This window comes from Patiria miniata, unplaced genomic scaffold, assembly GCF_015706575.1.
Source record: "Patiria miniata isolate m_02_andy unplaced genomic scaffold, ASM1570657v1 HiC_scaffold_13, whole genome shotgun sequence".
NCBI lineage: Eukaryota > Metazoa > Echinodermata > Asteroidea > Valvatida > Asterinidae > Patiria > Patiria miniata.
The window spans coordinates 13,769,471-13,841,559 of NW_024037051.1; the positions used below are offsets into that span (position 1 = coordinate 13,769,471).

General features: G+C 43.7%; 1 protein-coding gene across 3 annotated transcripts; it reads right to left on the reverse strand.

The window, feature by feature from the left end:
* Positions 1 to 15,896: 15,896 nt before the first annotated feature.
* LOC119721356 (rho GDP-dissociation inhibitor 1-like) lies at positions 15,897 to 42,555 on the reverse strand. Of its 3 annotated transcripts, none has more exons than XM_038191401.1 (8): positions 42,307 to 42,548; positions 34,999 to 35,082; positions 33,717 to 33,773; positions 31,352 to 31,528; positions 30,685 to 30,765; positions 27,032 to 27,108; positions 23,577 to 23,640; positions 15,897 to 17,903 (listed from the first exon to the last, which is right to left on the reverse strand). In XM_038191401.1, the coding sequence occupies exons 2-8, from the start codon at positions 35,063 to 35,065 to the stop codon at positions 17,707 to 17,709; spliced, it is 720 nt and encodes a 239-aa protein (XP_038047329.1). In that variant the 5' UTR covers positions 35,066 to 35,082; positions 42,307 to 42,548; the 3' UTR covers positions 15,897 to 17,706. The 3 variants fall into 3 exon arrangements, with proteins under 3 accessions (XP_038047329.1, XP_038047330.1, XP_038047331.1); XM_038191402.1 differs by having other exon boundaries at positions 34,999 to 35,077; positions 42,307 to 42,547; XM_038191403.1 differs by lacking the exon at positions 33,717 to 33,773 and having other exon boundaries at positions 42,307 to 42,555.
* Between the last annotated feature and the right edge of the window lie 29,534 nt (positions 42,556 to 72,089).

Sequence of the window (72,089 nt, forward strand, 5' to 3'; positions counted from 1 at the left end):
ACGTTGGCAAACCAACTTTATACTAGTATGTAAACCGATCGTCAACGATGGCATATAATAATAGCAGGCCGACGTCGAATATTAGGCCTACAGACTTTTTACTAACTATATTGAACAACGTTGGCAGGCAAACCTCAAAATACAAACTGATCGTCAGTGTCGGCACAATTAACGTACGTTGGCAGGCTGTCCTCGAAACTGTTTACCGTAGTCACCGGCAGCTGCCAGCCGGCCAGCGTCATTACCGATCACCAAGTGTTAGCCAGAACGGGCAGGCCAGGCCGACGTCGGCAAAACGTTTGCATGCGACGTCTTCAGTTAACGTAAGTACAACGTTGTCAGGCCGACATCAAAACATATACACACCCGACCGATCGTCGACATCAAAATATATACACACCCGACAGATCGTCAAAGTCGGCAATAATATTACGCGGAACTAAAAACAGACCAGGGGTGTCAATCGCTTCTCAAAAGTTGGGGATATACCTTGATCAGAACTAATGCGAGCGCGAAGCGCGAAGCCCCTACAGCGTGGGGGGGGGGGCAAGTGCCGCGAAAAATTTGGTTCTTGACACTCTGCGTTGTGCGATCTGAGGCAATTTCTGACAACTTTATTTTTTTTGTCTGCAAAAGATAATCGTTTAAACCACATTTTCGAGTTTGGAGTCATTGAATCAGCTATATTCTGTGCTATAGACGTGGGGTTCGGGGCAAGCGCTTAAAAGGGTCCTGTAGGTCCTGAAATCCCCGGAAAACTGTTTTGGGTCGTTTACTCATCCTAATTCGAACATCTTGTTCAAAAGAAAACAACCTCATGTCTTACCGTTCCCGAGAAAAGACGATAAAACCCCGGGTGTTTACAGCGGACCCTACGGAGTACACTCTAAAAAAGCATTAGTCAGTTTCGACTAGAAACCAGTGAAATTTGACTAGATATTCAGGGTCAGCTGGGTGCAACTGAAAATCAGGCAGTATAACTAGATACTTCCAGTCAGTATTATTGACTTTGGAAAAATAGTTATGCAAATAATTGAAATTGGAATCGAACCTACTTTTTCTAGTCATAGTATGAAACTTTGCATGTTTAATTACATTCCTAGTCAATTTTCAATAACTAGGAAAACCAGTCACTATTTTGACTAGGTAGTTTTTAGAGTGTAAGAATACGCTTTTCCTGTCGTTTGATCAATGTACTTAGTACGTTACACGTTGTGTGTGTCAATACAGCACCGTGCTCGCGAGCAGTGACCAATCACCAATGCACAAAATGAGGTTTCTATGGTCCGCAAAAGGCGAACACTTTTTTTTAACATTTAATATTGTGTCCCCCATCCTTCAAAAAGTAGGAGGACATGTCCCCCTGTCCCCCAAGGATTGACGCCCATGATGCAGACTGTTGGCGTACCATTCCGACTTGTAAGTTTACACAACGTTGTCAGGCCGGGAAAAATCAAACAAACCATACCGTCACTAACGCCGCGTCGGCACAACATTGGCAGGCTGTCGTCGAATATACACTGTTTACCAACGACGGACCAACGATGTCGGGTCGACTTCAATGGACCGATATGTCGAATATGCCTTCTTTAATATGTTTACCAACGTCAGGTGTACACCGATCGCCAGCGTCGGCATATGCGCATATTACGTTTGCAAGCCGACTGCGACCGTTCCAACATTAACCGATTGGGCGAACGTATAAAAGTCGAAATAGCTGAAGAGGGAGGTGAGAATCTATATGTGCCCAGATACAAAGAGTAGAAATCTACGCGTCTGCCTTTTGAAAATACACAATTGCGGTGTTCATTGTTGCGTAATGATCCGCCTAGCACACGACTGTTTTGCACATTAGGCTGTGTTATGCAGCTTCCGAACAAACCAAACACACTGGGCTCATTATATCGACTTGTTTTTACCCATTAAGGTAAAGCAAATGGACCCAGTAATCTTCCTGGCGCGTTTGCTCACCTATAAAGATAACTTTTCTCAGTTTAAGGAAAATTCTAAGGTAACGAAATGGCCGAGTGGTTACGATTCGTCGTCCAGGGTTAGCGGGGTCCCTGGTTCGAATCCCGCTGGTGTCTTTTTGGTTTTTAACGAATGAGTTCAATTATTCACTATAAGAGATTTAATTTCCCGTCGAAAAGTACCAACAGTACCTTAGCTTAATCGGTAAGCACTGCTGCTGGTACTGTCCGCGAGTTCCAGGTTGGCGCCTTCGTACAGGTTCAGGGCATGTGGTCCACTCGGAGGATCAGGGCTTAGGGGCCGCCCTGTTCCTCCCTTAGCTCTTTGCTTTTACATGGTGCCTGGCCCTCCGGGGTTATATGGATGGATAGGGAAGGAAGTGTGTATTGGTCGGGGACGCCGAGACCCCGGAAGAGAACTAAGGGATCGGCTGGGGCATTGTTATGGCTCAGACCGATCCCTGAAAGCTTGACTAGCACATAACTTTTTGATTTTTTTACCCTCTATCTTTTATACTTTGGTTTAGTTTGATATCTACAGCTGCTCGGCAGGTCTACGGGTAGTATCAAAATTGAAACAAAGGTGTATGTCATTAATCAATGATTATTTCATAATTGACTATAATCAAAACGGAGTTTCGTTTGATCAATTTGACTATCATTATATAATGACGCGATTGCCAATTGACGTAAGAAACGCCATAAATTATACCGGGAAAGAATAAAGATGTACATTGTAATATAAATATTATTTATACATCTTTCAAATAACGTGTCTTTAATTGTGAGCATTCCAAACAATACAGTAATTCGCAATGGTATTAAAACAGTTTATGAAAGCACGATCAATGCGTCTCTATTAAATTTAAAAATATATAATTTAGGCCCCTATGTGTGAAATATTCTTTGATTGACTATGAGCATTCCATACGAATGAGTTAATTCGCAAAATATTGCAACAACAAAAGAGAACGGAAAAAGAGAAAATTCCTTTACCCTAAAAACTGGAAAAATAATTTGTTTAAAAAAGTCACTGGGACACTTCATGTGTTGATTTAACAGTTTGCAAGGAGTTAGCCTTACATTTTAGCAAAATTGGGAAAAATCAGATGTTTCTGGATAATTGCAGCTTGTAAGGGGTTAACCTTGCATTTTTAGTAAAATTTAGATGTTTATGAAACATTTCAAATAGTAAGGGGTGAACCTTGCATTTTTTAGCGAAATTGGGCAAAATCAGATCTTTCTGGAAAATTTCAGGGGTTAACCTTGCTTTTGTAGTAAAATTTGGCAAAATAAGATGTGTACGAAAAATTTCAAATTGTAAGGGGTTAGCCTTGAATTTTTTAGCAAAATAGGGCAAAATCAGGTGTTTATGGAAAATTTAGGATTGTGAGGGGTTAATTTTGCGTTTTAAGCAAAATTGGGCAAAATCGGATATGTATGAAAAATCAAAAATTGTAAGAGGTTAACCTTGCCAAATTAGGGCAAAATCAGATGTTTCTGGAAAATTGCAGATTGAAAGGGGTTAACCTTGTTTTTTTAGCAAAACTGGGCAATATCAGATTTATATGAAAACTCTCAAATTGTAAGGGGTGAACTTTGTATTTTTAGCGAAATTGGGCAGATTCAGGTCTTTCTGGAAAATTGCAGATTGTAAGGGGTTAACCTTGCTTTTTTTAGTGATATTTGGCAAAATAAGATGTGAATGAAACATTTCAAATTGTAAGGGGTTAACCTTGCTTTTTTAGTAAAATTGGGCAAAATCAGGTGTTCATGAAAAATGTCAGATTGTAAAGGGTTCACTTTGCATTTTTAGCAAAATTGGGAAAAATCAGATTTGTATGAAAAATCAAATATTGTAAGGGGTTAACCTTTGCCCAATTAGGGCAAAATCAGATGTATCTTGAAAATTGCAGATTGAAAGGGGTTAACCTTGCATTTTTAGCAAAACTGGGCAAAATCAGATTTTTATGAAAAATCTCAAATTGTAAGGGAACCTTGCATTTTTAGCAAAGTTGGGCAAAATCAGATGTTTCTGAAAAATTTCAGATGTAAGGAAGTTAACCTTGCTCTTTTAGCAAAATTGGGAAAATCAGATTTGTATGAAAAATCAAAAATTGTAAGGGGTTAACCTTTGCCAAATTAGGGCACTAAAAAAGCAAGGTGAACCCCCTTACATCTGAAATTTCAGTTGTAAGGGGGTTAACCTTGCTTTTTTAGTAAAATTGGGCAAACTTTAATGTGCATGAAAAATTTGAAATTGTTAGGGGTTAACCTTGCATTTTTAGCAAAATACGGCAAAACCAGGTGTTCATGAAAAATTTCAGATTGTAAAGGGTTCACCCTGCATTTTTAGCAAAATTGGGAAAAATCTGATTTGTATGAAAAATCTAAAATTGTAAGGGGTTAACCTTTGCCAAATTAGGGCAAAATCAGATGTTTCTTGAAAATTGCAGATTGAAAGGGGTTAACCTTGCATTTTAAGCAAAATTGGTCAAAATGAGATTTTTATGAAAAATCTCATATTGTAAGGGGTGAACCTTGCATATATTAGCAAAATTGGGCAAAATCAGATGTTTTTGAAAAAAATTTCAGATGTAAGGAATAAATCTTACCCTTTTCTTAAGTGAAATTTGGTAAAATTTGGTGTTTATGAAAAATTTCAAATTGTAAGGGGTTAAGATTGCATTTTTTTTTAGCAAAACAGGGCAAAATCAGATGTTTATGGAAAATTTCAAATTGTTAGGGGTTAACCTTGCATTTTAGCAAAATTGGGCAAAATCAGATGTTTATGGAAAATTTCAGATGTAAGGGATTATCCTTGCTTTTTTAGTGAAATTTGGTAAAGTTAGATGTTTATGGAAAATTTCAAATTATAAAGGGTTAACCTAGCATTTTGTAAGCGAAATTGGGGAAAAAATCTGATGTTTCTGGAAAATTGCAGATTCTAAGGGGTAAACCTTGCTTTTTGAATAAGATTGGGGAAAATTAGATGTTCATGAAAAAAATTCAAATTGTAAGGGGTTAACCTTGCATTTTTTTTAGCAAAATAGGACACAATCGGATGAAATTTGGGAAAAAATCTGATGTTTCTGGAAAATTGCAGATTGTAAGGGGTTAACCTTGCTTTTTGAATAAGATTGGGAAAAATTAGATGTTCATGAAAAAAATTCAAATTGTAAGGGGTTAACCTTGCATTTTTTTAGCAAAATAGGACACAATCAGATGATTCTGGAAAATTGCAGATTGTTAGGGCTTAACCTTGTATTTCTAGCAAAATTGGGCAAAAAGAAATGTTTATTAAAAATTTTAAACTGTAAGAAGTGTACCTTGTATATTTAGTAAAATTTGGCAAAATCAGATTTGTATGGAAAATCTTAAATGGTAAGGGGTTAACCCCTGCTTTTTAGCAAAATTTGGAGCATATTTTACTAAAATTGGGCAGAATCAGATGCTTCTATAAATTCAGATGTAAAGTTTCCGCTAAAAATACAAGGTTCACCCCCTAGAATTTGAGATTTTTTTTCATATAAATCTGATATTGCCCAGTTATGCTAAAAATGCCAAGTTAACCCCTTACAATCTTCAATTTTTAAGAAACATCTGATTTTTCCCCAATTTCGCTTAAAAAAGCAAGGTTAACCCCTTTCAATCTGCAATTTTCCAGAAACATCTGATTTTGCCCTAATTTGGCAACGTTAACCCCTTACAATTTTTGATTCTTCATACAAATCTGATTTTGCCCAATTTTGCTAAAACTGCAAAGTTAACCCCTTACAATCTGAAATTTTCCATAAACACCTGATTTTGCCCTATTTTGCTAAAAATGCAAGGTTAACCAATGACAATTTGAAATTTTTCATAAACATTTAAATTTTCCCAATTTTACTAAAAAAGCAAGGTTAACACCTTACAATTTGAAATTTTCCATAAACATCAAATTTTTACAAAATTTCACTAAAAAAAGTAAGGTTAATTCCTTACATTGGAATTTTTTTCAGAAACATCTGATTTTGTCTCTAAAAGATAAAATGCGTTATACTTGGTGCACTTTAAGTTTTTATGTCGTTTTTGAGTTGCGCAACAAACAACGTTCAGCCTTTGTCTCGAGTTGGTTGCGAAATCTGAAGAAGTTGCGTTGACCAATTGCGCAAGAAACCGAAGGAAACAAATTCCTTACCAAATATGGTCTTGTTTTGCTGATATGCAGATTGTGAGGTTTAGATTGACCAATGAAGATTCATGATATCTTACCCTGACCAATCAGATGAAAGGTCTGTCCAATGGCCTGGGTATTTAGCCAAGACCACGAGGCTTGGCGGCCATCATTGCGTTGCAGCTTTTCAGCAAGAAACCTGACCAAAACTTCTATTTTTCGTCATCCCGCCTCCTCCCCTTCATTCCGCCTTAATGAATGCATCGGCCTTATTTGCGGGATTCAGACAGCCATGGTATTTTGTTTTGAAAAACTGTTTTTGTAGAATGTAGTGTTTAATAACGTTTTATGTTAATTAGAGATTTATGAATTACACAGACTTGCAATCTCTCCTGCTGTTCCACGAGAGATTATATTGTTCGATCCAGCCGTACGACGATTGAACAGCACATCTGTGTTAATATCACAATTAAAAACACAATAAAATTAGGACCAAAAGTAACGTCCATGGTTTTGGGTCAGGTGTGCCCGCTAAAAAAGATGACCAAGGTTAAGGTCCAATTGGTTTGGGTCAGGTGTGCCCGCAAAAGATGACCAAGGTAAAGGTCCAACTGGTTCGGGTCAGGTGTGCCCACAAAAAGATGACCAAGGTAAAGGTCCAATTGGTTTGGGTCAGGTGTGCCCACTAACAAGTTTAAGGGACCATAGTGATGGTCCATCGTTTGGTTATCTCAAGACGTTTTAGTCTAATAAATGGCTGCTTTTGGCTGCAGCAAAGAGCCAAGATTATTTGTTTCCCCTTTATCTCATTTGCGTCCAAGTATAATGCAAGGTTAACCCCTTTCAATCTGCAATTTTCAAGAAACATTTGATTTTGCCCTAATTTGGCAAAGGTTAACCCCTTACAATTTTTGATTTTTCATACAAATCTGATTTTTCCCAATTTTGCTAAAAATGCAAGGTGAACCCTTTACAATCTGATTTTTTTCATGAACACCTGGTTTTGCCCTATTTTGCTAAAAAATGCAAGGTTAACCCCTAACAATTTGAAATTTTCAGATGTAAGGGGGTTAACCTTGCTTTTTTAGTGCCCTAATTTGGCAAAGGTTAACATCTGATTTTGCCCAATTTTGCTAAAAATGCAAGGTTTACCCCTTACAATTTGAGATTTTTCATAAAAATCTGATATTGCCAAATTTTGCTTAAAATGCAAGGTTAACCCCTTTCAATCTGCAATTTTCCAGAAACATTTGATTTTGCCCTAATTGGGCAAAGGTTAACCTCTTACAATTTTTAATTTTTCATACAAATCTGATTTTTCACAATTTTGCTAAAAATGCAAGGTGAACCCCTTACAATCTGACATTTTTCATAAACACCTGATTTTGCCCTATTTTGCTAAAAAATGCAAGGTTCACCCCTTACAATTTGAGATTTTTCATAAACATTTAAATTTGCCCAATATTACTAAAAAAGCAAGGTTAATCCCTTACAATTTGAAATGTTTCATTCACATCTTATTTGCCAAATATCACTAAAAAAAAAGCAAGGTTAACCCCTTACAATCTGAAATTTTCCAGAAACATCTGATTTTGCCCAATTTTGCTAAAAATGCAAGGTTCACCCCTTACAATTTGAGATTTTTCATAAAAATCTGATATTGCCCATTTTTACTAAAAATGCAAGGTTAACCCCTTACAAGCTGCAATTTTCCAGAAACATCTGATTTTTCCCAATTTTGCTAAAATGTAAGGTTAACCCCTTGCAAACTGTTAAATCAATACATGAAGTGTCCCATTTGACTTTTTCAAAACAAATTATTTTTCCAGTTTTTAGGGTAAAGGAATTTTCTCTTTTTCCTTTCTCTTTTGTTGTTGCTATATTTTGCGAATTAACTCATTCGTATGGAATGCTCATAGTCAATCAAAGAAGTTCACACACAGGGGCCTAAATTATATATTTTTTTAAATTTAATAGAGACGCATTGATCGTGCTATCATATACCATTCTATTACTATTGCGAATTACTGTATTGTTTGGAATGCTCACAATTAAAGACACGTTATTTGAAAGATGTATAAATAATATTTATACTACAATGTACATCTTTATTCTTTCCCGGTATAATTTATGGCGTTTCTTACGTCAATTGGCAATCGCGTCATTATATAATGATAGTCAAATTGATTAAACGAAACTGCGTTTTGATTATAGTCAATTATGAAATATTCATTGATTTATGACATACACCTTTGTTTCAATTTTGATACTACCCGTAGACCTGCCGAGCAGCTGTAGATATCAAACTAAACCAAAGTATAAAAGATAGAGGGTAAAAAAAAATAAAAAGTTATGTGCTAGTCAAGCTTTCAGGGATCGGTCTGAGCCATAACAATGCCCCAGCCGATCCCTTAGTTCTCTTCCGGGGTCTCGGCGTCCCCGACCAATACACACTTCCTTCCCTATCCATCCATATAACCCCGGAGGGCCAGGCACCATGTAAAAGCAAAGAGCTAAGGGAGGAACAGGGCGGCCCCTAAGCCCTGATCCTCCGAGTGGACCACATGCCCTAAACCTGTACGAAGGCGCCAACCTGGAACTCGCGGACAGTACCAGCAGCAGTGCTTACCGATTAAGCTAAGGTACTGTTGGTACTTTACGACGGGAAATTAAATCTCTTATAGTGAATAATTGAACTCATTCGTTAAAAACCAAAAAGACACCAGCGGGATTCGAACCAGGGACCCCGCTAACCGTGGACGACGAATCGTAACCACTCGGCCATTTCGTTACCTTAGAATTTTCCTTAAACTGAGAAAAGTTGTCTTTATAGGTGAGCAAACGCGCCAGGAAGATTACTGGGTCCATTTGCTTTACCTTAATGGGTAAAAACAAGTCGATATAATGAGCCCAGTGTGTTTGGTTTGTTAGGAAGCTGCATAACACAGCCTAATTTGCAAAACAGTCGTGTGCTAGGCGGATCATTACGCAACAATGAACACCGCAATTGTGTATTTTCAAAAGGCAGACGCGTAGATTTCTACTCTTTGTATCTGGGCACATATGGATTCTCACCTCCCTCTTCAGCTATTTCGACTTTCTTAAAAAGAAAAATAGAGACTTTCAGCGAATCCAAATTTTGCTAAAAAAGCAAGGTTAACCCCTTACCATTTTAGATTTTTCATACAAATCTGATTTTGCCAAATTTTACTAAATATACAAGGTACACCTCTTAAAATTTAAAATTTTTCATAAACATTTCTTTTTGCCCAATTTTGCTAGAAATACAGGGTTTTGCCCTAACAATCTGCAATTTTCCAGAATCATCTGATTGTGTCCTATTTTGCTTTAAAAAATGCATCCATGTTAAGGTACCTTTAGACCGCGATACATTAATTAGAGCTATGTCGGCTGCCGCTGAAAGGCCTTGCTTTGGGATTCACTGCACAAAAACGAAATTAGTGGCATCATGTACCTACATCTGACGCTCACTCCAAAAGTTTCAAGTCTGAAGCCTTGCCGATTTGACAGCTTGTTGGCGTATTCATCTACTTTCCAACAAGCCATATTTGTCCAAATCCATCCATGTTAAGGTACCTTTAGACTGCGATACGTGAGAGCCATGTCGGCTTGCGCTGACAGGCCTTGCTATGAGATTTACTGCACAAAAACGAAACTAGTGGCAACATGTACATAATTCTGACGCCTCCTCCGAGACTTTCAAGTCCGAAGCCTTGCCGATTTGAAAGCTTGTTGGCCTATATATCCACTTTCCAACAAGCTATATTGTCCAAATCGATCTATTTTAAGGTACCTTTAGACCGCGATACATGAGAGCCATGTCGGCTGGCGCTGACAGGCCTTGCTATGAGATTTACTGCACAAAAACGAAAATAGTGGCATCATGTACCTACATCTGACGCTCACTCCAAAGGTCTCAAATCTGAAGCCTTGCCGATTTGTCAGCTTGTTTGCCTATTCATCTGCTTTCCAGCAAGCTATAGTTTGTCCAAATCCATCCATGTTAAGGTACTTTTAGACCGCGATACATGAGAGCCATGTCGCAGTGGCGCTGACAGGCCTTGCTATGGGATTTACTGCACAAAAATTCTGCTGCCAGCAGCAACGCTATTGCCCTCACATTCTGATTCAGTATGCCAGTTTGGAGATTTTTTTTTCGTTGAAAAGCGTAATAATGTAGGAAATTCTGTAAAACTTATCTGTGTTTTAAATTTACAATTCCTGTCACTTGTTAAGGCTCCTTTTCGAATCACGAACGGTCGGATTGCATTATGCGACGTTCGTTCGTATCCCCCGCCCTGCAAAAAGGACGCTGGGAAGGGCTGACGAATTAACGCTCTGATTGGATAGATTTTGTGTGACCTGTGACCTGCAAGTCATCACGACCACGACCCTGCAAGATTTGAAATTGCCGTTAAAGCCCTTTCATAAATGAAGCGCCCTTTTTTGGTTAATAAAGTATAGTGTTGTAGTATTGGGACCCCCCCCCCCATTTTGTTTAATGTACCGCCTCCCCCACTTTTCGTGGAACCACATTTGCATTCAATGTTTATCAGTACATGAGTGTACCAACTTCTGTTTCATGTGAGATACCCTACCGTCACAGGAAACAGCTGTGGGTACATGTTGCAGGATATGATGTCACTTCCTGTGGGGTACTGGAGGGCTGTGTGATGGTCTTTGTTCTTGGGTCATTCTGATCTGAGACCTCGATGAGTACGGAACATTGACCACCATAACCAAACTAAACCAGTGTCCATTTGTCTTTATTCTTGCAGGTATGTTGTATTCTTTGTCATTTTTATCTTGATGACAGATAATGGAAGTGAAGAGAGGAAACATGTACATTTTGTGTCAGAATGTAAAGTTTAGTTAAAAGTAATGCCAGAGTCTGCTAAACTCTTAGCTTCTTTGTCTTTAAGAAAACACACGGTCAGAGTGTGCCAGAGTACATAGACAAATACTTTAGCCTTTACTCAATTTTGCCTTCATAAATGTTTCCTGTTTTGCCTGCTAATTATGTGTAGTCATTGTTAATTTCTGGATTGTCTTTTAATGGAAAAGATAAGTTGGAAAGGTACGGCGTTCCCTTCAACTATTTTGTAACTTGGTACTTACAAGAAAGTACTTTCCGCCCAGGTTTAATCGAGATTGCTCCTAGAGATATTAAGTAGCTTTTGACTTGCTTATACTAGACTGAAGTTGCCAGGTTCTTCAGAGCTAGTTTTGACGGTGCCATTTATAACTTTTATATTGTCCCACTCTATGGAGAGTGACATTGTGACAAGCTTTCACGCTTGAAATTGTTCAGAATAATTAAGAACAATTTCTTTGCTTACTCCTTTTTATTTTATTTTATTGACGACAGTGATTTCCCTATTAGGCCCCAAAAAGTCTCCGGTTTCCGGTATGCGCGCGCGTCGCCGTAGCCATGCGCGTCGGCAAAATGTTTTTTTTTTTTTTTTTTTTTAAATATAAGATGATGTCTCAAAACCGCAAAACTCACTGGTTTGACTGGAATCCTGCTCCTGCACAATTTTAATGTGTTTTTAGATGGGGTTATGATCGAGAATAAGCTTTATGTGGCCTCTCTGGACACCCATATATTTGCACTCTAAGTTTAGTCGGGCACCATTTGCCGTCATCAGCCGACATTTGAAGCCAAAAAAAAAAACAGGTAAAAAAAATAATAAATCCGCGTCGCCGCACCACTTTTTGGGCAAGCTCCACACCAGAAACCGGAGACTTTTTTTTGGCCTGATAGACTTTACCCTTTTTTGGCTTATTCCATACATGTACTTCGGGACATTTTGTACTGCTAGATGACATGTATGTATTGTACATGTGCATGAGTTCTTTGATAGTTAGAGCACAGCATGGGAAGCACTCATGCATAACAATTAGTAGTGAGTCAGTCCTGGACTAGAGATAAACAGTGAGGTTGAGACATGGTCAGTATCGATTTAGGTGATAGAATCGATTATGTTTATTCAGAAACAGGACAGAATCGATATTATTATCGATACCAGAGTCGATTTTCGAATCATGCTTAGGCCAAAAAAAAAGTCTCCGGTTTCTGGTATGCGCGCGCGTCGCCGTAGCCATGCGCGTCGGCAAAATGAAAAAGTTTTTTTTTCAATGAAAGATGATGTCTCAAAACCGCCAAACTCACTGGTTTGACTGGAATCCTGCTGCTGATTTTAGATGGGGTTATGATCGAGAATAAGCATTGTGTGGCCTCTCTGGACTCGGGCACCATTTGAAGTCATCAGCCGACATTTGAAGCAAAAAAGTCAGGTTAAAAAAAAAAAAAGCCGCGTCGCCGCACCACTTTTTGGGCAAGCTCCATACCAGAAACCGGAGACTTTTTTTTGTTGGCCTTATTGAGTTTTTTTTTGCATTTGTTTTTACTATTGTGTTGTGATTCTGATTTAAGACTTCGATGAGTCAGGAACATTTACCACACACCAAGCTAAACCAGTGTCCATTTGTCTTTATTCTTGCAGTTTTGCAGTCTTTTTAATGAACACTCTGCAGCGGCTGCTCCCGTGGCCGTTGGGGGGGGGGGGTTAACATTTGGCGACCACGAAGGGACTCGAACCCTCAATCTTCCGTTGTAGTATAATGTAGGAAAATCTGTAAAACGTATCTGTTTTGTAAATTTTCAACTCCCGTCAGTTGCTCAAATCAGGCTCCGTTTCGAATTCACGTACGAAGGATCGAAATGCATATCATTCGACGCTCAAAATGGTCCGCAATGAAAAAGAAATTACATCCGGTATTGTGTGTATGCATTTCAATGGCAAACTTTTCGGATAGCATTTGCACGCATTGGCTAACCGCGGTCTACAACTGCAGCCACATGCTTTATACATAGGTCATGATAAATTACCCAGAATGCCATCCCCACTTCCCTCACAACATTCTGTGAAGCTCATCTGCCCTTCCCAGCGCCCTGTTTTCAGGGCAGGGGGTACGAGCGAATATTCGACGCTCAAAATTTTGTCCACATGGTCCGCAATGAAACAGAAATCACATCCGGTATGGAACGTGTGCATTTCTATGGGTAGTTTTCGGATAATATTTTCGCACATTGTCTAACTGCGGTTTTGAACAGCTGCAGCCAGATGCTTTATACATATGTCATATATAGGCCAATTCCTTCACAAGATTCTGTGAGGTGTCCTGTTTGCAGGGTGGGGGTACGAGCGAACCCGTGCGACGGTCTACTACGCATGCGCATTTACCCTGTGCGTGAATCCTCGCGCGCACTTGGTAAACAGCAAAAAATAACATCTGGCACGTGGTGCTGAATTGACCAGTGAGAGTTCGGCTCTCAATCATGAATATGTATGAGGTATAGTAATACGCGATATCGTGCCCGGCAGTTGTTGCATTACAAAACACTGCATTCGAATTGACCAATCAAATCGTTTAGTCCTGATTTAGGAATGAAATGACGTCACGATTTAGTAAAGTTGACTCCGATTGGCTGGCGCACGGCTTGCATAAATTTAAATGTCAGGAGATGTCAGACGTTGTACAGGATTTGGCTCCGTGGATAACGGGTGATACTCAGATTAGTTTCAAAGGGACCGATGTCGAATATGCCATACTTTAATATGTTAACCAACGTCAGGTGAATATACGTTGGCCCAACATCGGTCAATGTTGGAACAGTCGCAGTCGGCTTGCAGACGTATGCGGATATGCCGACGCTGGCGGTCCATTAAAGTCGACCCGACATCGTTGTTCTGTCGTTGGTAAAAAGTGTATATTCGACGACAGCCTGCCAACGTTGTGCCGACGCGGCGTTGGTGACGGTATTTTTTTTCCCGGCCTGCCAACGTTGTGTAAACTTACAATCGGAATGGTACGCCAACAGTCTGCATCATGGGCGTCAATCCCCCACTTACAATATCAAATGTTTGAAACAAGTGTTCGCCTTTTGCAGACCGTAGAACCCTCATTTTGAGCATTGGTGATTGGTCACTGCTCGCGAGCACGGTGCTGTATTGACACACACAACATGTATCGTACAAAGTACATTGACCAAGCGACAGGAAATGTGTATTTTTACACTCTTAAAACTACCTAGTCAAAATATTGACTGGTTTTCCTAGTTATTGAAAATTGACTGTAGGAATTTAATTAAACATGCAAAGTTTCATACTGAAATGTAGTTGGGTTCGACTCCAAATTCAGTTATTTGCATAACTATTTTTCCCCATATTAATACTGACTGGAAATATCTAGTCAGATTGCCTGATTTTCAGTTGCACCCAGCTGACCCTGAATAGCTAGTCGAATTTCACTGGTTTCTAGTCGAAACTGACTAATGCTTTTTTAGAGTGTACTCCGTAGGGTCCGCTGTAAACACCCGGGGTTTTATCGTCTTTTCTCGGGAACGGTAAGACATGAGGTTGTTTTCTTTTGAACAAGATGTTCGAATTAGGATGAGTAAACGACCCAAAACAGTTTTCCGGGGATTTCAGGACCTACAGGACCCTTTTAAGCGCTTGCCCCGAACCCCACGTCTATAGCTCAGAATATAGCTGATTCAATGACTTCAACCTCGAAAATGTGGTTTAAACGATTGTCTTTTGCTAACAAAAAAAATAAAGTGGTCAGAAATTGCCTCAGATCGCACCACGGAGAGTGTCTAGAATCAAATTTTTCGCGGCACTTGGCCCCGAACCCCCCCCCCCCCCACGCTGTAGGGGCTTCGCGCTTCGCGCTCGCATTAGTTCTGATCAAGGTATATCCCCAACTTTTAAGAAGCGATTGACGCCCCTGATCTGTTTTTAGTTCCGCGTTATATTATTGCCGACTTTGACGATCTGTCGGGTGTGTATATATTTTGATGTCGACGATCGGTCGGGTGTATATATGTTTTAATGTCGGCCTGCCAACGTTGTACTTACGTTAATTAAAGACGTCGCATGCAAACATTTTGCTGACGTCGGCCTGGCCTGCCCGTTCTGGCTAACACTTGGTGATCGGTAATGACGCTGGCCGGCCGACAGCTGCCGGTGACGACGGTAAACAGTTTCGAGGACAGCCTTCCAACGTACGTTAATTGTGCCGACACTGACGATCAGTTTGTATTTTGAGGTTGGCCTGCCAACGTTGTTCAATATAGTTAGTAAAAAGTCTGTAGGCCTAATTTTCGACGTCGGCCTGCTATTATAATATGCCATCGTTGACGATCGGTTCGTATACTATTATGAGGTTGATTTGCCAACGTTGTTGTTCAGAAGTTATTAGTAATATTTGACGTCGGCTGTCAACATTGTTCAGACGAAACAGTTGCATGTATTCGACGTTGGCCAAACGTCAAAAATTGGTCGGGCCGACGTTACAATGCGTCGTATGTATGAGCGTAGTTGGCAGGATGGGGGGATACGTCGCCTAAAGTTGGCGAAATAATGTTGCGCCAACTTGTTTTTTGTTAATCCAACGTTGATGGCCCAACGTCCAGAAGAATTGCCGAACCAACATATCCAACGTTTAATATTTCGCCAGACCAACGGTCTGACGGTCGCGAAGCCAACGGTCAACATTGACCACGGTAAGCGGGTCAGTTCTCGTAGGGTAGACCATAATTAAACCCGCCACTATCAGCATCGATAATGTAGGGGCGGGGTGTTGCTGTTTGTGCACCAAACTAGCGTCCCCAACTAACAGATTTTAAACAGATGTTTGCAGACCTTATATGGAACAAATTAAAACACTCTTTCACAAAAAGATATAAGCATTATTTATTTATTTATCTATCCATTCCTGTACCAAACTAAAACATGATTACGAGTATAAGGTAGACATTGACTTTCTTTTCATTTGCGACTGCATCCAATTAAGTCATATAGGCTAATCTAACAGAAGAGGCACAGAAAACTTGAATCCAGTTGAAATTATTTTCAAAACTAAAAGGCCCAATATGGATAACTTGATATAAAAAGTATGACAGTTTTGTAAGTTGTTTTTGTCAAGCGCACGATGGTGATTTTCCCTGTATAGAGCCTTGTGTAACATAGGCTTTTGTAGTTTTAAATATCATTGGATAACTTGCAGGTGCTGATTGGATTTCGTGCTGAACTTAGTCAGCACTTTGAAAATGGAATGTTCGACTTTTTTTGAACTTGGTTAAAGTTCAATGACGGGAAGCACGAGGTTTCTTTAAATAAACCAAACAAAACACCCCTGAAAGTTGAAGTGCTACTCATTTGCTACTCACTACCCGACCCTAACCGACTTGTTCCTGAGTATGCTAAACTATATAGAATCAAGATTACTTTCTATATAGACATGGTAGACAAAGTTTCAGTGTAAAATTATTCTACATTGTACCTGATATTGATTCAAAACTAACCAAATATATAACATTACCATTTGTGTGCAGAATGCAAATGGCTTATAGACAATGACCATTAACAGACTTCTTTGAAAGGGCTTCACAAAAATCAATACGCATGCCTCTGGCCCACTTCCAAGGTATAGGGGGCTTCGCCAATCCAAAATGGAAACTACTACATTGTTAAAGTACACAGATGCTTTCAAATAACGTGTCATTTTGGTCCTCGTTTGTTGTCCTCATCTTGAGATTTATGCCAACATGGGCTGATCGTTATTTGATGAGGTAATGTATTCCATGCTTTCATTAAAGAAACTACATTCTAGTGCTGACAAAAAAAGCTTGCCAGGTGGTAGGCATGCAACTGTTATAATACTGGTGGCTTTATGTTACCAGGTTCCCAAAGCGCTTGGTCAAAATCTCCATGAATTAGATGACAACATAGAAGACACCAGATCACTACTATGGCAAACAAGCCATACATCATTGCGGAAATATAACATCATATTATGCACCTAAAGCAAAACCATATATTAAACCAAACCTTTAACAATTAAAATATAACAACAGAAAATATCTATATCTATGGCAAAATAGTCTAATTACAGCCTGAGGCAGGCTGCAAAGATAAAATAAAGCCTGCTATACAACTAACATGTATCATTTATTCCCAAAAGTAACTTAATAAGCGATTACAACAAATAGCATCATCAAAATGTATTTCCTAATAAATGCGTTGTTTTATAGACTTCCACAAAATGAAAGAGTTGTACAAGTTGCTCTGATAAAATGAGAAAAGGCAATGTTCATACAAAACAAGTATACGTCATTTGTTTTGTTCTGTACATAGATGATGGCATCCATATACATGTACACATTTTTTTTGGGGGGGGGGAAACATGCAGTTCCTTTTTCTGAGAGACTAAAAAAAAGTCATCATTGGCAATGCTGATGACTAATGCCACAATTAATTCCTTCAAAAAAAAAGTGCCACTTTGGGAAAAAAATCAATTACATATTCATTGTATATGTTGTGGCATACATTTAACTAACATAATCCCTATACTTGCTGAACCATGATAACATAAATTCAATTAAGAATTTCACATTCATGATGTACCCCTTCAAAAACCAACAGCATCATCTACAAGTAAACCGCACTTCCAGTAGACCAATTTCCTTTGTAGGAAATCATCACAATAATCTTATTCCCAATCTCTCTTAACGGAGAAACTCCACTCCCACTCCAAGTAGATATTCTTGTCATCGTCTGTGAATTTACTCTTGACAATATAGACACCACGTCTCATCATACCCACGGGTAACTCATCCACGGGACTCTGGAAGATGTGCTCCTCCGTTTTGGGTCCGTAATTCCCAACCATAAAATTGGCCTTGTCCACTACAAAGAACAAGTGGTTGATTGGGGTTATGCCAGAGTTGTAATGACTCGACTCGAGTCCGACTCAAGTCACAATTTTTGGTGACTCGAGTCCCTAAGGGCAAATGACTCGACTCGACTCGAGTCTCTGCGAGCAAATGACTCGACTCGACTCGAGTCCCTCATCAGAATGACTCGACTCGAGGAAGGCTATTGAGACTCGAATCCCAAGAACATAAGCAAAACTTTGCGAAAAATATTTGCAATGACTTACGCCGGTGCCGGTTTTTTTCACGTCACGTTAGAATGTTCGCGAATAATGTATACATATACATGTACATACGTGGTTTGATCAGTGTCCCCATTAGTTGAATGACGATCAGCTGGCACCCCCTTAGCAGTAGCCCGAATGTAAAATTTAAAAAGCTAAAAAAAATGACTTCACTCTTGTGTTTATTGATTGTATAGTGCTCAAATATCTGTGACTCGAATTAACTAGAGCTAAATACTTGACTCGACTCGACTCGACTCGACTCGTCCACACGCTGTGACTCGACTCGACTCAATTCGACCGTCTTGACCTAATGACATGACTCGACTCGAGTCACTTCTTTAAAATGACTCGACTCGACTCGAGTCACTAAAATCAGTGACTCATTATAACTCTGGCTTATGCAGGGTGAGTCAAAAAAAGCGGAATCCAACCCCCCCCCCCCCAAAAAAATAGTAAAAATTTGTAGCACCGAAAATAATAACGACTGGAAAGCCAATTTCAGAAACTGCTTTTAGATAAAAAAAAAATGAAATTGCATAATCCGTTCGTAGAATAGGCCTATATCACCATTTAAACGCAATGACCCTAAAAAGCGTTTTGTCCAAAAAGAGAGAGCAATATATTGTGTCCTGTTTGGAACAACAAAGATAATGACACGGAATACCTGTTTTAACAACTGTCAACAACTTTAGTACACAATATCTTTACTAACAACCCTGCTTAGGCAAACAATATCACTTCTACAATCCACTTTAAAATAAAGCAAAGAAGACGGGCCTTCAAAAGAGCTTTGTTTAATATTTTTGAGTGTTAAATTAAGGTTTTATCGCTGATGATGTTTGAAGACAATTGTGACGACTATTCTTGAAATCGCATTTTTAGTTTTAGGGTCACCGTATTGAAATGGTAATATTCTTTGAAAGGTTCGAGCAATTTCAGTACTTTTTTAAATCTAAAATTGCCTTCTATGAAATTAGCTTTCCAGTCATTATTAGTTTCGGTGCTACATACTATTTCAAATATAAAATATGTTTTGGGGGGCTGGCGTTCCGCTTTTTTTTTTTACTCAAACTGTACATGTTATTTGCATATCCTGGATTTGAGGAGCCAGCCAACCGACCGACCGACTGACCGACCAGCTTTATTACCAGCTCGACTGAAAATGATTAATTGGACTGCCTGACTGCAATGTCCAACTGACCAGCCGTGAACCTTTCGAGCCCTGCTTAAATATGCAAGCTCATAGGTTTGTTATTTTCCATTTGTCGATCACCTGTCGTGATGTGTTCTTGGGGATGGGCTCCGTGCGCCGACAAGAGGGCGCCATTTTACCTAGCAACAACTTCCCATGGGCGGGACATTTCGCTGGTTGACGCGCACCGTTCCTTGTGTGTGATACATTTTTGCACATCTGCTGCACCCGATTTCACGAAGCGCTGAGACGCGTCGCAACTCGAGTTACGATGTGTAACACGTCGCATTCAGCACCCGATTTCACGAAGCGCTGCGACGCGTCGCAACTCGAGTTACGACGTGTAACACGTCGCAACTCGCGACGCGTCGTATCTTCCATTACACGAAAGTTGCGATGTGTTGAACGCGTCGTACGTTCTTTGACAACGGCTTAAAACACGTCGCAAGTTACGACGTGTCTAGTGGTCATCGCAAAATAAGAAGAGTCATAAACTAACAAGGGTGCAAGCGACCGATTTCATCAAACTCTTCGTATTTTACGATGCATCGCAGTGATGCGACACGTCGTATCTCTACGATGCGTCGCAGCTGCGACGCGTCCTGCGATCCATTTCACGAAACACGTCGTAAGTGCGACGCGTCGTAGGTGTATTAATAGCACAACTCGATGACTGTTTTATGTATTTAGTCAGCGTACAGTAAAAAGTCGTCTGATATTCAACAAACGGTCGTCGGATCTCAGCTCGAAATGTGTTAAAAGGAAAACAAGCTCTCATTGGACTGTATAGCTCCTTTGAAATTTCAACTCTAATATTCTGGTCTAATTCATAATCATTCAATGAATTTCATATTTACAACTTTACACACATTGCTTCGGTATTATAATCTCGTTAATGTAATGTTCATGGCATAAAACTGGCTTAGAAATTACTCTTCTTATTTTGCGATGACCACTAGACACGTCGTAACTTGCGACGTGTTTTAAGCCGTTGTCAAGGAACTTACGACGCATTCAACACATCGCAACTTTCGTGAAATGGAAGATACGACGCGTCGGTGCAGCTGCACCCGATTTCACGAAGCGCTGCGTCGCGTCGCAACTCGAGTTACGACGTGTAACACGTCGCAACATAGAGATCAGTGGTTGCAACTCGCGACGCGTAGAATCATCCTTTTCACGAAAGTTGTGATGTGTTGAACGCGTCGTAAGTTCCTTGACAACAGCTTAAAACACGTCGCAAATTACGACGTGTGTAGTAGTCACCGCAAAATAAGAAGAGTCCTTTTTTAGCCAGTTTTATGCCACAAACATTACATAAAGTAGATTATAATACTGAGGCAATGTGTGTAAAATTGTAAATAGAAAATTCATTGAACAATTATGAATTAGACTGGAATATTTTTCGAGCTGAGATCCGACGACTCTTTGTTGAATATCAGACAACTATTTACTGTACGCTGACTACTGAATTCACAAAACAGTCACCGAGTTGTGCTATAAATACACATGCGACGCGTCGCACTAACGACGTGTTTTGTATAATGGATCGCAGGACGCGTCGTAGCTGCGATGCATCGTAGGGATATGACGCGTCGCAGCGCTGAGATGCATCGTAAGTTACGAAGAGTTTGATGAAATCAGCACCCGATTTCATCAAACTCTTCGTAACTTACGATGCATCGCAGCTCTGCGACGCGTCGTATCTCTACGATGCGTCGCAGCTGCGACGCGTCCTGTGATCCATTTCACTAAACACGTCGTAAGTACGACGCGTCGTAGGTGTATGTATAGCACAACTCGGTGACTGTTTTATGTATTTAGTCAGCGTACAGTAAATAGTCGTCTGATATTCAACAAAGAGTCGTCGAATCTCAGCTCGATATTTGTTAAAACGTAAAACAAAATGGCGGCCGTGCGATGCAATTTTGAAGGAAAACAAACTCTCATTGGACTGTATAGCTACTTTGAAATTTCAATTCTAATATTCCGGTCTAATTCATAATTATTCAATGAATTTTCTATTTACAACTTTACACACATTGCCTCGGTATTATAATCTCGTTAATGTAATGTTTATGGCATAAAACTGGCTTAGAAATGACTCTTCTTATTTTGCGACGACCACTAGACACGTCTTAACTTGCGACGTGTTTTAAGCCGTTGTCAAGGAACTTACGACGCGTTCAACACATCGCAACTTTGGTGAAATGGAAGATACGACGCGTCGCGAGTTGCGACGTGTTACACGTCGTAACTCGTGTTGCGACGCGTCGCAGCGCTTCGTGAAATCGGGTGCTGAATCAATTGAACTATGTACACGGTACGCAGTGGCTGTGCTTTACGGCAAAATTGCAGTCAGGCAAGATGGCGTCGGTTGGTCACCCCAAACTGTATGGTCTTTGCCGGCGACGGGGTACTTGTGAACAGAGCGGATAATAAATTTCTCAACAAGTTTGAATTTGCACCATACTGACAAGGAGAACAGGATGTTCAGGCAATAACAAGGGTAATTGAGGTCATCCTTGCGCGAGGCCAAAACATATTTTTGGGGGGATAATAGGTGTTGGTTGAGGCCTGGGATAAATAAGACCAGTCCACCTGGGTTCCGCCAACCCGCCGGTTCCGCAAATGGTGTTAGAAGTATAAGCGGGATCGGTTTCGCCACGCTATTTTCATCCTTAATCTAAATGCTACAGTCTCTCACTACATCCCGTTGATCTGCTGAGCACTCTGCCTGGCGTTACTTTGTCTTAGTGCATCACTGACTGCATGTAGCTTTTTGTGTGAAAGCAATACTTTGGTATGATGATGAGTTTTATCTGTATTTGGGTTAAATTCTTCATTTCATATTTTGTTTTGATCAGTGGTGGTTCTGGCATCACTTCTTTTTTGCAGTCGAAAGGGTGGGGGGGGGCCGGAGGTCATGCTCCCCCCCCCCCCCCCCTTCTCCAAAAAAGTGCCCATAATTTTTTAAAGCGCAGTCGTAAAAAGGCAGCTACTGCGTACACCACTACGTTTTGCTCGAAAATAAATTGGACAAAGTAGTCAGAAATTGCCTCAGATTGCACACAGAGCATCTAAAATCCCCCTAAACAAATCGGGGCCCCTAAGCGGGCACCGAAACCCACGCCGTAAAATTTTGGACCCACTTTTGGGGGAAGAAGATTTCTTGCCCCTCCCAAACAAATTGTTCTGGATCCGCCCTTGTATGGGGCTTCGAAATAGACCAGTTTCCTAACAAATTCAAACTCTTGCACACATGTGCATCAATGGGCCGGGAGGCAAAAAGTGAAAAGTCCCTAAAATCGCCATAGGTATTACTTTTTGGTCTAAGTGGGGTTTTGTGGGTACATGACTGAATTTGTAATAAAAATTTCAATCAATTTTTAGGTTGGGCACATTTTTGTGTGTGTGGATATTTTGTGTTTCAATGTGTACGGTCTTAAACATTGCCAGAACATCCTTCTAGCCTATTTAGAACTTAAAATTCAAGCATTTCTAGAAATTCCCTACACCCTATTTTGTTCTATCCATTTTCAGCATTAATTAAAGTAGATTTACAAGTGATCATGGATTTTGCATCCCTAAGCAATACCCTTAACTGCGATGGTTCCTCAGCACAAACAAAGAAAAGGCAGCTATTAATTAGGGCACCATGTCGCGTCACATTGAGACTTTTTTGGAGGGGGGGGTCCAGAAAAAAGATGGTTGCCCTGTACTACGGGTGTTTTCTCACAAAAAGGCGCACCCATGCAGTGTTCTATTCAAGTTCATTTCATTACAAGCCCATTCACAAAAAATCACAAATACATTTTAAAAATCTGGTCATAAGTAGTAGAGGATGACTAATAACAAAAGAATGCATTAGTCAGAGGTCATTTCAACAGCTTGTGAAAGGCCTTGGGACTGGACTGGATATTATTATTATTATTATTATTATGATTTATTCGACCAAAACAATACACAATGAACAAACACGGTATGAAAAACAAAAAATAAACAAAAATGTATGAAAGCTACGAAATACAAAATAAAACAAATAATCACAAAAGACGACACTTTATAAGTGTAAGTGTAAGTGTAGGGGCCACAAAAACAACGCATAATATGAAATGAAAACATCCGAAGACAATATATAAAAAGACGATATGTGGGTCATTGTGTGACTTAAATCGAAATGCAACACCGGGTGAGCGACAAATTGCATGTCCGTACATTCACTCACCTCTGATGCCCTTTCTGTAAACAGCTTCAAAATACCGCAGTCCAGAGACAATCTCACGTTGGACCTTTATTGGATACAGACCAAAAAAAATAAAGACAACAATTATTCAAGAATCACGAAAAACCTTACTTTAAGTCTATTCTGTTCGGACCGCACGCCTGAGTGCAGAAGTCATCATCATTATCATTCTCAACCGTTATCTGCCCACTGCAAGGTGAAGGCCTTCCCAAGCTGGCGAGGGCCTGTGCCGCTCTCATCCTTGATCTTCTGTATGCCTCCGCTAACGGAGATTAGCCTTCCCCGTCTCTGGCAGCCAACCGCACCAGATTCCTCCGAGATGTTTTCTCCTTGCCCGATCGGGCTGCAGCCCCAAGCGACAGACCTGTCCAGTTGCGGATGTCAGCTATATACTGTCGCCATGGCCGGCCTCTCCGCCTCTTCCCAGGATGGTATCCAGCAATTATGTCCCAAGCCAAACCACCTGTCCTTCGCGCGTGGCCAAAAAAGCTATTTCTTGGTTTTCACATTGGCGAGCAGGGATCTTGTGGTGCTGAGCTCCTAGAGGATGCTGTCATTGGTCCGTTTGTCTCTCCAGGTAATGCGGAGAATCCTGCGATAGACCCACATTTTAACAGCCCTAAGAGCGCGTTTCTCTGCAGCTCGTATATATAGGTCAGGCAGGCGCGGTTCTACGGGGGCTAGGGGGGGGGGCTACAGCCCCCCCCCCCATTTTTTTGTCAAGCCTCCCCAAAATAAATTCCGTAAAAAAAAAATTGCATTAGCAAAAAGAAGGATTGTGATGTACATGCGAACGGTCTCCCCCTAAAGAAGAAATAGCCGTGACGAGGGTGCATTAGTTAATATAGTGTGAATGATTTTAGGATTTTATTGGCGCTCCCCATTAAAAACATGGCATGAGCCCATCATATTTACCGAATACATCAATTTACCGAAATAGGGCCTTGCGGCACTGAAGAGTTTATGCAATATTGTACACAATTGTCTTATTTGACTCCTTTTTGAATATTGATCTTTTCGCTTTCGGTGTAAAGTCTTTTGGATGATATTCCCTAGCTATAGATTTTCTTAATAATCTGTATATAACTTTGATGTATTCTAATGCCTTCTAATGCCTCCTGTTGCCTCTTTGATGTCACTTTGATGCCAAATGACTAGTGATGACTTAATTCTGATGCCTAATACTGATGACTCTTTGATGCCTCAATGCTCGATGGTCAGTCATGACTTCTATTGCCTTCCTGGTGCCTCTTTGATGCCCCTTTGATGCCTGATGGCTAGAGATGACTTTATTCTGATGCCTTGCTGGTGCCTCATTGATGCCTCAATGCTCGATGGTCAGTCGTGACTTCTGATACCTTCCTCGTGATCTTTGATGCCACTTTTATGCCTGATGGTCTGCCATGACCTCAAATGCCTTCCTGGTGCCTCATCCATGCCCCTTTGATGCCTGATGGCTAGTTATGACCTAATTTTGTTGCCTTGCTGAGGCCTCTTGGATGCCTCAATGTTCGATGGTCAGTCGTAGCTTCTAATGCCTTCCTGGTGCTTCTTTGAGGTCTGATGGCTAGTGATGACTTAACTCTGATGCCTTGGTGATGCCTCTTTGATGCCTCAATGCTCGATGGTCAGTCATAACTTATGATGCCTTCGTGATGCCTTCGTGATGCCTTGCTGATGCCTGATGGTCTGTCATGACCTCGAATGCCTTCCTGGTGCCTAATTGATGCCACTTTGATGCCTGATGGCTAGTGATGACTTAACGCTAATGTGTTGTTGATGCCTCTTTGATGCGTCAATGCTAGATTGTCAGTCATAATATCTAATACCTGGTTCCTCTTTAATTGATCTCCCTTGGATGCCTGATAGCTAGTGATGACATACTTTTGATGCCTTGCTGATGCCTCTTGGATGACTCAACGCTCGATGGTTAGTCATGACTTCTGCTGCCTTTATGCTGCCTTCCTGGTGCCTCTTTGATACACCTTTGATGCCTGATGGCAAGTGATGACTTAATTCTGATGCCTTGCTGATCGATGCCTCTTTAATGCCTCAATTCCTCTATGTTCAGTCATAACTTTTAATGATTTCCGGATGCCTCTTTGATGCCCCTTTGATGCCTGATGGCTAGTGATGACTTAATTTTGATGCCTTGCTGCTGCCTCGTTGATGCCTCAATGCTCGAATGCCAGTCAGGTTTTATGATGCCTCTTTATTCCTCAGTGCTCGATAGTCAGTCATGACTAATGATGCCTTCCTGATGCCTCTTTGATGCCCCTTTGATGCCTGACAGTCAGTGATGACTTCTGATGCCTGTTTGATGCCCGTTTGATGCCTGTTTGATGCCTGCCTGTGATGCCTGATGCTCAGTGATGACTTCTGATGCCTTCCCGATACCTCATATTGATGCCTAAACAATGCCATGAGCTATAGATGAACATCAGCAGTCATAAATTTTACATCAATTATATGTTTCTTGATGACTGATTAATGTACGCCTGTAATGTTTTTCTTTATAAACTTTGCTCAAATTGCTACTCAAAAATACTAAAGAATGTGATGCCTTTTTGATGACCATTTGATGCCTATTTGATGGCAATGCAGCTAATTCATGGCAAGTGCAGCCAAGCTGCCTGAAAGGTAAAGGGCGTTATGTCGGCATTGGGAGTTAAAGGAAATACACAACTTTTGCTTTTGCTGTACTTTTCAGAAAGGATGTACACAATGTAGTTGGGCGGAGTATATTGCAGCAAATATCGTCATTGAACTGACCTGTTAAAGTTTGTGTTTATACATGCAGATGCTGAAAGAAAGAAAAAACGAAAGCTGTTCTTGTAGTCTAGTTGCCTGACCTTACTTCAGACGAAACAGACCAATTTATAGAGGACGGGGAATTGTCAGGGAACTGAATCAGCTGATCTCCACCCGTTCACGGATGTGTAGCTTCAAACAAAATGTGGACTCATTAAACTTGGTAAAATGGGGGCAGTATTTGAATCTAAAAAGCATTTTTTTTCCAATGATGGTCAGTACAAAATAATCCACTTTTCTTGAAAATGACAGCACACCAGGTGCCATGATTTCACATGACGCATGGGCCCTGGACTATTATTCATTTTTTATTTGTTGCAAATGATTAAGGTCTATATATTCCCTTTTAGAAAATTCCAAGCATGCCCCATGGTGTACACATTAGCAAGAACATGATCCCCAAAATTTTCTGGTTGGTGTGTTTTCCTTGATGCAATATTTCAAACGCAGGCTCCGATATAATATAATCTACTCAGAGACACCTTGAATTTGATTTTACTAATCCTAAATTTGATTTTAATCTTCATGCTACGCACAATAGCGCGATCCATAATGTGGCTGTTGCATTTCCATTGATGCAATTCTTGAAAGGCAGGCACTGACAATATAAATTAGAATCAACTCACCCTGAATATGAGTTTAATCTTGTACTCGGCGCCTTCCTTAACCACAATTGGTCTATGCTTGAATTGAGAAAGATCACCTTTGAACAAAGCAAAGAGGATGAAACATCCAAGTGACAATCCAAGTGAAAATTGGGAAACCAAAACAATTTCAAAAGAAGACAACCTTGAGTTTAAAGCCACATAGCATCACTATCATTTGTTGATATTTTATGAAATGGACCAATTGAAAGGCTGTTAATTAATAGCAGAAATCGTTCGATTCCGAGCTATCAAATCCTTTGTGAACACCTTGCTGCAAAAAAAAAAAATCAACCCATCTCCTAACAAAACCCACTGTACATTTTCAGCCGTCAAAATGCAGCTCGTAGAATTTGTTGTACATAGAACCCATAGGTCACAGGGAGTGCCCAAGTACCCGATAAAATTGTTTGTTGCGATCGTGCCAAGGCTAAGTCCTTACCAGTGTGGCGTAACCAGGGTTAAACTCCTAGGCAGGCACCTGCGAGTCCACTATTTTTTAAGGGGGACTTAAGTAAGAATATGGTAAAGTGCATGTTTACTAAATATTTTTTGGGGGGAGGGGGAGGAGTGTTTAAAAAAATATGGCCGTTTGGAAGTTATTTAGGCACCTTTTTCACATACAAAGTGTTACATGTAATGTGAGTTTCTTTTTTTAAGGCAGAGAAAGGTTCATTTTTTGTATGCGAATAGTCTTTTGGGGGGTTGGCTTTTAATGTTGTTGTTGATGTCGGGGGGGGGGGGGGGGGGGGGGGGGCAACATGGGACACTCGCACATCCATGCTGAAATATAGACACTTTTTTCCGGACATTTTCTGGCATCCGTAATTATATCAGAAAATGGTGGGGAGGGGGCTGGTATACCATCTTCCAATGGGGGCGGTCTTTAAAACCGACGATTATGCAAACTTGGCGATTTTCAGGGCGCATTGTAATGCATTTGTCGTTCGTGTCCTCGCTATACCAATTTTGGGAATATAGTTACAAACAAAATATTATATATTTACCAACGTGGACGGACTGCATTGTAAGATCCCTACCATAACGTGAGTTACCAATATTAATATCCGTCTAGAAAGGTTACGATTGTTTTTTTTTTTTTTTTTTTTTTTTTGGGGGGGGGGGGGATAATTGAACTGGTAGCTTGCACATGACACCCGACACCCGACCTACACCCGGGTGTCGGTCACTTCGCCGACAACCACTTCGCCGTACATGGGGCAGTGTGGTGCAACTTTCATAATTGTTTTGCCTTGTCCTTTTCTGGTAGCGTGAGTTATGCCTACTAATGACAAAAAAATATTGCCAGACCAACAGAAGTTGGTTTTGTTGCCCTTTCTGCAGAATGTGCGCTTAATTTCAAAAGATTTTCTGTGAGAAAAATATTCCGAAGTAACATGGGTCCGAAGTCCCATTGGTCCGAAGTCCCATTGGTCCGAAACAGAATACTGTGGCGGAACCGATCCTGACACCATTTGTAGCGGAACCGGCGGGTGTTGGCGGGAACCCGAGGGGACTGGTCTTTTTTATCCCAGGACTCCAACCCACACCAATTATCCCACAAAAATATCTACATTGTATTAGCCTAACGAACGGGTGAGCGGCTACCCATACGAAAGGGAGGGGGGGACAATTAACGAACGGTGGACTAAGCCATGGGGCTGTTCGTTTGGTGGAGATTTACCACCGTTTTGTGATTGAGTAATTCATTGAATGTAATTAGAGCAAGACAAGTAGCGACGATAGGCCTCAAAGTGAACTCAGGTAACCCTCACAACAGACCTAGGTAACCCTCAGTGAACTTGGTAACCATCACAGTGAACCTAGTAACCCTCAAGGTGAACCTGAGTATCCCTCACATAGACAGTTATTCCAAAGACGATTATCAATAGGACTTATTCAAGAATAGTTATAACAAGGGTCAACTGCAGTTACTGCACCCTTTGTAGTAAACTTAGCCTTAGGTAACCCTCACGTGGTCAACTGCACCACATGATTACAAACTTATACAAGTATAATCCCTGTTACTATCACAGTTCCAATAACCCTCACACAGATTGAGCTGTCCCAATAACCCTCACAGAGGAAAGGTAACCCTCAACCCAATTTACACTATGAGCCCGATGTACATATAGCCCTCGCACAAGAAAGGTAACCCTCAACACGATTTATCGTCAGAGCAGGCTGTACTATGTAATCCAAATAACCCTCACACGATCTGAGCGGTCCTAATAACCCTCTCAGGAAACCAGTAACCCTCACAGTGAGTTATACAATATATACCTTACGTGCAATAAATCTCAAATGAAACAGGTAGCCTTCACAAGTGCTCAGAACACGGCAAAGAGTAAACTCGTTAGGCAAGCTAATCCAATGATTACGGCAATGATTGCCTTAGTCGTAAAACCCCACCGAATGGTGTCCAACCCACGACAGGCAATCTACCACTGAATCACAGTCTCACTAGCCTCTCAAACCAAGTTCTACAACTCCTTGCCCTTTTGTTCTAGCATTAATCAAGACACAATAATCAGTCTTAATTTCCCTACTAGATTTCATCTAAATCTTTGTCCCCAATTATCTTAGACAGTCGACAGACCTTGAGCTACAACTTCACTCAATATATATTACATAACACTTAGCTTACTGCTACCTAACCCGGAGCTACAGCTCCCGAACCCGGCCGCACCAGAGCGTCCACCGTCAGAGATGAGCTCCTACTCCCGACCGGGGAGTACGCAACAGCAACGAAGACCCCAGAAACGGCACCGCGACTTGACTCGTCCCTGAACCCCGAAGCTTGGCTTCTTGCAACTTGGCAACAGCACCAGAACGCGTTCCTACTACATTGACGTCATCTTGCGAACTCACGAGATGATCTCAGGACCCCACGCTAAAGCATGCTAATTCGCGCACAGCCTTCACAATACGCGTTGCTGATTGGTCACTGTTCACCATGAATTATTAATCTCCTGATCACGCAGAACAATTTATTGCTGATTGGTCCAAGCGCACTTTGGCATTATAAGCACGCACCAAATGTCCCAGATCACGCTCATAAATAATTCCTAGGACTTAGACTCCTACACAAGTCTTCATATACATGTACCCCTGTTTCGTCACAATACTGTGTAGTTCCACTTGTTCAGGTTGACTGACTCTAACCCTAACCCTAATCCTATGGGGCGTCGGACCAATAGGACTTCGGACCAATGGGACTCCGGACCAATGGGACTCCGGACCAATGGGACTTCGGACCAATGGGACTTCGGACCAATGGTACTTCGGACCAATGGTACTTCTGACCAATGGGACTTCGGACCAATGGGACTTCGGACCAATTTGACTTCGGGCCAATGGTACCTCGGACCAATGGGACTTCGGACCAATGGGACGTTTATACCAATGGAACGTATAGACCAATGGGACTTCGGACCAATGGGACTTCGGACCAATGGGACTTCGGACCAATGGGACTTCGGACCAATGGGACTTCGGACCAATGGGACTTCGGACTATAGAGACGTCCCCGAAAAATCAACCCTCAATGCTTTGAATTTATAGAATGACAGCACAGAGTTTACGAAAGACCCCCTCTTAATATAACTGTGGAACTGCCCTGTTTTTGCGTTTACCTGTCAGATCCAGAACAGTTTCCTCGTGGTCTACTGGAGCAAATACCAAGGCCTTCAATAGTACATTTTGTCCGCCTTCATCTGAAATTTAAGAAATTAAAAAGGTCATCTAAAGTACATGTATACGTATTCAACTGGCTTATCCATTTTGTGCCAGCAACAAAAGAGATATAGCGCATAGCCGCACATAGGCGGGCGCTTTTGAATTAACATAAACCAAACAGGTGACGTCATCTTAAAGAAGATTTTAAGTTTTATATCTAGAGAACTACAAGTTCGATTGGGTTGAAACCTTGAAGGTACATGGACAGGGATGTGTTATAGACGAAAATTTAAATGAGATTATTATGACGTCATAATGTGATTTTATTCAGATCTTTTAAATTTTGAAGATTATAATCATATCTCACGAACACAACATGCTCAACTCAAAATTGATAGTCACAACTATCAGCCCAATTGTGTTAGAAAGTTGTGACTCGTTATAATGTCATCCAAAACATGACTTTCTTTTTTTATTTCGATCATTTACACGCATATACACTTCCACAGAAAAGCATAAACCAGTAACAAAATCATAACGCTGAAAGGTCCTATATATTCTGTTCTTAGACAGATATAGACTTTGTCTTGTTCTTTTTTTTGTTTGAATGTATTTGCACAGTACCTAAAACATCTGCAGTGCTACCCAGTAGAGCTTCCTTGTACTTGACCAGAGTTTCGTCATCGGCGTCAAGTTCTTGAAGCGTCTGCAAGTCCACTTCTTTGGGCGGTTTGTAGTCGCGGGTAAGCTCTTCAGTACCCCTCTGAGCTGGCACGGCTTCTGGTTCATCTCCCCTCTTTACTGCACTCCGACAAGGAGAGACAGAATTAACTTTAACGCTTGTATTACATTATACTACATTTAAGAAGATTCCCTGCTGAAAATGATAATAAAAAGAACTTTCCGTGGTTTTGGGCAGTACCTTACAAAGAATAGCAGTTGTTTTCTGTAGACTGACGCGGTACAGGGATGCATGGGTTAACACGTACCTTTTCCAGACATGGCGTTTCAGAGTTGGACTGTACCAAAACTATTCCGAAGATTTAAATTACTACAAGCAAATGTCAATGTCTGAAATGGCAGAGACTGCTTCCAACTACAACTGCCTGAAATTATACAAATCTATGTGCTATTTTTCGTAAACATTTCACAGACTTTCAGGAATGAAGAGGGATTGTTTTGTTTGTAACTTTTTTTTAATGTTGTCCATTGTCTTTACACTGCTTAAGGATACATTTAAGGGTGTGCTTTAATTAACCGAGAACACACACTAACTCCGCATGGCAAAGAATTGCATATTTTAAAAGTTTACTCTATTTTCAAATATTTGGACATGTTTGGCAATGTGGCCATGACAAATCGAGGTAGGTCCGTGTGACCATGTGACACATTAGTGTGTTTGGCAGTTTGGCTTCATCTGATATTTCTGTTGTGAATCTCTTAAAAGTCGCACGCTCATTCTCCACGAAGAGATGTCCTTTTATTAAAGCAGTAATAAAACAGGTACGGCAGAATTTTATTTCCTTTTTTTGTCAAGATTAAATGCAAAACCTACTCATTTTTTGAATGAGATTTCGTCCAAAAGCGACATTTAGTTATTTAATTATTTCTTCATAAAACTTGAATTATTAGCTGCTAGACAATTTGTCAGGGAGTGTTTAATTTAGGCAAAACGCCCATTTTTAGTGGGTTGCAAAATGCCTAAAAAAGGGATGAAGTACAATTTTCACTAAATTAAAAAAAAATAAGAGCCAGGAAACATGCTTCTTTAACCCTGATCTCCAAAGAATGTATTGGGGATGCAGTACCAAATGCTAAAAAAACACTAATGGTAATGGGCTTTGTACATGTCAGTAGATGGCACATTTTGACCACTTTTGAGATCCCCAGGGAGGAACAGTATACTGCATACGTGCAGGCTGATAGTCGAGCATCGACCTCCCACCTCGGACGTTCTGTTGTCCCTCTTTTGTTTGTACTCGAACTTTTTTCGGAAGACCTTCATATTAAAGCCCGAGTCCATCATTTGCAGCTATCCAAAAAGTAGCTAGCGTAATTATTGTTGAAAAACATACTTGGCTGAAAGATAGTAAAGGGACTTAATTCCCTGTGAAATTGTTCTTTCTGGCAAGCTGTCATTTTGAAGTAATCAACGAAAAAAGGCCTTTCCAACGGTGCTTCTTAAGACGCACCGTAGGAAAATTTAAATTAGTAGTTCGTTTTGTTATGCAGCGAAGAGCGCGCAATAATACGCACAACGCACACGCACCCCCGGTTGCTATAATTCGTCGGATCAGTGCGCGGCATTCGGCTTAGCGAGAATGTGTCTCGGACGCTGAATTCAGGCGCAATTCAAAACATGATTCAGCAATTTTTGATTTGAAATCGAGATCCTAGCATGATGTTTTTCTCCAAATATACAGCTGAAACTGAACTGAAACTTCATCAGGTTAGTTGTTCAGCACCCTTCTTCAGATTTTGAGCACTTTTATTGCTTCAAACGAACAAAATGCACAAATTACAAATGATGGACTATAACTTTAACACCGCAAGCGTCGTGCGCACGGTAACCAGGGCGTTAATGAGTTTGTATTCCATACCGGTGCGTCATCGAAACCGATACGCCCAAAACAGAAACGCACGATCAGCAAATGAGCGTTTCATTTTGCTCTACGCAAACAGCGCAACGTATGCTCGTCCCTCCGCTGCAGATGCTTTTTGCCGTGACGTTTTTTGAACCGTCATGACGCGCTTAAGATATTTGCGTATCTTCTACTTGCGCGTTGCATTTTTAGAGTACACATTTAAAATTCAATCCATCTATTTTGATTGTGTTCTACAAACACGCACATATATTCAAAGTGTCTGCGCCCAGAGCGGCTTCACACGCGCAAGAATAAGGAGTTAGCACTCTAGTAATTTAATATAGCTCTATGCTTATAAGTGAGATTAGTAAAGATGACAGATACAAACAATCACGCAAACCTACACTCGGTCAGGTATTGCCGCAGGTATTCCAGAAGCAACTCATCTTTGGCCGATTTCTCTGAGAAAAGTAAACAAAAAGTGAAATCCAAACCAAGTCAAAAAAGTGGATAGACATACAAATGTTATAGTTGTGTAATGTTATTGTTATGTTTTCTCTAAGATGTTCGTCATATATTTTGTAAACGCAAACTTGAATTGTACCTTTAATGTTATTTAATATAATACTTAATATGTCTCCGTCCTTTGAATATTTATGGTATGGCTGTTCTATACTCGTAAGCCATTATTAAGGGAATAAATGTGTGCTTCGGAGGTTTTTATCACTCTGTTTAAGACCACTTAGAGTCTGGGTGCTGATAATTACCCGAGCCGGAGGCGAGGGTAATTATCAGCACCCAGACTCTAAGTGGTCTTAAACAGAGTGATAAATACCGACGGAGCACATATTTATTCCCATTCATAAATACCTTTTCGGTAAAAAAAAATCATATAATTCGTTCAAAACATCGTGATTTTGTTCAACAAATTCACCTTATGCTTTTTGAAACATCCCTCTTGCAAAATAATGGAGTGTTCAGCTGGCGAGTAAGATGTAAACAACCCTTTTATGGAGATTGACGCGCGCGTATCATGTTCTGCGCGATGTCGCGCAGAACGCACCTGGTGCGTTGCGTTTTGAATTATGAACTATAAAATTCTGACTCCCTGGTAGTGTTGCGCATGCCTACGTGAGGATTGTGAACGTTCAACCAATGAAACGATAAGAGGCACTGGATTTTTAGGAGTCCACATTTTATTGTGACACTTGAAAAGTGTTAAAGACCAGCTAGCCATGTCTTTATCATCCGTTTAAGACCGGCCACGTGACGGGCTCTCGACCAATAGGAATGCGTAAACTGTCTGAGGTATTTATGAATACTCATTTACTGTGTTTGATGCTTAGAAGTATAAATAATTCGTCTGTTTTTGTGCAATGGCATACTTAAAACAAGCTACCACACAATACAATTTTTGCTACCTCTACCAGTCTTTACATCTTAACCAAGACTAGTATTATTCCTCATTTCTGCCGTTATACGAGGAAATACATGTGTTTGCGAATAGTTTAATTCCCAATCGTATAGACAAAGCGCAGTTAGAGGATAAAGACGGGGTCAAAAAGATTGTGTGCCAAATGCCATGCTTGTATCATCAAAGGCACAATTCCCTCAAATATTTCCCTATCTGTCCCACTTTAAGTCTTACATAGGGTCTATCTTACAATCACCTGAACATGTACATACCTTGAAGTGCCGTCGCGCATACACAGCTGAGGCACATCAAGAGAATCACACAGGCGTGTCCCTTCATTTCAAGTCTCTTCTGTTCTTTTGTAACGAAAAAAAAATGGGGGCAGTCATGTTGGAAAGACGTTTGTATTGATACACCGTGGAAGTGACCATGGGAAGTGAAAAGTCCCATCACCCATCTTTGCTTTAATTGTACACACGGATGTCGCTAGAGAAGGGATGTTGGGTCCATCCATCCAATCAATCGGTTTGTCGGCAAAACTGTCGTCCTGTCGGCAAATATACTTTAGTTTTGAAGGTTGTGTATATATACACGAGTGCCACTATTGAAGGGGTGTGTGAACCCCCCATCAATTGGTTTTGTCGGAAAGATTGTCGTCCTGTCGGTAAATATACTTTGGTTTGTGTACACACGAGTACCACTAGAGAAGGGTTGGGGTGACACCCCCATACATTTTGGCAAAATTGTGGTCCTGTCCAATATATGCTTTGTCGAATGTTCGCTCGTACCCCCGTTCTGCAAACAGGGCGTTGGGAAGGGCAAATGAGTTTCACAGAATCTTGTGAAGGAAGTGGTGATGGCATTCTGGGTAATTTATCACGACCTATGTATAAAGCATCTGGCTGCAGCTGTAGACCGCGGTTAGCCAATGCGCGCAAATACTATCCGAAAAGTTTGCCATAGAAATGCATACACACCACACCGGATGTGATTTCTTTTTCATTGCGGACCATGTGGACAAATTATGAGCGTCGAATGATATGCATTTTCGACCCTTCATGAATTCGAAACGGAGCCTGAGCAACTGACAGGGGTCGATTTTCCTACATTGTTACAGATTTTCCTACATTGTTATGCTTTATCAACCAAAGAAGGGCGCCGCATTTATGAAAGGGCCGGGTTATTTTGACCATCTCTCAGCCGGGGGGGGGGGGGGGGGGGGCGGATTCCGCCCCCCCCCCTAAGATCTCGGCCATCGAGTGACGAAAAATTTTGAAACTCAGCACATGCATAGAGCAACTCTTCCTAAACATGCCCAAGAAATTTCATGACTATAGGTCAAAGGGTTTTGGAATTATGGCTAATTAATTATTCATATGTATGAATGGCAATTCTGCTCGGCGTACACGACGTATATGCGAAAAATCAGTTTTCGCTACGGGCCAACCCGTGGTCCGATTTTTATGTTTTTGGTATCAAGAGATGCGCAAAGCTCGAGGCTAAAAAGTCATAACAGCTCGGGTCGCGAAAAAATTTTTTTAGAAGCTATCGCGGAAAATGTTGAGGGGGGGGGCGGATTCCGCCCCCCCCCCGGCCCCTTTAGGGTTAACGGCCGTTTCAAACCTTGCAGGGTCGTGGTCGTGACGACTTGCAGGTCATATGTCACGCAAAATCTATCCAATCAGAGCGTTAATTCGTCAGCCCTTCCCATCGTCCTGTTTGCAGGGCGGGGGTACGAGCGAATGACGAATGGCGCAACCTTTCTTCCCATAATTGTTTGAAGATCGTTCGCTTTGAATAGTGCGGCCAGGGGTAGACGCCATCCAACTTTTGGGGGCACTGATCGACATGCCCCAAAAGTTGGATGGTGTCCACCCCGGCCTAGCTTCCAGTACAGACGGCCTGTCAACGATTTGTTGTCCACACCCTCCATTAAAATTAACATTGGTAAGGCGACGCCCTGTATTTGCATTTCTCACAGCGCTTGTACCCGAGTTTTGATCGACCGAACAATCTGTTCACATGTTAAAAATATGCGTTCAACCTATGAGTGTGCATTCAACCTGTGAAAACAACACCATTGAATCGTCTGCATTGTTTTCATGAGCAGTTTTCAAAAACGCTGCAAGCAATCAATGCCAGCGGCAGCAGCGGGCGAGCAGTTTGCCCTTTTCGAACAGGCACATTTTCAACGGGCACTGCATTAGTAAGTAACAAAAGTGTTACTACTAAGTTGTTTTGTCAGTGTTGGTGCATTTTGCTATACCATCAAAACACATTACAAGAACCACCTCATTTGAAGGACAATCACTCAAAGTCCATACTTGTGGTACCCTCCATCCTGCAAAACCACGTGGTCACCAGACTGCTACTAAATCCCAACTCAAACATTTGACAGAAATTAAAACACTGGTGTGTATGTGCGCTAGAAAACATGCAGACCGCAAATAACTATTAAAGTGAACGAGTGCGATTAGCACGCACAGTAAGCTCTGTACGTCTCGACAAGAAAGTCTTGCATGAAATATATCAAACATATGGAACACCATACTCTAGATTTATGCCTAGATTTATAGCGATTTGTGATAAATACAGCGTGACTATAACATTATTGCACATATTTTGCCTCCGTTTACAAACATTTCTCTGAAACATCTTTCCGAATTGTAACTAACAATTTTGGTTAAGTGTTTAATTTATGTACTTTGATGTTTTTGAGAATTGAAATTTGGAAGTTATAATTGATGGGGAATGTAGTGGGCATATTTTGGTCAATTTCCCGGGGACAGACTGACCGACCACCAAGTGACATGTAAAAGCTCCTGCCAGAGACTGAAAACATTCAGAGACACGAGTATTGTTTCCAAATTTCCTCTCGTTGTTATAGCTGGCACACGTAAGGCCTGTATAGTGGGGCTGTTGAGTGATACGATTTTGTGACTAAAGCATGAAACTTCACACATTGGTTCTTCATGCCCTGAAGAAAATTTTCAGATGTAGAGACATTTCATATTTGACCTCTGTGACCTTTGAGGGTCAATGACCTTTAAATACACTATTTATAACAATTGTTCTTGAAAACACTACTTTCCTATGACCCAAGTCTATGTCATAGGTCTTCAGACCATGAAAATAAAGATCAGATGCGAAAGCAAAAAAATATTTGACCTTTAGAGACCTTCCAGAGGTCAATGACCTTTGTATACATGTTTATCGTTATAATGATTTAATCTTTAAACCCCAACTTTTTTTAAGACCAAGTCTACATGTGAATGTTACGTGTTCATGCTATGATTTTTTTTTTCATAAGTAAGGCATTTCATATCAGACCTGTGATGACCTTCAAAAGGTCAATAAATTTCGTATGCCCTGTTTATAGATATTTATATGATTTATTATTCAAAACCCAACTATTTCCTGACCCAAGTCTAAAAGTTAGCTCTTTGTGACATGAAAGGAATTTTCAGACATGGGGACATCATATCTGACCCTTGGTATCCTTTGATAGGTCAATGAAAGTATTTTTCGCTATTTTTCATACTTATTCGTCAAAACGCCTTTTTCGTGACTGGAGCCTCCATATTGCAAAAGAAAGGTATTGCACATATTATTATACAGTCATGTAATGAATTCAAATCCCACAAAAAATTTGGGGTGATATCTGACCTCCATTTCCTTTTTTCAATTGGCAGACGCAACATGTTGCGACTGGGATAGAAGACTGTTGGACTTTCTTTACAATGTAATATGTACAAATGTCTAACAATAGTCACGTAAGCTTGTGTACTTATCACACTCTGTGGTATGGGTCAAATCATGTTTAGCCTTTTACCAAGCCCACTGGTCACTGTTGGAGTTTGATTATTGTCCAGTGGACCTCTTGTATTCTGTTGCACCCCTGTCTGCCCTTCAATAAGGGAAATGGAGATCAGAGGTCATAACAAAATTGTCTTTAGGGTCTGAATTCATGACATGCTGTAGAATAATACTTAAAATACATTTTTTAAAACTATATTTAGACTTCAGTGGGTCATGGAAAATTGGCATTTGGAATATTAAATATGATAAATAGCGGCAAAAAGGGTATGCAAAGTTTATTGACCTCTTAAAGGTCACCAAGGGTCAAATATAAATGCTCACACATCTGAAAATTCTGTTTATGTCACGAAAAGCCAACTTTTAGACTTGAATCATAAAATAGTGGGGTTTTGAATAGTAAATCTAATAAATGTCTATAAAAAGGGCATACAAAGTTCATTGACCTCTTGAAGGTCACCAGAGGTCAGATATGAAATGCCCTTCATATGAAAATGCTATTCATAGCATCAACACCTAACTTTTAGAGTTGGGTCTTGAAAAAGTTGGGGTTTAAAGTGTTAATCTTATAAATAACTATAAATACTGTATATATAGGTCATTGACCTCTGAAAGGTCACCGAAGGTCAAGTATGATATTTTTTCACTATTTCCATGGCCTGAAGACCTATGACGCAGACTGAGGTCATAGGAAAGTTAATTGACCTCTCAAAGGTCACAAGAGGTCAAATATGAAATGTCTCCACATCTGAAAATTTTCTTCATTGCATGAAGAACCAACGTGCGAAGTTTCATGCTTTAGTCACAAAGTGCACAATTTTATCACATATCTGACCTTAACAGCCCCACTAATAGGGGGCATGGGGAATTAATCAGGCGGGGTCAGTGGACGGTCATGCATACAAACAATGCGTTCATGAAAACTCTCCTCCAGCGCGGCGGAATCAACTTCAGGTTAGGCACACAAAAAAATGGTGTGTTTACGGTAACTCGACCGACCTGGAATTTTTACGGCCAAATTGATGACCTCAAACTTTTTATTGCCATTTTGAAGGTTGATATTGATAATTTTAAACGAACAAATTTCAAACATTTCAAGTACTTTTAATAATTTGCCACGGGCATAAACCATATTCCACACTTGAAACTGACCATGTTTTGACACAAACATACCTGTGTTAAAAGTGCGAAAAATCGCACTTTAAGAATTTAAAGGAAATTTCTTAAGTTAAAGAGCCCCCAAATTTGCTCTAAAATGCAGCAGCTAAGAGAGCTTCTAAAGTTCAAAATGTTTAACCCCTCGCCATGGCTTCGCAGGTTGTTAAATCACAGCAAAACTTCCCCAACACTGAGGTTTTTAAAAATCCCGTGGAGAACCCTTGGACAGTACCAGGCGCGGTAAATTCCGTAAAAAAAAAAAAAAATTGCATTAGCCCCCCAAAAAATTGCATTAGCAAAAAAAGGATTGTGATGTACATGCAAACTGTCTCCTCCTAAAGAAGAAATAGCCGTGACAAGGGTGCATTAGTTAATATAGTGTGAATGATTTTAGGATTTTATTGGCGCTCCCCATTGAAAATAGGGCATGAGCCCCCCCCCCCCCCCCCACCCCCACCCCGAGGCCTAAGTGTCTGGAAAAAATAACCGATCTACATTTCAGCACGCCTCCCTGAAAATAATTCTGGATCCTCCGTGCTGCCCCCCCCCCAAAAAAAAAAAAAAAAAAAAATATTGGTTCTAGAACCGCGCCTGGACGGTACAAATTAATTTGGAATGAAATGTATCGATTGAGTATCTTGAATGCTTGAATGCTTGAATAATGTTTTTATACATTTTTTTTGCGAAAGAACACGCATGGTTTATGGGCATGCAGAACTTAAATGAAAAAAAATACAAAATAAAATTATTTCCCTATATACCTATACCTACCTGGATTGTTTTTTCAGGCCGTTACGGTAAACAGTAATTACAATGGAACACGCAACCACACTGTGGGCTTCGATGTCATGACCTCCTCCCTGTTTACAATTCCGGTCATGACATCCGGGGTCTTGTGTTCTATCAGTTAAGCTTTGTACACTGGTGATGAATGCGTGATGGTACGGGATATGGCATTTCATTAATGTTATTTCAAATGTTATTTTTTAATGTTCAACGTTTTGCTGTTCCACGAGTAATGATGTTTGCTTAAAACACACCAAGTTGGCCTTATAAGAAACAGGTTGAATGGGCCACTTCGGTGCATAAATGCAACGTTTGTGGTCGGTGCTGCATAATTAGGGATTATAGAGGATAAGTGGTAACATAATTATACTCATAGTCATTACTGGTCACATATGCTTGTCTGTGTTGATAAACACTATAGGATTAGGGATTCGGCCTGAGTTTTTTTTTTTTATTATACCTATTATAATAATACTTATTATAATTAGTATACCAAAGATTCCCAAAGAGCGCCCTAAAGGTACTGTAACTTGCAAGCGTTAAAGGGGCACTAGGTCCGGAAATCCCCGAAAATGTTATGTTTTGGATTGTTTACTAAGCCTATTTCAAACATCTGGTTGAAAGGAAACCAACCTAATGTCTTACCGTTCCCGAGAAAAGACGAAAAAATCCGCTTGTTTACATCGGACATGACGGAGTATACGAATACGTTTTTCGTGTGTGTCTCGGGAACAGCGCGCGGTGACCAATCACCAATGCAAAAAAATTGTGGTTTCTTCAAAGTCCGCAAAAGGCAAACAATTTACGCCTACGAACATGACGAATGAAATCACAACTAGCATCCAAACAGCTCGAATTTATGGGGTCGCAAAAGTGGACCCCGAAATTCGTTCTCGCACGAATAATAATACAGGATTAACACAAAACGCCTTTCGATTAACACGAAAGGATAGTTGTGTGGATGTTTATATCCTACTTTTAAAAGTTATTTCCGATTATCATCATCTCGTTCAAAGCGTGTTTTGTAGTCCATTTGGGCTGTTCCAGGACCTAGTTGTCCCTTTAAGAAACCTGTAGAAAGGATAGTAGTGAGTAATAATTACAGTTTTAGAGGAGAAGACAGAATACTTCGAGGGAAAAGCAACCGAATCGGGCAGGGACAAACCCAAACTCGGTGTGTCACCGCTGTGACCCGGGTCACATTGGTGGAAGGCGAGGACAGTACTGCTACGCCAACCTGACTGAAGTAATGGGAATGAGTTCATATTTTCAATCTCGTCTGAGTTTTTGAAAGGTTAATTTGGAACAGGGACGCCCAAAACGAAAGTTATCCATTGAAACACCTGTTCTTCTCACCCCGAAACCGACATGTACAGTCCTTTAAGTCGCCGTAAGCTCTGGGGATTAGCAGGACATTAGGCCTTGTCGTCGTGAACGTTGCTCTAGTGTGTGCATGCGGGCCAGCATTGGTAGGCTAATATACAATGTACATTGACCCCTTCCTGAATCACACGTTAATTAAACTCCAAACTACAATGTAAACATGTTTGGCAAATAATTTTGTTGGGCAAAATATAAAGAACGCAATATGTTGAACGTGTTAACTATTCGCCAATCGTTGGTCGAATAATCAACCCTTTTGCCCAACTTGTTTTTTTACAGTGCAGGTTTGAAACTCAGTGTGCGGCATTCAAAAAGCCACGACGTTCAGTTCAGTTCAGTTCAGATACATATATTTACGTTTGAAAACCTGTGAACCGTTCGTGGTCAATGGAGCTGGAAGTCCGGTGGAAAAAGAAAAGAAAACCAGGTGCACTTACCCGATGTTACAAAAGTGAGTCACAATAATAAGGCGGCAACTTGCGCTTTACTAAACACCAACCGATCTCCACGAGGGGCTCCGAGTAGCTGTCTTTTTTCTGCGGCTCTCTGTACGCTATCCAGTCACACCGATGCACTGAGAGAGTAGAGTGTTTTCATGGCGAGGACACGAAACAGTAAGTAGTGGCGATCGCGATATGGTCGCTTTCACCTCCGCCCACGGTTGAACAGACTTGGTTATTTCCACCGTGAAAGCATTGGCTTTCGTCCTTGGGAATTTTTTTTTTCTGTGCAAACAAACTAATAAACTATGCACCAACGCACAAACTAAATGGCACAATGAACCTTATGGCTTAATTGCATAGAAGTAGAAATTTAACCTGCATTGAGGTTGAAATTCTACCTCATTTGCACAACTAAATATCAAAGTGACCCTGCACAAACACACCTGATATACACGAACATCTGTATAGGTACTGCGTACTGTATAGCGGACTGTGCAAGGATCTCCTGTCTCGTTAATTATAGTCCAGGCAAAATACTTAAATTTTTAGTGAAACTCACACATACAAACTGCAACAGAATTTGGAATTCTATCTACATTTCCTTGTTTGAATAAAATTTTCTAAGGGAAATCAATATCAGAGACCGGATAAGGACATAATAAAGATACAAAATGGCTGTTATTAATACCTTAAATTAAGTTGCGCGCAAATACCTTTTACTCATACATTCTCAAAGGTCAGTACTGATGAGCTTCAAATTCACAAACTTCTATCTACTGGCACAAACTTCTATCTACTAACAAAAATAAACGGTGAATTATGTGAAAAAAATTAAAAATTCTTGATCATATGCCAAAATACCGGGGGGAGGGGGAAATGTGGTGTTCATGGTAAATTGGGCTAAACACAGTAGGCGACGGGTTGCCTAACGAACAAAATAAAGGATTATTGTTGCTTACAATAATACTGTCAACGTCAAAATGTTTTCTTACCAGTAATTTTTGAATTTTCTTGAACGTTTAGGCACCCACCTGTTTTTTAATCCAATTATACAGACACCTCTTTCCCCGTTTTTTTTGTTTTCTGGGCTAAACATCACATTTTCATCATTGTTCAAATTTGCAGGAGCTAATTCACGTTGGGTCAGTTTGGGAATTCGAATTCGCCATTAAGCAACATTTGTGAAATGTAAGCAATGGAATTCGAAACCGGTTCATGTAATTACTTTGTTTGTCTGTGTTTCTTTGTTCCAATTTGAAAATGCTTAATACTATTTCCCATCGGATACAGCTACATAGCAGCAGCCACAAATGACCATATTTTGATCACTTTTTTTGCATAAAAACAAGCACATGTTACTGAAATGAACCATGTTTAAGATCAACTTAGGGCCTCATTGAGAAAAAGGTCAGAGATATAAGAAACCAAGATCGTAATTTAAGGGCAAATGCACAGTAGTTTAAAACCATATATGACCCAGACATCATCAATATTCTTGAATTATCATCAAAAATATCATTGAAAACGAATTCAAATGCAATCATTTACCATGTAAAATATTTTTCAAATTCATTAGTACGTGCATCTTTGTCAAAACGGTACAGATTTTGCTATTCTGGAGTTTTACTCGCTGCTGTGGAGTAACGCCCTCTGTTGACCAATAGTGTACAGTGTGACAACTATTTTTTTCAGGTCAAAACTTTGCGGATCTAGGACGACGTACGTTCACTGCGCTATTTTGTGAGATCAAAAGTAAGACTTACCCATGCTTTTATTCAATCTACACAAATGGGACTTATTAATTTACTGGAGAATTTTCATTTTCGAAGGAATGTAGCGTAATTTTTAATCAATGTTTTCCCTCGAAACTTGGGAAATAAAATTAATCATTGTGTGCGCGCGACGCAGGGGAATATGTATGTTTATGATGTTTTTCACTTTTTGAGTTTTGGGGAAAAGAGAGCAATCAGTAGTATTTTAGTAGCATTTTTATATTCAAAAAAGAAAACAACCAAAACTACTTTGTAATTTACTCTAAGTAGAAAAGAAAAAAAAGTACTTTGTAACTTACTCTAAGCTTTATGCTGGGCTAAAGGTGTTCCATCTCACGATCTTATTTGCTTATGCGATCGCGAAATCCGCCTGATATACTGACAACAAATGCTTCATCACCGAGAAACTCATCCAATCACACCTTTTTTGTTTGTCACTGTGCCGCGTTTTAATTGTCTTTGCTTCCATTCACTGTTTAATAATCTGATTCGACATAGGATTTTCTAAGTGTATTTAGGTCCAGGTTATCAATAATAATTTCCTAGGCAACATTGATGAAACTATTTAAAAATCCATGTTTTGTAGCTTCGGTCAGTTTGTTTCTTGGAGAGAAAAAGACAGAGAAATAAACCTTAAAATTGAGATGAAAGGCTTTTACACTTAATGGACAGACCTCGTTTCCCATTATTTTGAAAGCAGAAAATTCTAAATAGAATACGCGGATATGAAACGAAAATAAGATTCTTTTGCAGATAAGCCTAATTCAAACAGACTGCTAAATTTAACTTATAATGACCACGGGCTCGTGTGGTCTAGCAGTAGAGCACAGGGATCATGATCGTGAGTTTGTGGGTTGGCGAGCCCCAATCTTTTGTGTGTATCTGGCACACATACTCGAATATGTATTCTTGTGGAGTCATGTCTTTGTTCTCGTGTACTAAAATTTTATTCGTGAAAATCTAGGTTCAAAATGCTTCTATTTTAACCAAAATTAATGATGGGCTGAAATTCGGACTGAATATCCCGTATATAAAATACTTCATTTTGCGACGTAAACACCTTAGGTAAAATACATATATCTGTTTCATGATAACCTTGTGGAGACGTATTCAATCTTTTGCATTTCAAATTAGAAACTGATACATATTGAAGTACGCAGATGCTTTCAAACAACATGTATCATTTCGGTTCTATCATTTTGTTAAGATATTAAAGTTTACGCAAAATCCTGCAAATTCATTGATATTCTCTAACCGAATTGTCACATCTAAAGAATCTACATTCTTCATTGATAAAACAGCTTGTCTGAAGTGTGGCTGAACCTGTCGTAATACTGGTGGCTTTATGTTACCAAGTTCCCAGAGCAGTCAAAGTCTCAATGGCTTGTGAATTCAAGACTTCTCAGTTGCACGTCATGCAACAAAACCCACACAAAATGTTACCTACATGGGCTGACCGGCCCGTGGTGGAGCATACCAGTGGATTTTGAGTGCACACAAAAACAAAATAAACAAAAAGAAAACAAAAACCCTAAAATTGCAAATCAGTCAAATGTTGTTTTTTTCCCAAAGTCGTCTAGTAGCCAAAACAAGAGGCAGACATTATGGTATTTTATTTTGGAGTTATGGCTCAATATTAGACCCCACCCCCTAAATTTTGGATATTGACCCAATATTTGGAAATCTTAAGATATATATTATCTAGCAAGTGGATAAAAAGCTTCAAGGAATCGATTGATGGCGGTCTAGAAGTAATCAGAGTTCATTTTCTTGCTCCAAGGACAAGGGTCAATGGCATTTTTATTAAAAAAATACTTCTTTGTTTTCTCATTTTTTCCGACAGGCACGATTGCAACTCCCTTTGATATGGAGTGTCATGGCCTAGCGGTTAAGAGCACCACCGGACTCATATTCTGGTGTTTCAGAGGCAACAGTGACGTGGGTTGGAGCCCGCCGGACACTTGTGCTCTTAAGCTAGGCACTTAACCATGCGCTTCGTCCTGCGGATGGGACGTTAAGCCGGAGGTCCCGTGTGTTGCATAAATGCACGTAAGAGAACCCAGTAAACACTTACCGCTATTAGAGAAGGGGTTTGCCCCGGTGTTTCTGGCCTCCTGTATAAACTCCCACGCGGAGTATTTAGGAGACTCCCACGCGGAGTATTTAGGAGATGAATTAACCAAGAAACCAAGTAATAAGTGTGCCCCGACTTACTGCATGTCGGCTGTTTACGGATATGTTTGTGTATGGGGCGTACGTGCAGACAAAGCACATGCAAGGGTCGTTCAGAATGGCGTGTCAAACGTTGCAATATTCAATATTTTGCAATATATATGTTGGATGTTCAATATGTGTTTGTTATCTTTTACATTTATGTGCGATGTTTAATATAAGTGTGCGATGTTTTTCATTATTTGCGCGATGTTTAATATATTTGTGCGATGTTTTACAATATATGTGCGATGTTCAATATATGTGTGCGATGTTTTACATTTATATGCGATTTTCAATTTATATGTGCGATGTTTTTGACGATATATATGTGCGAAGTTTTCAATATTATGTTCGATTTTTTGCATTAAATGTGCGATGTTTTTCGCTACAATTGTGTGTGTTGTTCTACAATATATTTGCGATATTCTCAAATATGTGAGCAATGTTTCGCACATATGTTTGACATTTCGAGCTATTACTATTCGATGTTTCATCGGTATGTTTGCATTCGATCTTTTGCAATATGCATTTGATATTTCCCTTTTCATTCGTTGTTTCTTTAAGAGTCAAAGTCTGGTTACTAGACCGCGAAAGTCTGACTATTTTGCCTAAAGTCAGTGTTTGAGACGTCAGGGGATCGCGTAAACCGATTAGAGCCAGACCTAAACGGTAAAAACCGGAATTGTGGGTAATTCTTTAAGCATACGCAATGCGTTCATCATTGTTTGGGCAGTACCCCAGCTGTGCCTGTACTACCCATAGTGTTATGTGCATCATCTATGCATTGAGGAGTGCATGACACATGGTCTGAGCTCCAAGGCCGATGTGCACCTGTCCCGTTTAATGATCCAGTTACCTGATAATTTGTTAGCATAAGCTGATGTAAAATTGGGCAAAATTAGATGTTTATGAAAAAAAATCAAATTGTAAGGGGTTAACCTTGCATTTTTGGGGGCAAAATCGGGAAAAATCATGGGGTTAGATGTTTATGAAACCTTTCAAATTGTAAGGGGTGAACATTGCATATTTTAGCGAAATTGGGCAAAATCAGATGTTTCCGAAAAATTCAGATGTAAGGGATTAAGGCCAAAAAAAAAAGTCTCCGGTTTCTGGTATGCACGCGCGTCGCCGTAGCTATGCGCGTCGGCAAAATGAAAACGTTTTTATTTTCAATGAACGATGATGTCTCAAAACCGCCAAACTCACTGGTTTGACTGGAATGCTGCTGCTGCAAAATTTTAACGTGTTTTTAGATGGGGTTTTGATCGAGAATGAGCTTTATGTGGCCTCTCTGGTCTCCCATAATATTTGCACTAAGTTTAGTTAAGGGCACCATTTGCAGTCATCAGCCGACATTTGAAGCAAAAAAAAAAAAACAAGCCGCGTTGCCGCACCACTTTTTATGCAAGCTCCATACCAGAAACCGGAGACTTTTTTTGGGCCTAACCTTGCTTTTTTAGTGAAATTTTGCAAAGTAAGATGTTACGAAAAATTTCACATTGAAAGGGGTTAACCTCGCATTTTGTTTTAAAGCGAAAATCGGAAAAAATCAAATGTTTCTGGAAAATTGCAGATTGTAAGGGGTAAACCTTGCTTTTTGAATAAGATTGGGGAAAATTAGATGTTCATGAAAAAAAATCAAATTGTAAGGGGTTAACTTTGCATTTTTTTAAAGCAAATTAGGACACAATCGGATGATTCTGGAAAATTGCAAATTGTTAGGGCGTAACCTTGTATTTCTAGCAAAATTGGGCAAAAAGAAATATTTATGAAAATTTTTAAATTGTATTACCTTGTATATTTAGTAAAATCTGGCAAAATCAGATTTGTATGAACAATCTAAAATGGTAAGGAGATAACCTTGCTTGTAAGCAACATTTGGAACATGTTTTACTAAAATTGGGCAAAATCAGATGCTTGTAAAAAATCCAGATGAAAAGTTTCCTCAAAAAACAGCTGTTGAAAAAGAACCCAATGTTGAACTTTACTGAGTCTGAGGTCTATCGAGGGGACGATCCTTATTTCAACTCCCGGAGATTCGCTGACAGTCTCTAGTTTTCTTTTTAAGAAAGTCGAAATAGCTGAAGAGGGAGGTGAGAATCTATATGTGCCCAGATACAAAGAGTAGAAACCTACGCGTCTGCCTTTTGAAAGTACACAATTGCGGTGTTCATTGTTGCGTAATGATCCGCCTAGCACATTAGGCTGTGTTATGCAGCTTTCTAACAAACCAAACACACTGGGCTCATTATATCGACTTGTTTTTACCCATTAAAGTAAAGCAAATGGACCCCGTAATCTTCCTGGCGCGTTTAAGACAACTTTTCTCAGTCTAATGTAACGAAATGGCCGAGTGGTTACGATTCGTCGTCCACGATAAGCGGGGTCCCGGGTTCGAATCCCGCTGGTGTCTTTTTGGTTTTTAACGTATGAGTTCAATTATTCACTATAAGAGATTTAATTTCCCGTCGTAAAGTACCAACAGTACCTTAGCTTAATCGGTAAGCACTGCTGCTGGTACTGTCCGCGAGTTCCAGGTTGGCGCCTTCGTACAGGTTCAGGGCATGTGGTCCACTCGGAGGATCAGGGCTTAGGGGCCGCCCTGTTCCTCCCTTAGCTCTTTGCTTTTACATGGTGCCTGGCCCTCCGGGGTTATATGGATGGATAGGGAAGGAAGTGTGTATTGGTCGTGGACGCCGGGACCCCGGAAGAGAACTAAGGGATCGGCTGGGGCATTGTTATGGCTCAGACCGATCCCTGAAAGCTTGACTAGCACATAACTTTTTGATTTTTTTTACCCTCTATCTTTTATACTTTGGTATAGTTTGATATCTACAGCTGCTCGGCAGGTCTACGGGTAGTATCGAACTTGAAACAAAGGTGTATTTCATAAATCAATAAATATTTCATAATTGACTATAATCAAAACGGAGTTTCGTTTGATCAATTTGACTATCATTATATAATGACGCGATTGCCAATTGACGTAAGAAAAGCCATAAATTATACCGGGAAAGAATAAAGATGTACATTGTAATATAAATATTATTTATACATCTTTCAAATAACGTGTCTCTAATTGTTAGCATTCCAAACAATACAGTAATTCGCAATGGTATTTGAATGGTATATGATAGCACGATCAATGCGTCTCTATTAAATTTAAAAAAAAAATTTAATTTAGGCGCCTGTGTGTGAAATATTCTTTGATTGACTATGAGCATTCCATACGAATGGGTTAATTCGCAAAATATAGCAACAACAAAAGAGAAAGGAAAAAGAAAAAATTCCTTTACCCTAAAAACTGTTTTAAAAAGTCAAATGGGACACTTCATGTATTGATTTAACAGTTTGCAGTTAACCTTACATTTTAGCAAAATTGGGAAAAATCAGATGTTTGTGGAAAATTGCAGCTTGTAAGGAGTTAACCTTGCATTTTTAGTAAAACTTAGATGTTCATAAAATGTTTCAAATTGTAAGGGGTGAACCTTGCATTTTTTAGCGAAATTGGGAAAAATCAGATCTCTCTGGAAAATTTCAGAGTGTAAGTGGTTAACTTTGCTTTTGTAGTAAAATTTGGCAAAATAAGATGTGTATGAAAAATTTCAAATTGTCAGTGGTTAACCTTGCATTTGTTTAGCAAAATAAGGCAAAATCAGGTGTTTATGGAAAATTTCAGATGGTAAGGGGTTTACTTTGCATTTTTAGCGAAATTGGGCAAAATCAGATTTGTATGAAAAATCAAAAATTGTAAGGGGTTAACCTTTGCCAAATTAGGGCACAAAAAATGCAAGGTAAACCCCCTAACATCTGAAAATTTCAAATTGTTAGGGGTTAACCTTGCATTTTTTTTAGCAAAATACGGCAAAACCAGGTGTTCAAGAAAAATTTCAGATTGTAAAGGGTTCACCTTGCATTTTTAGCAAAATTGGGAAATATCAGATTTGTATGAAAAATCAAAAATTTTAAGGGTTTAACTTTTGCCAAATTAGGGCAAAATCAGATGTTTCTTGAAAATTGCAGATTAAAAGGGGTTAACCTTGCATTTTAAGCAACTTTGGGCAAAATCAGATGTTTCTGAAAAAAATTCCGATGTAAGGAATTAACCTTTTTTTTATTTTTGTGAAATTTGGTAAAAATTAGATGTTTATGGAAAATTTCAAATTGTAAGGGGTTCAGATTGCATTTTTTTAGCAAAATAGGGCAAAATCAGATGTTTATTGAAAATTTCGAATTGTAAGGTGTTATCCTTGCTTTTTTTAGTAAAATTGGGAAAATTTAAATGTTTATGAAAAATTTCAAATTGTCAGTGGTTAACCTTGCATTTTTAGCAAAATAGGGCAAAATCAGGTGTTTTTTGAAATTTCAGATTGTAAGGGTTAACTTTGCAGTTTTAGCAAAATTGGGCAAAATCAGATTTGTATGAAAAATCAAAAATTGTAAGGGGTTAACCTTGTCAAATTAGGGCAAAATCAGATATTTCTGGAAAATTGCAGATTGAAAGGGGTTAACCTTGCTTTAACCTTGCCCTTTTAAAGGAAATTGGGAAAAATCAGATGTTTCTTAAAAATTGAAGATTGTAAGGGGTTAACTTGGCATTTTTAGCATAACTGGGCAATATCAGATTTATATGAAAAATCTCAAATTGTAAGGGGTGAACCTTGTATTTTTAGCGGAAACTTTACATCTGGATTTACAGAAGCATATGATTCTGCCCAATTTAAGTAAAATATACTCCAAATTTTGCTAAAAAAGCAAGGTTAACCCCTTACCAGTTTAGATTTTTTTTATACAAATCTGATTTTACCAAATTTTACTAAATATACAAGGTAGGTACATCAGCTATCCAACAAGCTAAAGTTTGTCAAAATCCATCCATGCTAAGGTACCTTTAGACCGAGACACATGAGGGACTTAGGCCCTACTGCACAAAAACGAAACTGGGGGCATCATGTACCTACGTCTGGGGATCACTCCAACAGGTTTAAGTCTGAAGCCTTGCCGATTTGTCAGCTTGTTGGCCTATTCATCCCTATCCAACAAGCTATAGTTTGCCAAAATCCATCTATGTTAAGGTAGCTTTAGACCGAGACACATGAGAGCCATGTCGGCTGGCGCTGACAGCCCTTGCTATGGCACTTACTGCACAAAAACGAAACTGGGGGCATCATGTACCTACGTCTGGGGCTCACTCCAAAAGTTTCAAGTTTGAAGCCTTGCCGATTTGTCAGCTTGTTGGCCTATTCATCCTCCATCCATCAAGTTATAGTTTGTCAAAATCCATCTATGTTAAGGTACCTTTAGACCGAGACACATGAGAGCCATGTCGGCTGGCGCTGACAGCCCTTGCTATGGGACTAACTGCACCAAAACGAAACTGGGGGCATCATGTACTTACGTCTGGAGCTCACTCCAAAAGTTTCAAGTCTGAAGACTTGCCGATTTGTCAGCTTGTTGGCCTATTCATCCCCTATCCAACAAGCTATAGTTTGTCAAAATCCATTCATGTTAAGGTACCTTTAGACCGAGACACATGAGAGCCATGTCGGCTGGCGCTGACAGCCCTTGCTATGGGACTTACTGCACAAGAAACGAAACTGGAGGCATCATGTACGTACCTCTGGGCCTCACTTCACAAGTTTCAAGTCTGAAGCCCTGCCGATTTGTCAGCTTCTTGGCCTATTCATCCGCTATCCAGCAAGCTATAGTTTGTCAAAATCCATCCATGTTAAGGTACCTTTAGATTGAGACACATGAGAGCCATGTCGGATGGCGCTGACAGCCCTTGCTATGGGACTTACTGCACAAAAACGAAACTGGGGGCATCATGTACCTACGTCTGGGGCTCACTCCAAAAGTTTCAGGTCTGAAGCCTTGCCGATTTGTCAGCTTGTTGGCCTATTCATCCGCTATCCAACAGGCTATAGTTTGTCAAAATCCATCATGTTAAGGCTACGAGACATGGGAGCCATGCGGGTTGGCGCTGACAGGCCTCCCTATGGGAATTACTGCACAAAAGCGAAAGAAGCGGCATCCGCTGCTACGTCTGGGCTTCTCTCCACAAGTTGCACGTCTATCGACCTGCCTATTTGCATGCGGATTGGCCCATTCATCCGCTCCAAAATGGTACGGAGTTTGTCCAGATCTGTCCAGGTTAATGTACCTTTAGGCTGCGAGACATTAGAGCCATGCGGGTTGGCGCTGACAGGCCTCCCTATGGGACGTACTGCACAAAAGCGAAAGAAGGGGCATCCGCTGCTACGTCTGGGTTTTTCTCCAAAAGTTTCAGGTCTTTCGACCTGCCGATTTGCATACGGATTGGCCCATTCATCCGCTTCAAAATGGTACCAAGTTTGTCCAGATCCGTCTAGGTTAAGGTACCTTCAGGCTGCGAGACATGGCAGCCAGGCGGGTTGGCGCTGACAGGCCTCGCTATTTGACTTACTGCACAAAATCGAAAGAAGGGGCATCGGCCGCTACTTCTGGAATTTTCTCCAAAAGTTTCGGGTCTATCGACTTGCCGATTTGCATGCGGGTTGGTCCATTCATCCGCTTCAAAATGGTACCGAGTTTGTCCAGATCCATCAAAGTTAAGGTACCTTCAGGCTGCGAGACATGGGAGCCAGGCGGGTTGGCGCTGACAGGCCTCCCTATGGGACTTACTGCACAAAAGCGAAAGAAGTGGCATCGGCTGCTACTTCTGGGATTTTCTCCAAAAGTTTCGGGTCTATCGACCTGCCGATTTGGATGCGGGTTGGCCCATTCATCCGCTTCAAAATAATCCTGAGTTTGTCGAGATCCATCCAGGTTAAGGTACCTTCAGGCTGCGAGACATGGGAGCCAGGCGGGTTGGCGCTGACAGTCCTCCCTATGGGACTTACTGCACAAAAGCGAAAGAAGGGGCATCGGCTGCTACTTCTGGGATTTTCTCCAAAAGTTTCGGGTCTATCGACCTGCCGATTTGCATGCGGGTTGGTCCATTCATTCGCTTCAAAATGGTACCAAGTTTGTGCAGATCCATCCAGGTTAAGGTACCTTCAGGCTGCGAGACATGGGAGCCAGGCGGGTTGGCGCTGACAGGCCTCCTTATGGGACTTACTGCACAAAAGCGAAAGAAGGGGCATCGGCTGCTACTTCTGGAATTTTCTCCGAAAGTTTCGGGTCTATCGACCTGCCGATTTGCATGCGGGTTGGCCCATTCATCCGCTTCAAAATGGTACCGAGTTTGTCCAGATCCATCTAGGTTAAGGTACCTTCAGGCTGCGAGTCATGGGAGCCAGGCGGGTTAGCGCTGACAGGCCTCCCTATGGGACTTACTGCACAAAAGCGAAAGAAGGGGCAGCGGCTGTTACTTCTGGGATTTTCTCCAAAAGTTTCGGGTCTATCGACCTGCCGATATGCATGCGGGTTGGCCCATTCATCCGCTTCAAAATGGTACGGAGTTTGTCCAGATCCATCCAGGTTAAGGTACCTTCAGGCTGCGAGACATGGGAGCCAGGCGGGTTAGCGCTGACAGGCCTCCCTATGGGACTTACTGCACAAAAGCGAAAGAAGGGGCATCGGCTGCTACTGCTGGGATTTTCTACAAAAGTTTCGGGTCTATCGACCTGCCGATTTGCATGCGGGTTGGCCCATTCATCTGCTTCAAAATGATACCGAGTTTGTCCAGATCCATCCAGGTTAAGGTACCTTCAGGCTGCGAGACATGGGAGCCAGGCGGGTTGGCGCTGACAGGCCTCCCTATGGGACTTACTGCACAAAAGCGAAAGAAGGGGCATCGGCTGCTACTTCTAAGATTTTCTCCAAACGTTTCGGGTCTATCGACCTGCCGATTTGCATGCGGGCTGGTCCATTCATCCGCTTCAAAATGGAACCGAGTTTGTCCAGATCCATCCAGGTTAAGGTACCTTCAGGCTGCGAGACATGGGAGCCAGGCGGGTTGGCGCTGACAGCACTCCCTATGGGACTTACTGCACAAAAGCGAAAGAAGGGGCATCGGCTGCTACTTCTCGGATTTACTCCGAAAGTTTCGGGTCTACCGACCTGCCGATTTGCATGCGAGTTGGCCCATTCATCCGCTTCAAAATGGTACCGAGTTTGTCCAGATCCATCCAGGTTAAGGTACCTTCAGGCTGCGAGACATGGGAGCCAGGCGGGTTGGCGCTGACAGGCCTCCCTATGGGACTTACTGCACAAAAGCGAAAGAAGGGGCATCGGCTGCTACTGCTGGGATTTTCTACAAAAGTTTCGGGTCTATCGACCTGCCGATTTGCATGCGGGTTGGCCCATTCATCTGCTTCAAAATGATACCGAGTTTGTCCAGATCCATCCAGGTTAAGGTACCTTCAGGCTGCGAGACATGGGAGCCAGGCGGGTTGGCGCTGACAGGCCTCCCTATGGGACTTACTGCACAAAAGCGAAAGAAGGGGCATCGGCTGCTACTTCTAAGATTTTCTCCAAACGTTTCGGGTCTATCGACCTGACGATTTGCATGCGGGCTGGTCCATTCATCCGCTTCAAAATGGAACCGAGTTTGTCCAGATCCATCCAGGTTAAGGTACCTTCAGGCTGCGAGACATGGGAGCCAGGCGGGTTGGCGCTGACAGGACTCCCTATGGGACTTACTGCAGAAAAGCGAAAGAAGGGGCATCGGCTGCTACTTCTCGGATTTACTCCGAAGGTTTCGGGTCTATCGACCTGCCGATTCGCATGCGGGTTGGCCCATTCATCCGCTTCAAAATGGTACCGGTTTGTCCAGATCCATCCAGGTTAAGGTACCTTCAGGCTGCGAGACATGGGAGCCAGGCGGGTTGGCGCTGACAGGCCTCCCTATGGGACTTACTGCACAAAAGCGAAAGAAGGGGCATCGGCTGCTACTTCTGGGATTTACTCCAAAAGTTTCGGGTCTACCGACCTACTGATTTGCATGCGGGTTGGCCCATTCATCCGCTTCAAAATGGTACCGAGTTTGTCCAGATCCATCCAGGTTAAGGTACCTTCAGGCTGCGAGACATGGGAGCCAGGCGGGTTGGCGCTGACAGGCCTCCCTATGGGACTTACTGCACAAAAGCGAAAGAAGGGGCATCGGCTGCTACTTCTTGGATTTTCTCCGAAAGTTTCGGGTCTACCGACCTGCCGATTTGCATGCGAGTTGGCCCATTCATCCGCTTCAAAATGGTACCGAGTTTGTCCAGATCCATCCAGGTTAAGGTACCTTCAGGCTGCGAGACATGGGAGCCAGGCGGGTTGGCGCTGACAGGCCTCCCTATGGGACTTACTGCACAAAAGCGAAAGAAGGGGCATCGGCTGCTACTTCTGGAATTTTCTCCGAAAGTTTCGGGTCTATCGACCTGCCGATTTGCATGCGGGTTGGCCCATTCATCCGCTTCAAAATGGTACCGAGTTTGTCCAGATCCATCCAGGTTAAGGTACCTTCAGGCTGCGAGACATGGGAGCCAGGCGGGTTGGCGCTGACAGGCCTCCCTATGGGACTTACTGCACAAAAGCGAAAGAAGGGGAATCGGCTGCTACTTCTGGAATTTTCTCCAAAAGTTTTGGGTCTATCGACCTGCCGATTTGCATGCGGGTTGGCCCATTCATCCGCTTCAAAATGGTACCGAGTTTGTCCAGATCCATCCAGGTTAAGGTACCTTCAGGCTGCGAGTCATGGGAGCCAGGCGGGTTAGCGCGGACAGGCCTCCCTATGGGACTTACTGCACAAAAGCGAAAGAAGGGGCATCGGCTGCTACTTCTGGAATTTTCTCCAAAAGTTTTGGGTCTATCGACCTGCCGATTTGCATGCGGGTTGGTCCATTCATCCGCTTCAAAATGGAACCGAGTTTGTCCAGATCCATCCAGGTTAAGGTACCTTCAGGCTGCGAGACATGGGAGCCAGGCGGGTTGGCGCTGACAGCACTCCCTATGGGACTTACTGCACAAAAGCGAAAGAAGGGGCATCGGCTGCTACTTCTGGGATTTTCTCCAAAAGTTTCGGTTCTATCGACCTGCCGATTTGCATGCGGGTTGGCCCATTCATCCGCTTCAAAATGGTACCGAGTTTGTCCAGATCCATCCAGGTTAAGGTACCTTCAGGCTGCGAGACATGGGAGCCAGGCGGGTTGGCGCTGACAGGCCTCCCTATGGGACTTACTGCACAAAAGCGAAAGAAGGGGCATCGGCTGCTACTTCTAAGATTTTCTCCAAAAGTTTCGGGTCTATCGACCTGCCGATTTGCATGCGGGTTGGTCCATTCATCCGCTTCAAAATGGAACCGAGTTTGTCCAGATCCATCCAGGTTAAGGTACCTTCAGGCTGCGAGACATGGGAGCCAGGCGGGTTGGCGCTGACAGGCCTCCCTATGGGACTTACTGCACAAAAGCGAAAGAAGGGGCATCGGCTGCTACTTCTGGGATTTTCTCCGAAAGTTTCGGGTCTATCGACCTGCCGATTTGCATGCGGGTTGGCCCATTCATCCGCTTCAAAATGGTACCGAGTTTGTCCAGATCCATCCAGGTTAAGGTACCTTCAGGCTGCGAGACATGGGAGCCAGGCGGGTTGGCGCTGACAGGCCTCCCTATGGGACTTACTGCACAAAAGCGAAAGAAGGGGCATCGGCTGCTACTTCTGGAATTTTCTCCAAAAGTTTCGGGTCTATCGACCTGCCGATTTGCATGCGGGTTGGCCCATTCATCCGCTTCAAAATGGTACCGAGTTTGTCCAGATCCATCCAGGTTAAGGTACCTTCAGGCTGCGAGTCATGGGAGCCAGGCGGGTTGGCGCTGACAGGCCTCCCTATGGGACTTACTGCACAAAAGCGAAAGAAGGGGCATCGGCTGCTACTTCTGGGATTTTCTCCAAAAGTTTCGGGTCTATCGACCTGCCGATTTGCATGCGGGTTGGCCCATTCATCCGCTTCAAAATGGTACCGAGTTTGTCCAGATCCATCCAGGTTAAGGTACCTTCAGGCTGCGAGTCATGGGAGCCAGGCGGGTTAGCGCGGACAGGCCTCCCTATGGGACTTACTGCACAAAAGCGAAAGAAGGGGCATCGGCTGCTACTTCTAAGATTTTCTCCAAAAGTTTCGGGTCTATCGACCTGCCGATTTGCATGCGGGTTGGCCCATTCATCCGCTTCAAAATGGTACCGAGTTTGTCCAGATCCATCCAGGTTAAGGTACCTTCAGGCTGCGAGACATGGGAGCCAGGCGGGTTGGCGCTGACAGGCCTCCCTATGGGACTTACTGCACAAAAGCGAAAGAAGGGGCATCGGCTGCTACTTCTGGGATTTTCTCCAAAAGTTTCGGTCTATCGACCTGCCGATTTGCATGCGGGTTGGCCCATTCATCCGCTTCAAAATGGTACCGAGTTTGTCCAGATCCATCCAGGTTAAGGTACCTTCAGGCTGCGAGACATGGGAGCCAGGCGGGTTGGCGCTGACAGGCCTCCCTATGGGACTTACTGCACAAAAGCGAAAGAAGGGGCATCGGCTGCTACTTCTAAGATTTTCTCCAAAAGTTTCGGGTCTATCGACTTGCCGATTTGCATGCGGGTTGGTCCATTCATCCGCTTCAAAATGGTACCGAGTTTGTCCAGATCCATCCAGGTTAAGGTACCTTCAGGCTGCGAGACATGGGAGCCAGGCGGGTTGGCGCTGACAGGCCTCCCTATGGGACTTACTGCACAAAAGCGAAAGAAAGGGCATCGGCTGCTACTTCTGGGATTTTCTCCGAAAGTTTCGGGTCTATCGACCTGCCGATTTGCATGCGGGTTGGCCCATTCATCCGCTTCAAAATGGTACCGAGTTTGTCCAGATCCATCCAGGTTAAGGTACCTTCAGGCTGCGAGACATGGGAGCCAGGCGGGTTGGCGCTGACAGGCCTCCCTATGGGACTTACTGCACAAAAGCGAAAGAAGGGGCATCGGCTGCTACTTCTGGGATTTTCTCCAAAAGTTTTGGGTCTATCGACCTGCCGATTTGCATGCGGGTTGGCCCATTCATCCGCTTCAAAATGGTACCGAGTTTGTCCAGATCCATCCAGGTTAAGGTACCTTCAGGCTGCGAGTCATGGGAGCCAGGCGGGTTGGCGCTGACAGGCCTCCCTATGGGACTTACTGCACAAAAGCGAAAGAAGGGGCATCGGCTGCTACTTCTGGGATTTTCTCCAAAAGTTTCGGGTCTATCGACCTGCCGATTTGCATGCGGGTTGGCCCATTCATCCGCTTCAAAATGGTACCGAGTTTGTCCAGATCCATCCAGGTTAAGGTACCTTCAGGCTGCGAGACATGGGAGCCAGGCGGGTTGGCGCTGACAGGCCTCCCTATGGGACTTACTGCACAAAAGCGAAAGAAGGGGCATCGGCTGCTACTTCTGGGATTTTCTCCAAAAGTTTCGGGTCTATCGACCTGCCGATTTGCATGCGGGTTGGCCCATTCATCCGCTTCAAAATGGTACCGAGTTTGTCCAGATCCATCCAGGTTAAGGTACCTTCAGGCTGCGAGACATGGGAGCCAGGCGGGTTGGCGCTGACAGGCCTCCCTATGGGACTTACTGCACAAAAGCGAAAGAAGGGGCATCGGCTGCTACTTCTGGATTTTCTCCAAAAGTTTCGGGTCTATCGACCTGCCGATTTGCATGCGGGTTGGCCCATTCATCCGCTTCAAAATGGTACCGAGTTTGTCCAGATCCATCCAGGTTAAGGTACCTTCAGGCTGCGAGACATGGGAGCCAGGCGGGTTGGCGCTGACAGGCCTCCCTATGGGACTTACTGCACAAAAGCGAAAGAAGGGGCATCGGCTGCTACTTCTGGGATTTTCTCCAAAAGTTTCGGGTCTATCGACCTGCCGATTTGCATGCGGGTTGGCCCATTCATCCGCTTCAAAATGGTACCGAGTTTGTCCAGATCCATCCAGGTTAAGGTACCTTCAGGCTGCGAGACATGGGAGCCAGGCGGGTTGGCGCTGACAGGCCTCCCTATGGGACTTACTGCACAAAAGCGAAAGAAGGGGCATCGGCTGCTACTTCTGGGATTTTCTCCAAAAGTTTCGGGTCTATCGACCTGCCGATTTGCATGCGGGTTGGCCCATTCATCCGCTTCAAAATGGTACCGAGTTTGTCCAGATCCATCCAGGTTAAGGTACCTTCAGGCTGCGAGACATGGGAGCCAGGCGGGTTGGCGCTGACAGGCCTCCCTATGGGACTTACTGCACAAAAGCGAAAGAAGGGGCATCGGCTGCTACTTCTGGATTTTCTCCAAAAGTTTCGGGTCTATCGACCTGCCGATTTGCATGCGGGTTGGCCCATTCATCCGCTTCAAAATGGTACCGAGTTTGTCCAGATCCATCCAGGTTAAGGTACCTTCAGGCTGCGAGACATGGGAGCCAGGCGGGTTGGCGCTGACAGGCCTCCCTATGGGACTTACTGCACAAAAGCGAAAGAAGGGGCATCGGCTGCTACTTCTAAGATTTTCTCCAAAAGTTTCGGGTCTATCGACCTGCCGATTTGCATGCGGGTTGGCCCATTCATCCGCTTCAAAATGGTACCGAGTTTGTCCAGATCCATCCAGGTTAAGGTACCTTCAGGCTGCGAGACATGGGAGCCAGGCGGGTTGGCGCTGACAGGCCTCCCTATGGGACTTACTGCACAAAAGCGAAAGAAGGGGCATCGGCTGCTACTTCTGGGATTTTCTCCAAAAGTTTTGGGTCTATCGACCTGCCGATTTGCATGCGGGTTGGCCCATTCATCCGCTTCAAAATGGTACCGAGTTTGTCCAGATCCATCCAGGTTAAGGTACCTTCAGGCTGCGAGACATGGGAGCCAGGCGGGTTGGCGCTGACAGGCCTCCCTATGGGACTTACTGCACAAAAGCGAAAGAAGGGGCATCGGCTGCTACTTCTGGGATTTTCTCCAAAAGTTTCGGGTCTATCGACCTGCCGATTTGCATGCGGGTTGGCCCATTCATCCGCTTCAAAATGGTACCGAGTTTGTCCAGATCCATCCAGGTTAAGGTACCTTCAGGCTGCGAGACATGGGAGCCAGGCGGGTTGGCGCTGACAGGCCTCCCTATGGGACTTACTGCACAAAAGCGAAAGAAGGGGCATCGGCTGCTACTTCTGGGATTTTCTCCAAAAGTTTTGGGTCTATCGACCTGCCGATTTGCATGCGGGTTGGCCCATTCATCCGCTTCAAAATGGTACCGAGTTTGTCCAGATCCATCCAGGTTAAGGTACCTTCAGGCTGCGAGACATGGGAGCCAGGCGGGTTGGCGCTGACAGGCCTCCCTATGGGACTTACTGCACAAAAGCGAAAGAAGGGGCATCGGCTGCTACTTCTGGGATTTTCTCCAAAAGTTTCGGGTCTATCGACCTGCCGATTTGCATGCGGGTTGGCCCATTCATCCGCTTCAAAATGGTACCGAGTTTGTCCAGATCCATCCAGGTTAAGGTACCTTCAGGCTGCGAGACATGGGAGCCAGGCGGGTTGGCGCTGACAGGCCTCCCTATGGGACTTACTGCACAAAAGCGAAAGAAGGGGCATCGGCTGCTACTTCTGGGATTTTCTCCAAAAGTTTCGGTCTATCGACCTGCCGATTTGCATGCGGGTTGGCCCATTCATCCGCTTCAAAATGGTACCGAGTTTGTCCAGATCCATCCAGGTTAAGGTACCTTCAGGCTGCGAGACATGGGAGCCAGGCGGGTTGGCGCTGACAGGCCTCCCTATGGGACTTACTGCACAAAAGCGAAAGAAGGGGCATCGGCTGCTACTTCTAAGATTTTCTCCAAAAGTTTCGGGTCTATCGACCTGCCGATTTGCATGCGGGTTGGCCCATTCATCCGCTTCAAAATGGTACCGAGTTTGTCCAGATCCATCCAGGTTAAGGTACCTTCAGGCTGCGAGACATGGGAGCCAGGCGGGTTGGCGCTGACAGGCCTCCCTATGGGACTTACTGCACAAAAGCGAAAGAAGGGGCATCGGCTGCTACTTCTGGGATTTTCTCCAAAAGTTTCGGGTCTATCGACCTGCCGATTTGCATGCGGGTTGGCCCATTCATCCGCTTCAAAATGGTACCGAGTTTGTCCAGATCCATCCAGGTTAAGGTACCTTCAGGCTGCGAGACATGGGAGCCAGGCGGGTTGGCGCTGACAGGCCTCCCTATGGGACTTACTGCACAAAAGCGAAAGAAGGGGCATCGGCTGCTACTTCTGGAATTTTCTCCAAAAGTTTCGGGTCTATCGACCTGCCGATTTGCATGCGGGTTGGCCCATTCATCCGCTTCAAAATGGTACCGAGTTTGTCCAGATCCATCCAGGTTAAGGTACCTTCAGGCTGCGAGACATGGGAGCCAGGCGGGTTGGCGCTGACAGGCCTCCCTATGGGACTTACTGCACAAAAGCGAAAGAAGGGGCATCGGCTGCTACTTCTGGGATTTTCTCCAAAAGTTTCGGGTCTATCGACCTGCCGATTTGCATGCGGGTTGGCCCATTCATCCGCTTCAAAATGGTACCGAGTTTGTCCAGATCCATCCAGGTTAAGGTACCTTCAGGCTGCGAGACATGGGAGCCAGGCGGGTTGGCGCTGACAGGCCTCCCTATGGGACTTACTGCACAAAAGCGAAAGAAGGGGCATCGGCTGCTACTTCTGGGATTTTCTCCAAAAGTTTCGGGTCTATCGACCTGCCGATTTGCATGCGGGTTGGCCCATTCATCCGCTTCAAAATGGTACCGAGTTTGTCCAGATCCATCCAGGTTAAGGTACCTTCAGGCTGCGAGACATGGGAGCCAGGCGGGTTGGCGCTGACAGGCCTCCCTATGGGACTTACTGCACAAAAGCGAAAGAAGGGGCATCGGCTGCTACTTCTTGGATTTTCTCCAAAAGTTTCGGGTCTATCGACCTGCCGATTTGCATGCGGGTTGGCCCATTCATCCGCTTCAAAATGGTACCGAGTTTGTCCAGATCCATCCAGGTTAAGGTACCTTCAGGCTGCGAGACATGGGAGCCAGGCGGGTTGGCGCTGACAGGCCTCCCTATGGGACTTACTGCACAAAAGCGAAAGAAGGGGCATCGGCTGCTACTTCTGGGATTTTCTCCAAAAGTTTCGGGTCTATCGACCTGCCGATTTGCATGCGGGTTGGCCCATTCATCCGCTTCAAAATGGTACCGAGTTTGTCCAGATCCATCCAGGTTAAGGTACCTTCAGGCTGCGAGACATGGGAGCCAGGCGGGTTGGCGCTGACAGGCCTCCCTATGGGACTTACTGCACAAAAGCGAAAGAAGGGGCATCGGCTGCTACTTCTGGGATTTTCTCCAAAAGTTTCGGGTCTATCGACCTGCCGATTTGCATGCGGGTTGGCCCATTCATCCGCTTCAAAATGGTACCGAGTTTGTCCAGATCCATCCAGGTTAAGGTACCTTCAGGCTGCGAGACATGGGAGCCAGGCGGGTTGGCGCTGACAGGCCTCCCTATGGGACTTACTGCACAAAAGCGAAAGAAGGGGCATCGGCTGCTACTTCTGGGATTTTCTCCAAAAGTTTCGGGTCTATCGACCTGCCGATTTGCATGCGGGTTGGCCCATTCATCCGCTTCAAAATGGTACCGAGTTTGTCCAGATCCATCCAGGTTAAGGTACCTTCAGGCTGCGAGACATGGGAGCCAGGCGGGTTGGCGCTGACAGGCCTCCCTATGGGACTTACTGCACAAAAGCGAAAGAAGGGGCATCGGCTGCTACTTCTGGGATTTTCTCCAAAAGTTTCGGGTCTATCGACCTGCCGATTTGCATGCGGGTTGGCCCATTCATCCGCTTCAAAATGGTACCGAGTTTGTCCAGATCCATCCAGGTTAAGGTACCTTCAGGCTGCGAGACATGGGAGCCAGGCGGGTTGGCGCTGACAGGCCTCCCTATGGGACTTACTGCACAAAAGCGAAAGAAGGGGCATCGGCTGCTACTTCTGGGATTTTCTCCAAAAGTTTCGGGTCTATCGACCTGCCGATTTGCATGCGGGTTGGCCCATTCATCCGCTTCAAAATGGTACCGAGTTTGTCCAGATCCATCCAGGTTAAGGTACCTTCAGGCTGCGAGACATGGGAGCCAGGCGGGTTGGCGCTGACAGGCCTCCCTATGGGACTTACTGCACAAAAGCGAAAGAAGGGGCATCGGCTGCTACTTCTGGGATTTTCTCCAAAAGTTTCGGGTCTATCGACCTGCCGATTTGCATGCGGGTTGGCCCATTCATCCGCTTCAAAATGGTACCGAGTTTGTCCAGATCCATCCAGGTTAAGGTACCTTCAGGCTGCGAGACATGGGAGCCAGGCGGGTTGGCGCTGACAGGCCTCCCTATGGGACTTACTGCACAAAAGCGAAAGAAGGGGCATCGGCTGCTACTTCTGGGATTTTCTCCAAAAGTTTCGGGTCTATCGACCTGCCGATTTGCATGCGGGTTGGCCCATTCATCCGCTTCAAAATGGTACCGAGTTTGTCCAGATCCATCCAGGTTAAGGTACCTTCAGGCTGCGAGACATGGGAGCCAGGCGGGTTGGCGCTGACAGGCCTCCCTATGGGACTTACTGCACAAAAGCGAAAGAAGGGGCATCGGCTGCTACTTCTGGGATTTTCTCCAAAAGTTTCGGGTCTATCGACCTGCCGATTTGCATGCGGGTTGGCCCATTCATCCGCTTCAAAATGGTACCGAGTTTGTCCAGATCCATCCAGGTTAAGGTACCTTCAGGCTGCGAGACATGGGAGCCAGGCGGGTTGGCGCTGACAGGCCTCCCTATGGGACTTACTGCACAAAAGCGAAAGAAGGGGCATCGGCTGCTACTTCTGGGATTTTCTCCAAAAGTTTCGGGTCTATCGACCTGCCGATTTGCATGCGGGTTGGCCCATTCATCCGCTTCAAAATGGTACCGAGTTTGTCCAGATCCATCCAGGTTAAGGTACCTTCAGGCTGCGAGACATGGGAGCCAGGCGGGTTGGCGCTGACAGGCCTCCCTATGGGACTTACTGCACAAAAGCGAAAGAAGGGGCATCGGCTGCTACTTCTGGGATTTTCTCCAAAAGTTTCGGGTCTATCGACCTGCCGATTTGCATGCGGGTTGGCCCATTCATCCGCTTCAAAATGGTACCGAGTTTGTCCAGATCCATCCAGGTTAAGGTACCTTCAGGCTGCGAGACATGGGAGCCAGGCGGGTTGGCGCTGACAGGCCTCCCTATGGGACTTACTGCACAAAAGCGAAAGAAGGGGCATCGGCTGCTACTTCTGGGATTTTCTCCAAAAGTTTCGGGTCTATCGACCTGCCGATTTGCATGCGGGTTGGCCCATTCATCCGCTTCAAAATGGTACCGAGTTTGTCCAGATCCATCCAGGTTAAGGTACCTTCAGGCTGCGAGACATGGGAGCCAGGCGGGTTGGCGCTGACAGGCCTCCCTATGGGACTTACTGCACAAAAGCGAAAGAAGGGGCATCGGCTGCTACTTCTGGGATTTTCTCCAAAAGTTTCGGGTCTATCGACCTGCCGATTTGCATGCGGGTTGGCCCATTCATCCGCTTCAAAATGGTACCGAGTTTGTCCAGATCCATCCAGGTTAAGGTACCTTCAGGCTGCGAGACATGGGAGCCAGGCGGGTTGGCGCTGACAGGCCTCCCTATGGGACTTACTGCACAAAAGCGAAAGAAGGGGCATCGGCTGCTACTTCTGGATTTTCTCCAAAAGTTTCGGGTCTATCGACCTGCCGATTTGCATGCGGGTTGGCCCATTCATCCGCTTCAAAATGGTACCGAGTTTGTCCAGATCCATCCAGGTTAAGGTACCTTCAGGCTGCGAGACATGGGAGCCAGGCGGGTTGGCGCTGACAGGCCTCCCTATGGGACTTACTGCACAAAAGCGAAAGAAGGGGCATCGGCTGCTACTTCTGGGATTTTCTCCAAAAGTTTCGGGTCTATCGACCTGCCGATTTGCATGCGGGTTGGCCCATTCATCCGCTTCAAAATGGTACCGAGTTTGTCCAGATCCATCCAGGTTAAGGTACCTTCAGGCTGCGAGACATGGGAGCCAGGCGGGTTGGCGCTGACAGGCCTCCCTATGGGACTTACTGCACAAAAGCGAAAGAAGGGGCATCGGCTGCTACTTCTGGGATTTTCTCCAAAAGTTTCGGGTCTATCGACCTGCCGATTTGCATGCGGGTTGGCCCATTCATCCGCTTCAAAATGGTACCGAGTTTGTCCAGATCCATCCAGGTTAAGGTACCTTCAGGCTGCGAGACATGGGAGCCAGGCGGGTTGGCGCTGACAGGCCTCCCTATGGGACTTACTGCACAAAAGCGAAAGAAGGGGCATCGGCTGCTACTTCTGGGATTTTCTCCAAAAGTTTCGGGTCTATCGACCTGCCGATTTGCATGCGGGTTGGCCCATTCATCCGCTTCAAAATGGTACCGAGTTTGTCCAGATCCATCCAGGTTAAGGTACCTTCAGGCTGCGAGACATGGGAGCCAGGCGGGTTGGCGCTGACAGGCCTCCCTATGGGACTTACTGCACAAAAGCGAAAGAAGGGGCATCGGCTGCTACTTCTGGGATTTTCTCCAAAAGTTTCGGGTCTATCGACCTGCCGATTTGCATGCGGGTTGGCCCATTCATCCGCTTCAAAATGGTACCGAGTTTGTCCAGATCCATCCAGGTTAAGGTACCTTCAGGCTGCGAGACATGGGAGCCAGGCGGGTTGGCGCTGACAGGCCTCCCTATGGGACTTACTGCACAAAAGCGAAAGAAGGGGCATCGGCTGCTACTTCTGGGATTTTCTCCAAAAGTTTCGGGTCTATCGACCTGCCGATTTGCATGCGGGTTGGCCCATTCATCCGCTTCAAAATGGTACCGAGTTTGTCCAGATCCATCCAGGTTAAGGTACCTTCAGGCTGCGAGACATGGGAGCCAGGCGGGTTGGCGCTGACAGGCCTCCCTATGGGACTTACTGCACAAAAGCGAAAGAAGGGGCATCGGCTGCTACTTCTGGGATTTTCTCCAAAAGTTTCGGGTCTATCGACCTGCCGATTTGCATGCGGGTTGGCCCATTCATCCGCTTCAAAATGGTACCGAGTTTGTCCAGATCCATCCAGGTTAAGGTACCTTCAGGCTGCGAGACATGGGAGCCAGGCGGGTTGGCGCTGACAGGCCTCCCTATGGGACTTACTGCACAAAAGCGAAAGAAGGGGCATCGGCTGCTACTTCTGGGATTTTCTCCAAAAGTTTCGGGTCTATCGACCTGCCGATTTGCATGCGGGTTGGCCCATTCATCCGCTTCAAAATGGTACCGAGTTTGTCCAGATCCATCCAGGTTAAGGTACCTTCAGGCTGCGAGACATGGGAGCCAGGCGGGTTGGCGCTGACAGGCCTCCCTATGGGACTTACTGCACAAAAGCGAAAGAAGGGGCATCGGCTGCTACTTCTGGGATTTTCTCCAAAAGTTTCGGGTCTATCGACCTGCCGATTTGCATGCGGGTTGGCCCATTCATCCGCTTCAAAATGGTACCGAGTTTGTCCAGATCCATCCAGGTTAAGGTACCTTCAGGCTGCGAGACATGGGAGCCAGGCGGGTTGGCGCTGACAGGCCTCCCTATGGGACTTACTGCACAAAAGCGAAAGAAGGGGCATCGGCTGCTACTTCTGGGATTTTCTCCAAAAGTTTCGGGTCTATCGACCTGCCGATTTGCATGCGGGTTGGCCCATTCATCCGCTTCAAAATGGTACCGAGTTTGTCCAGATCCATCCAGGTTAAGGTACCTTCAGGCTGCGAGACATGGGAGCCAGGCGGGTTGGCGCTGACAGGCCTCCCTATGGGACTTACTGCACAAAAGCGAAAGAAGGGGCATCGGCTGCTACTTCTGGGATTTTCTCCAAAAGTTTCGGGTCTATCGACCTGCCGATTTGCATGCGGGTTGGCCCATTCATCCGCTTCAAAATGGTACCGAGTTTGTCCAGATCCATCCAGGTTAAGGTACCTTCAGGCTGCGAGACATGGGAGCCAGGCGGGTTGGCGCTGACAGGCCTCCCTATGGGACTTACTGCACAAAAGCGAAAGAAGGGGCATCGGCTGCTACTTCTGGGATTTTCTCCAAAAGTTTCGGGTCTATCGACCTGCCGATTTGCATGCGGGTTGGCCCATTCATCCGCTTCAAAATGGTACCGAGTTTGTCCAGATCCATCCAGGTTAAGGTACCTTCAGGCTGCGAGACATGGGAGCCAGGCGGGTTGGCGCTGACAGGCCTCCCTATGGGACTTACTGCACAAAAGCGAAAGAAGGGGCATCGGCTGCTACTTCTGGGATTTTCTCCAAAAGTTTCGGGTCTATCGACCTGCCGATTTGCATGCGGGTTGGCCCATTCATCCGCTTCAAAATGGTACCGAGTTTGTCCAGATCCATCCAGGTTAAGGTACCTTCAGGCTGCGAGACATGGGAGCCAGGCGGGTTGGCGCTGACAGGCCTCCCTATGGGACTTACTGCACAAAAGCGAAAGAAGGGGCATCGGCTGCTACTTCTGGGATTTTCTCCAAAAGTTTCGGGTCTATCGACCTGCCGATTTGCATGCGGGTTGGCCCATTCATCCGCTTCAAAATGGTACCGAGTTTGTCCAGATCCATCCAGGTTAAGGTACCTTCAGGCTGCGAGACATGGGAGCCAGGCGGGTTGGCGCTGACAGGCCTCCCTATGGGACTTACTGCACAAAAGCGAAAGAAGGGGCATCGGCTGCTACTTCTGGATTTTCTCCAAAAGTTTCGGGTCTATCGACCTGCCGATTTGCATGCGGGTTGGCCCATTCATCCGCTTCAAAATGGTACCGAGTTTGTCCAGATCCATCCAGGTTAAGGTACCTTCAGGCTGCGAGACATGGGAGCCAGGCGGGTTGGCGCTGACAGGCCTCCCTATGGGACTTACTGCACAAAAGCGAAAGAAGGGGCATCGGCTGCTACTTCTGGGATTTTCTCCAAAAGTTTCGGGTCTATCGACCTGCCGATTTGCATGCGGGTTGGCCCATTCATCCGCTTCAAAATGGTACCGAGTTTGTCCAGATCCATCCAGGTTAAGGTACCTTCAGGCTGCGAGACATGGGAGCCAGGCGGGTTGGCGCTGACAGGCCTCCCTATGGGACTTACTGCACAAAAGCGAAAGAAGGGGCATCGGCTGCTACTTCTGGGATTTTCTCCAAAAGTTTCGGGTCTATCGACCTGCCGATTTGCATGCGGGTTGGCCCATTCATCCGCTTCAAAATGGTACCGAGTTTGTCCAGATCCATCCAGGTTAAGGTACCTTCAGGCTGCGAGACATGGGAGCCAGGCGGGTTGGCGCTGACAGGCCTCCCTATGGGACTTACTGCACAAAAGCGAAAGAAGGGGCATCGGCTGCTACTTCTGGGATTTTCTCCAAAAGTTTCGGGTCTATCGACCTGCCGATTTGCATGCGGGTTGGCCCATTCATCCGCTTCAAAATGGTACCGAGTTTGTCCAGATCCATCCAGGTTAAGGTACCTTCAGGCTGCGAGACATGGGAGCCAGGCGGGTTGGCGCTGACAGGCCTCCCTATGGGACTTACTGCACAAAAGCGAAAGAAGGGGCATCGGCTGCTACTTCTGGGATTTTCTCCAAAAGTTTCGGGTCTATCGACCTGCCGATTTGCATGCGGGTTGGCCCATTCATCCGCTTCAAAATGGTACCGAGTTTGTCCAGATCCATCCAGGTTAAGGTACCTTCAGGCTGCGAGACATGGGAGCCAGGCGGGTTGGCGCTGACAGGCCTCCCTATGGGACTTACTGCACAAAAGCGAAAGAAGGGGCATCGGCTGCTACTTCTGGATTTTCTCCAAAAGTTTTGGGTCTATCGACCTGCCGATTTGCATGCGGGTTGGCCCATTCATCCGCTTCAAAATGGTACCGAGTTTGTCCAGATCCATCCAGGTTAAGGTACCTTCAGGCTGCGAGACATGGGAGCCAGGCGGGTTGGCGCTGACAGGCCTCCCTATGGGACTTACTGCACAAAAGCGAAAGAAGGGGCATCGGCTGCTACTTCTGGGATTTTCTCCAAAAGTTTCGGGTCTATCGACCTGCCGATTTGCATGCGGGTTGGCCCATTCATCCGCTTCAAAATGGTACCGAGTTTGTCCAGATCCATCCAGGTTAAGGTACCTTCAGGCTGCGAGACATGGGAGCCAGGCGGGTTGGCGCTGACAGGCCTCCCTATGGGACTTACTGCACAAAAGCGAAAGAAGGGGCATCGGCTGCTACTTCTGGGATTTTCTCCAAAAGTTTCGGGTCTATCGACCTGCCGATTTGCATGCGGGTTGGCCCATTCATCCGCTTCAAAATGGTACCGAGTTTGTCCAGATCCATCCAGGTTAAGGTACCTTCAGGCTGCGAGACATGGGAGCCAGGCGGGTTGGCGCTGACAGGCCTCCCTATGGGACTTACTGCACAAAAGCGAAAGAAGGGGCATCGGCTGCTACTTCTGGGATTTTCTCCGAAAGTTTCGGGTCTATCGACCTGCCGATTTGCATGCGGGTTGGCCCATTCATCCGCTTCAAAATGGTACCGAGTTTGTCCAGATCCATCCAGGTTAAGGTACCTTCAGGCTGCGAGACATGGGAGCCAGGCGGGTTGGCGCTGACAGGCCTCCCTATGGGACTTACTGCACAAAAGCGAAAGAAGGGGCATCGGCTGCTACTTCTGGGATTTTCTCCAAAAGTTTCGGGTCTATCGACCTGCCGATTTGCATGCGGGTTGGCCCATTCATCCGCTTCAAAATGGTACCGAGTTTGTCCAGATCCATCCAGGTTAAGGTACCTTCAGGCTGCGAGACATGGGAGCCAGGCGGGTTGGCGCTGACAGGCCTCCCTATGGGACTTACTGCACAAAAGCGAAAGAAGGGGCATCGGCTGCTACTTCTGGGATTTTCTCCAAAAGTTTCGGGTCTATCGACCTGCCGATTTGCATGCGGGTTGGTCCATTCATCCGCTTCAAAATGGTACCGAGTTTGTCCAGATCCATCCAGGTTAAGGTACCTTCAGGCTGCGAGACATGGGAGCCAGGCGGGTTGGCGCTGACAGGCCTCCCTATGGGACTTACTGCACAAAAGCGAAAGAAGGGGCATCGGCTGCTACTTCTGGGATTTTCTCCGAAAGTTTCGGGTCTATCGACCTGCCGATTTGCATGCGGGTTGGCCCATTCATCCGCTTCAAAATGGTACCGAGTTTGTCCAGATCCATCCAGGTTAAGGTACCTTCAGGCTGCGAGACATGGGAGCCAGGCGGGTTGGCGCTGACAGGCCTCCCTATGGGACTTACTGCACAAAAGCGAAAGAAGGGGCATCGGCTGCTACTTCTGGAATTTTCTCCAAAAGTTTGGGTCTATCGACCTGCCGATTTGCATGCGGGTTGGCCCATTCATCCGCTTCAAAATGGTACCGAGTTTGTCCAGATCCATCCAGGTTAAGGTACCTTCAGGCTGCGAGACATGGGAGCCAGGCGGGTTGGCGCTGACAGACCTCCTTATGGGACTTACTGCACAAAAGCGAAAGAAGGGGCATCGGCTGCTACTTCTGGGATTTTCTCCGAAAGTTTCGGGTCTATCGACCTGCCGATTTGCATGCGCGTTGGCCCATTCATCCGCTTCAAAATGGTACCGAGTTTGTCCAGATCCATCCAGGTTAAGGTACCTTCAGGCTGCGAGACATGGGAGCCAGGCGGGTTGGCGCTGACAGGCCTCCCTATGGGACTTACTGCACAAAAGCGAAAGGAGGGGCATCGGCTGCTACTTCTGGGATTTTCTCCGAAAGTTTCGGGTCTATCGACCTGCCGATTTGCATGCGGGTTGGGCCATTCATCCGCTTCAAAATGGTACCGAGTTTGTCCAGATCCATCCAGGTTAAGGTACCTTCAGGCTGCGAGACATGGGAGCCAGGCGGGTTGGCGCTGACAGGCCTCCCTATGGGACTTACTGCACAAAAGCGAAAGAAGGGGCATCGGCTGCTACTTCTGGGATTTTCTCCAAAAGTTTCGGGTCTATCGACTTGCCGATTTGCATGCGGGTTGGCCCATTCATCCGCTTCAAAAGGGTACCGAGTTTGTCCAGATCCATCCAGGTTAAGGTACCTTCAGGCTGCGAGACATGGGAGCCAGGCGGGTTGGCGCTGACAGGCCCATTCATTCGCTTCAAAATGGTACCGAGTTTGTCCAGATCCATCTAGGTTAAAGGGAATATACATCATTTGCTTTTGCTGTAATTTTCAGAAATGGATGGAATTGGGGGGTTGGAAATATAAAGCAAATATAGTTACACTGACTTTTTGGTGGTTTTGGGTTCGAAAATGCTATAAAAACCAAGAAAAACGATCATTTTCCTGTAGTCGGGTTCCCTGACTCCATATAAGAAGAAACAGAGCAGTTTACATACATTGGGGAATTGTAAGGTCAGGGAACCAGTCAAGCTGGCTCGTACCCGTTCATAGGTTTGTAATCGATTGCAAACAAGTGCAATGGTCAATTGGGGCCAGTATTTGAAAAAAAGCCAGTTGTTTCCAACGCTGATCGGCCGATCAGCGTTGGAAATTGATACAAAAATACCACTTTTCTTGAAAATGACAGTATACCAGGCGCTATAATTTTACAGGATGCTTTAGACTGTCATTTACCAACATCCTATTAAGGTATTTCGCAAAAACTTGGTAGTTTTATTTTTCGATGTTTGCAAATGTTGTATTTTCCCTTTAAGGTACCTTCATTCTGTTCCAGCGCAAAATAATGGCGCCCTCTGTCGTTCTTAT

Coding starts and splice junctions, on each gene's coding strand:
- LOC119721356 (XM_038191401.1), bottom strand. CDS start 35,065: ATGAAGGGACACGCCTGTGTGATTCTCTTGATGTGCCTCAGCTGTGTA. Junction 23,641..27,031: donor AGATTAAACTCATATTCAGG/GTGAGTTGATTC, acceptor TATCCAATAAAG/GTCCAACGTGAGATTGTCTC. Junction 17,904..23,576: donor TTACAGAAAGGGCATCAGAG/GTGAGTGAATGT, acceptor TGTTCTTTGTAG/TGGACAAGGCCAATTTTATG.